Genomic DNA, 71,305 nt, shown 5'->3' on the forward strand with positions numbered 1-71,305 from the left:
GGTCTGGAGCACAAATCTTATGGGACGATTGTTCAGTCTGGAGAAGACCTCATCGCTCCCTACAATTAATCTGAAAGGAGGTTGTGGAGAGGTGCATGTCAGCCTCTTCTCTCAGGTAACAACAATAGGACAAGAGATAATGGCCTCAAGTTGCACCACGGGGGAGAGTTCAGGTTGGATATTGCAAAATACTCCAAAAGAGTGATGCACACAGGCTGCCCAGAGAGGTGGTGGAGTCACTGTCCTTGGAGGTGTTCAAGAGCCGTGTGGATGTGGTGCTGAGGAACATGGTTAGTGAGCATGGCAATGGTTGGTGGTTAGACTAGATGATGTTAGCGGTCTTTTCCAACCTTTATGATTCTGTGTTAACAGGCGATAGGTGCTCTTAGACAAGCTGGACCTCCATATAAAGGTATCCAAGTATTTGTGAGTTTTGGTAGTGTTACTTGAATTTGATATTGAAGAAGTATATGTGAATTCACAGAAGCAGAGCCAGAGGAATGCTAATCGGCAGCCCAATAGTCTTGATATGACCTCCAGCAGCTGATATGAGCTGTGCTCATATTTCATATCAATTCAGTGCTTTTCCCATAACTGAAATCTCTATCACTAACACTAGCCTTAGTCTAACCGTCTATTTTCTCTTCCTGAAAATGACAGCAGCATGAATCAGCTGTAGCGTATATTTCTTTCTCAAACCTGTAAAAGTTTCACTGTTTTTGGCACAAACAGTTACTTTTAGAGGAGGTCATTAGCCTAGAAATCAAGGTAAGAACCAAGAAAAGCATTCACAGCAGAGCATCCACTGAGAAGGCAAAGGAAAGACTAAAGACTAGAACTTATTCATGACAGGAGAGATCAGATCTTTTTCACCAGCATACAGGTAGCAATGCAGGTGAAAAAAATAAAAGGAACAGCACAAATAACTCTCTAGATTTTAGGGCAAGAGACTTCACCACCTTTGTTCTCATTAAGTTCTAAGGCTTTATCACATTGAAGCACTGGTGTTGGCTCAGCTACCACTTGCTTTGGGAAGGGCAACAGAGATTGCTAAACTGAGCTGGGATGCAAAAAGAAACAGTTGAAATGACAGCACAGAACAGAGCTGAAAGAGACTTGTGTCTTCTTGTTCCATGATGAATATGAAAACTTTCTATTTTCTGAAGTTGCTGGACTGCTTAGAGTACTTTCCATTTGCCTCCATCTACCCTGAGGTTACCTTTGCTTTTTACCTACTACTTCAGAACTACCTTCTCCTTGCTCAGCTCTGGTTTTTGCCCTCTCTTCCAGAGAAGCAGCTCTTTTACTTTCCAGACCCTTTCATCATTTTCTTCTTCCTTCTCTTCGTTCCGTCAGCCCATTGAGGGAACAGAAAAATGTAGACAAATAGAAAATTATTCCACTCAGAAGATATGAGTTGATGGATGATCTAATGAATGACCTAACAAAAAATATTCAAGTCCCTTGAATGTCCCCTTTATCTTCATGAAGGGCAGAAAGATGTCCTTGGGACTTCCCTACTTCTGCTGCTTTGTTGGCACAAAGCACTTCTGGATAAACTTGTTTTAAGCTGTACAGTCCACAGTTCTCTGAAGTCCCTTCTGAAATCCCCTCAGTTGTGAAGGTAGTAAGTGCAGAAGATCCACATACATAGTTTTCTCATAAGGATCATAGAATCATAGAATCGCTCAGGTTGGAAAAGACCTTACAGATCATTGAGTCCAACCACAACCTAACCATATTACCCTAACTCTAACAACCCTCCACTACATCATGTCCCTGAGCACCACATCCAAGTGGTTTTTAAACACATACGGGGATGGTGACTCAACTACCTCCCTGGGGAAAAGAAGAAACTGTGTGAAGAATACAGGGACATTGGGCTCAAGCAACAGGCAGCAGAATAGTTGCTGGAGCCCAAGCTTGATTTGGAAATCACTCATTCACTACCCGAAAAAAAAAAAAGGGGGGGGGGGGAAGGGTGGGAAGACTGACAAGGAATGGCCTCAAGTGGTGCCAGAGAAGGTTCAGGTGGGATGTTAGGAAAAATTTCTTCTTCAAAAGAGTGGTCAGGCTGGCACAGGCTGAACAGGGAGGTGGTGGACTCACTGTCCCTGGAGGTGTTAAGAAACATTTAGATGTGATTCTAAGGGCCACGGGTTAGTGGGGAAATAGTAGTGGTAGGTAGATGGTTGGACTAGATGATCTCAGAGATCTTTCCCAACCTTGGAAATTCTATGATGGAAGGAAATCTGAGCAATTCAAGCCCTTCCCATTGGGGATGGAAGAAAATGTTGAAGAAAGCTGGTGGCAGACCCTGAGCTTTGATCTTTTAATGGAAAAGCGTGGACTCCAATAAATCCAGCACGGTGGTGGAGCTATTTTAATAGCTGCATTCTGCTGGAGGAACATTGTCTGCCCACGTTTATCTGTGTCTTAAAAAAGGATGGGGCTCAATTTTAGCTGGGTTGATGACCACTCTGATAGTCTGATGAAGGCAGCTTCACAAAGATATTTTGGCAGAGGGGTGAAACTGTGTCAGAATCAGTGTTTTTCCCACGAACAGCGATGTTTTAAAATAAGAAGCCTTCTAGATTCTTCTAACAGAAATATGTAAATTACTATGAATGACCTGTCAACATAGGTGTGAAAGCAACAGAGGTGTGAGCTTGGTGAGCGTGAAAGCAACAGAAGAAGCAGCAAACAGCAGACACAGGTGGTGACAAGGGATGCTGTTTCTAACTGATCAAATTGAGAAATGAGTTATTTCAGACAAGGCTGGGACAGAGATCCACTAGGGGAAAGTAAGTGCTCCAGTCTAACAGCAGGAAGCCATCGAGAGTGGCTTTTGTGTGTATGGGAGCTGTTGAGACTCAGCCTGAACCACTGATTGAGCACCTGGAGAAAGGATTCGGTCAGCCTGGGAGCACAGGTGAAGACAATTCAGCTGTGTGACTGGAAGGAGCCTGGCTGCACCTCTGTTAGACCCCATTTAAGGGCTGACTGCCACTGGGGGAAGAATCTCTGGTTGGTGACCCCTCCTTTGTGTGTTTTCCCTGCAAGCTTAACTCTTTGGAGGTGAGTGGGTACTTTACTTTCCCTTTGTAACACCCTTCTATCACATTAGTCTCTTTGTCATTATGCTTCCTGTATCAGTATTCCATTGCTTTGACCTTTTTGATTGTTACGTTTTTACCACTCCTATTAACCGACAGGGTGATAACAGCAGTGACAAAAGCCCACTTCCAACGGTACAGAGACACATCCAGATGTGAGCTTCTAATCACCACCAAGGAAGTACCCAGAAGATGCTGGGTATCAAAATCAACTTGAAATCACGCTTGAAATCCGTAGGAATTGCGCTTTGAGCAAGAAGCGATTTGCGCTAGCATACGATCCACGCGATCCAGAGGAAGAGGCTCTGCTGTGCAGCCGGACGCAGCATAGCCGTGGGCGGGAGCTGCCGCCCTGCTGCCTCCTTCCCGCCTTGCCCGTGCAGCGGGGCCAGTGCGCTCCCTGCCCGCGGACACTCGCAGTGAGTAGCCGCCGCTCTCCTGCGGCTGTGTGCGAGGAACGGGGACGGGTGAGGGTGCCGGGGAGGGAGGCTCCGCAGCGGGGTATGGAGCGGGGTTCGGGGAGGTGGGGGTGATGTGGAATGTGAGTGCGTGATCGCAGGTGGAGCTGAGAGATCGGAATGCTCCCGCTTGCACTTTTGAGGACCGGTATGGCACCCGGGTGTTGCTAAGAGCGTGGGAATAGTGTCGAATCAGTTATGCAGCTCGTGGGCTGAAAGCTGAATAGTTGTTAAAAGTTGGTTGGGAAAGGGTATTAAAAGTGCGGGACCGACAGCGGTACAGCGACGACAGAGGGGCTGTTAGTAATGTTGCTGTGGGGGAAGAGGTGCAGGTGGATGTAGTTGGGTCAAAGAAAGACTTGCTCTCTGCTTGCGCTGCCTCACATGCTCGGATGGACGTGTGACTGAAGGGGACTTTTCGTGACCAAGAAGAGCTGTGCAGTATGCTGGTTCCTCATTGTGCATCTTGTGGTTATGCTGGATACGAGCCATGGCATGTTAGTAATTTTACCAGGTATCGAAGCGAAGCGATAGATAGGTGACTTAGTGGAAAGGTGCTTTCCTGCGGGCGCAGCATTTCTTTCTGTGCTTGTAAATGCTTCTGTAACTCGCAGCGACAGGGCCCGAAGGAATGGCATGGAGCTGTGTCAGGGGAGGGGCAGCTGGGGGTTAGGGACAGGGTCTGCACCGGAGGGTGGTGGGCATGGCACAAGCTGTCCGGGGCTGTGGGTAAGGCCCCAGGCTGCTGGAGTTCAAGGAGTGTTTGGGCACTGCTCTCAGACACAGAATCTGATTTTTAAGTGCCTCCTGTGTGGAGCTGGGAGCACAATTCATTGATCATAGAATCCTTAGAGTTGGAAGGGACTTTTAAAAGCCACCTAGTCCGACTGCCCTGCTTTGAACTGATTGTTATGAATTTCTTCTGACTTAGGATATTCTGTGATTTTTATAAATTTTTCTCTCTGCTTTGCTGTTTTTTGCATATTTTTAGGTATTTCTGAACATCTTAGGGAGGTGCTCAAGTATCTGAGTGTGCTCTATCACGTGGCAAATGCGTTATTTATTGAGCTTGCTGCTGATGCAGTTGTCTTGTTTCTGATTTCTTGATTTTATGCAACTTGACATCGCTATTCAGACATTCTTACAGACCAAAACTTGGTTTGTTAACACAGTGAGTTTGAAATGCAAAAGTAGGCTTGCACAGAGCAAGTATGTCTATGATAACATAGAAATGCTTTACAGTTTCTGTTTTGTTTTTCTTGCATGTTACTAAAATCTGACAGAAGTTGCAACTTGTTTGTGTTCTTGATAGAAGACGCTCTTAAGAAGCATCAGCTAGTCTTGCAGACATTGGCAAAAAGATGTACATGATACTTGTTGCAGAGATTTTTTTTTTTTTAAATAATGTTTGCATGACACCAGCTACAGTTTCAGGCAGATCTGCAGTTCAGTTGTATTGTGGCAGTATTACCTGATGGAAATAGTAGGAACAAGTCAAAAGCTGCCTGCTAAGAAAAGCAGGAATGGAACCTTGGTTCTGCCTCTCTCCCACCTTGGAAATATGTTCGTGTGTAGGAGGGTATTATATGCCACATGGGTTCCCCAGTTCATGTAATTGAAGGTGTTAATGTATGCTGTGATCTCATGAGCTGTCCAGGGCAACTGGTTTGTTACACTTTTAGTCAAACTGCTGGGCACACTGCACAGCTCTCCTCTCAGTGCAGTGCTACAACATGCTTGGATGGCTAATGTGCTAATAGATACAACATGGTTATGTGTGTAGTTGTGGAGCAAAATCATTGCCTGGGAAGGTCTGAAGGGAGATGCCAACTTTCTTTTTCTGGTTACTTTCTGTCATGAGTGATTTTCTTTTTTTTAATAGACCTTTCTACACAACTACATGCAGTGAATCTTCTAGCTGCTCATGTCAGTCCCTGAGCTGCAAGCATCAGACTTTCAGAAGCATGTCCACTTTAAACATTTTGTTTTACATGTACCAGCCCATCCATGAGCAAATGCTAAATGAGAGAAAAAACTGCTGTTTTTAGTTCTGTCCATAAATGTGGACCTTTGAGGGACAATCCAGAAAGCTAAAACCTTCATAGCTTTTGCCTGATAATTTTTAGCACCTCGACTTCAGCTCTATCTCTACTGCACAACAGGAGATGGAAAACTTGTCATTCACCCTAGTAAGTTTGTTTTCCTTAAATGACAAAGCAATGGTTATCATTCACACCATAAACTGATCTATTATTAAGTCATACATCTCTCATGACCTTTCTGCAGGTAAAGTAGATGCTCTCTTCCAAAATGACTTTTCAAGCCCTGGTTTTGAGTCTGGTTTGTGTTGTGCTCGGAAAAGCAAAAGGTAAGTTGAATTTCTGTAAATCTGCCTACAGATGTTTGGAGATCTGGTTTCTGACTCCTAAACCTTCACCAGTCAGAGTGAAGAGCAAAAAGACATGAAATACAGATCACTGGTGCCATTTGACACCTGTTAATTAGACATTAGACAGCTGAGGTGTAGGCTCAGAGCTGGCAAGTGTGACACAAGGTCTCCTGGATTAGCATTTGGAAACTGGGACATGCAGCATCCCATATCTATGGCGTTGTTTGAGAACCTTTGTTCACTAGAGTTCAGAGCTTCCCATACTGGATCCTCTCCCCTGGAACAAATTACAAATTTATTTATTTCTGTCTCTCTGAAATACACCAGAAACTCTGAAGCTATGTAGTCTAGAAATTGCCTTTAGCTAGATTTACCCTTCGGTTCTCTGAGAATGGACTTGCATGTGCTTCCTTTGTGTATTCAATCTTCCTCTAGCTTTTAGGAAGTAGAAATTGTTCATGACTCCACTGAGACTAGGAATGCATGAGTTGGTATAATAAAATTGAGGTGGGAGTATACAGGGATGGTACAAAAACAGATATGTCTTTTATGTAGCTTGGAATGCACCATATCTTCATCTGGTGTAAATCAAACTAACTTGATATCTGGGATGATCCTGGGCGGAGGAAGCTCATGTAGAAGTAATGCTTTAGCTGATGCCATTGTTAGTTCTGTGGGTAATCCCAGACTTAGAATATGTCAGGCTTCTGCATGCTTGTAATATTTGCTCATGTCACTATTTCATATTGCTGCAGTGATTACGCAGACTGAGCAAAGAGTGGTGAAGGTGGGCGACAGCGTGACTTTCAGTTGTACCCTGACAGAGCCCGAGGACGTCGTACAAGTGACATGGCAGAAAGACTCTGTAAAATCACAAAGTAACATAGCTACATACAGCAAGTCATCAGGATTAAAGATTCAGAAGCCCTACCAAGACCGGATGAATTTCACCAGCCTGATGCTCAACAACACAAACATCACTTTCTCAAGTGTGAGAATAGACGACACAGGGTGTTACTTGTGCTTGTTCAACACCTTCCCGTTAGGCTCCTTTTCGGGACGTTCTTGCCTTGAAGTCTATGGTGAGATTCTCTGCAAGGATATGTCTCCAGCAGAAAGAGAGGGGTTTTTCTCATCCACAGCACTTCCCTGAGAGACTTAGAAACCTGAGTGGTAGAAGTATTCCTCAGTGGGGAATGGTTTAGAAGTAGAGCTTTATTGCTGTGAGTAAGGCTTTTTGGTGTTGTATTCAAGCCTGTCATGGTGGCTTTGGTGTTGGGCTGTCCTTATTTGCTATTTTGTGAGCAACAGCTTAAAAAGGGAGAAATGGAATCTTTGTAAGCCCTAAGCAGTCCTATCTGGAATGTGTGTAGTCCAACACTGCTACAGCTTCCTTTGTGTATTGGCTACACCCCGCAGCACTGCGAGCTGCCCTGAGCATTAGCAGACAGAAGAACAGAAAGGACAAAAAAAATAGTTGTTCTTAACAAATCATTGCCAAACCTGGACTTTTAGGTAAGATGAAACTTTTGGGGTATATCTCTTCAATGTAAGAGGGGAAGCATTGAGTCTTGGGGTTGATGGCCTAACAGTGTTGCTGTGCCATGGGGCAGTGTGAGAATCCTGTGAGCTTTGATAATGGTTCATCTGCCATTACTGTTGCTGGCCAGGTGCTCTTTGTGGTGATGGATTGTCTTGTTTGTGTCTTGGAAGGTCTCAATGGATCTATCCATTACAACATTTCAGAAGGTCATCTGATAGCCACCTGTAGTGCTGTTGGCCTACCAGAGCCCACCATCAGCTGGAACAGTGTATTCAATTATACTTCTACACAGGAGAAGTTCATATATGATAATGGGGTTGTGTCCATCACCAGTCAACTGAAGGTCTTTGACTCTCAGAACATCAGCAAGGAGGACTTGATCTGCAGAGTAAGCAACGAAAACGAAGAAATGGAGTTGCCCATGAGTATGAAAAAAAGTAGGTGACTGAGATAAGGCCCTTGTTAGCATTCCCTCAGCCTCTGCTCTTTGTGTGATTGGATAGGAGTCTGCTGGGAAAGAGAGAGTGAAATGACTGTGTGCCAGAGGAGGAGGAAGGGAGCCCTACTCTGCACTGTGGGTGGCTTTATAGACGTTGAAATGGAAGTTTTGAAATTAATAGCAAATTCTGTTAGCAACAATTAACTAGATGTTTCAGTTAAACTTATTACAGATCTTGTTGATACTGCATTCACAGAACCTGTGTGTTATGTTTTAGCTTCTCTGGCATTTTTTCTAAAAGACATGCATTATTGCAGTAATGATCAAGGAGGAATGGTATTCCCAGGCAGATAGGTAGGCGATCAGTTGAAGATGCTTATAATGATGTTATAGGGCAATATTAAATGCAGCAGCATAACTTCTGAATACTTGATAGCACTGGTTTAATTCTTCCAACATTTTGTTCTGCTGGAAAAATTTCAGCTCCAGCTCTGTGGGTGAGAAGTAGGAACATGGAAAGCTGAAGTGCCAGCCTCATTTCACAGAGGCGCGCTAACATAGGTGGTTTAAAATCTGTGCCCAAATCCAGAGCCTCAAAGGGAAGATCACTGTTCTATTTTGGAAATTAGAAAAATAGGAAGGGCAGACTTGGATTGTGGGTTAGTTCTGTATTAATGCTTGTAAGAGAAATGATTGTTATATGGAAAATAGTAAAGAATAGCATAGGACTGACTTATAATCTTCTCTAAAATTTCAAAAGGAAATTAATTCCTTAATTCAGAATGACTCTAATTGCAAAACATTAATAAATTCTTTGTCATGTCTTGAATGCAATTATTTTGTTTTGGCCTTTTAAAAATTTGTACCTCTGGAAGCAAGAAACTGATATTGCTGTTATTCCTCACTAGGAGAGTGGAAGAGCCTAGCAATAGCTTGTTGCTTTAGTAATCCTTCATAGTTTAGAGAAGGAGATATTCAAAGAATAGCTCAACCTAGCTGTTTTAAAAGACTTAATATTTTTAGCTTGATTTGAAAAGCTTTTAGTTCAGTAAGTTTTCTCACTGTTATCACTGACCACTGAATTTGGGCTATGTGTTGTTATTTTGATTAATATAAATCAGATCATGCGGCTGATACTTAACTAAAGAGGGACGTTTACACTAGAATGTTGTTTAGAACTTCTCACAAGCATTAAAACACATCTGCCTTCTTTTCTGAAAGTTAGTTTATCCTTTGCAGCAATGTTATATGTTTTATGGTGTGTCATGGTTTTATGGTTTTTTTGTTGTTGTTTTGTTTTTGGTTCTCAGTATTCCACATCAAAACATCATGTAGTGTACTGGGAGTTGAAGTGTTAATGCTCCAATTCCAGGCACCTATCCCTATCATTACAGAAGTCATGGGATCTGGCCCTTCCGGGTGGGGCAGTCTCTTACTGCCTGGCAGTGGGTGCTGGAGGGTGCTTTCCTGGCCGTTCCAAGCTTTTCAGGTTTGAATCGGTCTCGGGAACTCTCTCTCTACTATTTGATTTATTAGTCTCAATTTCAATCAGATTGTATTATATTGTGTTATCTTGCATTCCGATATCGTAGTTAGTAAAATAAGTTTTCCTCCATAGATTGTTGCCGCTGTTTTTGTTTTCCTCCCTTCCTTCCCATTTTGTGGGGTGGGGAGGGAAGGGCAGGGGCCTACTGCCCCCTGTCACAGGCGTAAATTGATCTACTTAACTCCGTGACATCAGCACTCAGTGGGGGTGTGACTTCATTCAGGCCACAGTAGTCTACCGTCAGTCTCCATTCTCCACTGGCCATATGGGGCTGTTAAAGGGTGAGTGAGTTTTGCTGATCACCCCCTGACCCTCTAGTTGATGAATCAACTTATGAATGGGGAGCAAGGAATCCCTGTTGGTGCGGTACTGCTGTCTGTGTACTGTTCTTGTGGCAATCGGTATCTGTTGCTCTTTTACTTGCAGCAACCCCACAACAGACAGATTTTCTGATAGGCCAGGCAAAACAGACAGCTGCTTAATGTTGTCTGTGTCCACGGCAGCTATCCCAAAGGCCCATCGATACCCCTTAGGATCCTTGAAATGCCCCCTTCTGAGGTAATTGATACCTAGTATACATGGAGCCCCTGGGCCAGTTACAATAGGATGTTTTTCCAGTCCTTACCAGTGAGGCTTATCTCGGCCTCCAACACAGTCAATTCTTGAGAGCCTCCAGTCACCCCAGATATATGGATTGATTCTGTCCTTCATGACTTGAGGGCATCAGAGTGCACTGTGCACTAGTATCCACCAGTGCCTTATATTTCAGTGGTTCTGATGTGCCAGGCCATCGAATCCACACAGTCCAATATACTCGATTATCCCTTTTTCCCCCCCGACTGAGGGCAGGGCCCCTCTATTCATTGCCTGTGATAACTGGAGCAACTCCACTGGTCGTTGATCTGCTTTGTAATTCTTTCACCCGTGCTTGTAGTACAGGAGTAGCTTGGTCGTGCCACTTTCTCATATCTTCTCCATGGTCACGTAGGTAACGCCACAAGGCAATTCGCAATGTATTGTTCCTCACTGGAGCCAGAAAGCGTTTGCCTTTAATAGCTGAGATTTTTGATGGTGCCCGTGAGCAGGAAGGTTCATCATCATTAATTAGTTGGATTCGCGTTAGTTTGATCAACTCCTTCATTAGACTCTTTTGATTATCCTGATCTTCATTGAGCGTTTCTGATACTGCCACAGGTTTGTCACGATTAATCAGTAGAGACATTTGCTCCTGCATTTCATTCAGTTGGTCCGTTATTTGTGAGATGGCGGCAATGGAAATGTGAGTTGGGGGTAGCTGTTGCTCGTAGTTTTGGAGCGTAAGAGTCAATTCAAAAACTAAGGGTATTCTCTCTTGTTCCCGGTATCTGTCATTAGCTGACATTAGCGTAGCGGCATATCTGTCTGGTGCTGTTGTTATGAGTCTCTGCCATATCTCAGGCATCGTCCTCACTCTCTCAGGGTCGTGGTCTTGTCATGGGTGGTTAGTAACAAAGTTAGGGTCAAACAGCATTTCCACCATGGCATTTCCCTCAAATACTGGATACCCTTTTCAAGTGCATCCCATCTTTTCATCACAGGCTACAAGCCATCTACAAGCCATTTCACAGCTCATCCAAACATCAACTAATTCCTTGGTCAATAGCCTGGTCTCTGGCACTGGCTCTTAGTTGGTGAGCTTCATTACCATCTAGAAACAAACTATTGGCCCCGCAGTCCCAACAATGAAGCAACCAGGAAACAAGAGTTTCATTCAGGCCTCATGTGAACTCCTTTCTTGAGCCTTGGATTTCAGTCATCTTCAGAGGCTGACGAGTAGTAATAAAGACTTCCTCATCATCACTCTCTTCTGCATGTCTCTTAGTTTTTCCTTTTGCTTTTTGTGATGGTGATTCTGAGGAGGGGCCCCTCACTTGGATCTTCCTCCACCTCCTCCTCCGCTTCTTCTCTTTTCCACTCTAGATGCGTGGACACTCGTTTCCATTTCTTGCCTTCCACATGAGCAACTGATATTGTTACTGATGTCTCCTGTAATTGATCAGATTTGACTTGGAGATTCTCCATTTTGGCTTGAACCTCAGCTTGGAAACTCTCTCTCTCTCCAGAATAGTATTATATAGGGTGCGGTAAGCACAAGCCAAACCCCAAATAAGTTGTACCTCCTTAGATTTATGTAAGCCGTGATGTCCCTGACTCAAATACTGACTTAGTTTCTCAGGATCCCACAGGTGTTCAAGAGTAAAATCCGATGACATTACGGGTCCCCTTGCTTCTAAAATCTTTCCTAAACCTCTCCATATTCCCTGCCAGTCAGCGTTCTTTGGTTCTGGAGGAGACTCCTTCCCTTTGTAAAGAAATACAATCCAGGAAAGTAAAAGCACATACCCCAATGTGAGTATTAATTTGAGATTCGAAAACTGTCTGACAAACCGCTAAGAAAGCCTGGAGACTGGTCTGAACATCGTGCTGTTCGTAACATTAGCCATTCCATCTGGGATGTAAATGTCAAAATTCAAACTATACCACGTTGCATACAGGTACCATGCAGGTGTCTCTGTTAATGCCCTTAGGTAGTTATATATGAACACAATTCCACAACAAGTAATTATGACACTGATAATTTGCCAGTAAGTTGAGAGTAACATAACAGCTTTTAAGCCTTTACTCAACACCCTCACGATGAAAAGTGGGTCCATTGCTGGTGTCTATTAAAAAGGGGTTAATGAATTGAAACTGACAAGAGGAAAGAGGAGGAAAAAAAAAAAAAAGACTAAGCAGTGCTCAAAGTTAACAAATATCCCAGAACGCTGGCAGCATGCCTAGTCTTTCGAGGTCAAGTTTTCCAGCACAGAAACCTAAACTGTTGATAATGCTCCCTAACGAAGCTCTCTAAGAGCAAAGAGAGAGATTCGTTCTAAAAGCTAAAAAGCAGAATTGCCTGCATTCTCCACCAAAAATCTGTCACGGAGTTAAGTAGATCAATTTACGCCTGTGACAGGGGGCAGTAGGCCCCTGCCCTTCCCTCCCCACCCCACAAAATGGGAAGGAAGGGAGGAAAACAAAAACAGCGGCAACAATCTATGGAGGAAAACTTATTTTACTAACTACGATATCGGAATGCAAGATAACACAATATAATACAATCTGATTGAAATTGAGACTAATAAATCAAATAAAATAGAGAGTTCCCGAGACTGATTCAAACCTGAAAAACTTGGAACGGCCAGGAAAGCACCCTCCAGCACCCACTGCCAGGCAGTAAGAGGCTGCCCCACCCGGAAGGGCCAGATCCCATGACTTCTGTAATGTATAGGGATAGATGCCTGGAATTGGAGCATTAACACTTTAACTCCCAGTACACTACATGATGTTTTGATGTGGAATACTGAGAACCAAAAACAAAAAAACCATAAAACCATGACATGGTGAAAGAAATATCTTTTATTTTACTAACAAAACCTCAGATTCTGGATGAATAAAAGAACACTTTCTAAAGTTTTAGGGCTTGAAATTCTACTTGTATATGTATTCTAACTATCATATTGGCCTTTTCTGGAAAGCAGTGGGCAGTATATTCATCTTTGAAGATATGCGTACTCTCTTCCAAGCAATTACTGCTTGTGTATAGCTTAGCCACAGCTTTTGCAAAATCTTAATAAAGAACTGTTGTCATTGAACAGGCATTTCTCTTGGCTTTTTTTTTTCCTTGTTTTCTTGAATAAATTAGCTTTGTTTCTTGTTTTCTGCATTTATTTATTTATTTTGTTGTTTGTTGCAGAAGAGGGATTCAGGTTCTTGGGTCTGGCTATTGCTGTGACTCTTTCACTTGTCATCTTGGTCCTGGTTCTCACTGCACTGTGTTGGAGGAAGAGGATATGTAAGAGGAGTTGAAGTGGTGAGTTACTGTGGCATGGAAACCAGTGCTTTTCATAGAGCCATTATAAGGTCTTGCTGTCAGCAAGGAAGACTGAAATTTTGCTGAGCTATTGTTATGGAGAATGGGTGGTCATAGCCAAACTCTACAGTGTGTTTACAGTTTAATCAAATTTGCCTCAGTTGCATGTAATTTCAAGAGCTTCTTTTGCACTGTTACCACTGAGGACCAATACAAGACTACAAGTTGGGGGAGGAGTGGGAGGATATGGGCAGAGCAAGACATACTGTCTATGTTTTGCTTTCTAATGGAAGTCTTTTCAAATGTATTTCAACAGTTTTCTTCGTTGTTGTAGAGGAACAATAAAGAATGGAGTGCTTGTCTGCTCAGAGAATTTTTGGCGGGGCAGTGCCGAGAATCCAGCTCATGAAGAGTTTTGTGCTCTTAGGGCATGGTTATTTTCTAGTCGCAGCACCTTGATGCATTTTAAGAGACAGTGTGGGACGATGGAAAAGTTAGCTCAAACTTGGTGTGTGAATCTGATTCCTAATGCTGAGTGAAGGAGATACTGCTGTGCCTGTAGGTGTGATGACCTGACAACGCATCAACTCTAGGCATCGCTACTAATAACAGAATAGCAAGGGAGAAATTACAGAAAGGGGAGAAAAGACTTCGAAAACCACATGAATGATGGTTATTGCTAATTTTGCTTTTGCATCACAAGGTCAGAATGCTGTGCTTGGCTTTAAATTCTATGAGTATGTTTAGAAATACTTTCAGAAGCCATCAGACATTAACTCAGTTCATTCTGGAATGTTTAGACACATGCTTCATGATGATAATGTGATATAAGGTAAAGAGAAGCTTCCAGGGATGTCAGACCTGTGTATTGTGAACCTGAACCTATGGTGCTTACAGCGAGAAGGGGGTAAACTAGTAAATCTGCTACTGCCAGGGACACACAACTCCTTTTGAGGAAAAAAGAGAAATGAATACTTTTTCGACCCCTTGTACAATTTCCTTTTTCATGATGTTTGAGCTCTACATCATTCCTATAAACAATTCAGATGAGATTTTCTGACCAATCTGGAAATGAAAGGACAAAGAGTTGGTTCTATATTTTGGTTCTGTTTTGAAGGGTTCAGAAAGAAAAGATGGGATGGTTGTAGAAAAGGTATATCCCTGTTCTACAAACACCTCTTCCAAGCACCAGTGAGCTTGTAATCAAGCAGACCTAGGAGGAGACACCCTGAGGCAGGGTGACCTGACAGAGGTCTGTAATCATCCTCTGGAGTAGATCAGGAAGTGATGGGGCACAGGGACCACTGTGCCATATAAGGCTACCTTGTTACATACCTGCACCCTTATGCTGTGGCTGCAGCAGGTGGCTGAAGCAGGAGTGTGTCAGTGAAATGTATGTGAGTTGGACCAGGTTGCTTGTGTTTTTTTAGATGAAGCTGAAGTTGCTAACTTACTTTCTGCTGTGATTTTGGCCCTTAGATATTAGCAGTTCCCCTATGTGGTTCCAGTGGTGACGTGTAAGGGGACCACTGCAGCAGGCAGCATGGTTAGCTTCACCACAGGTTCCCAATGCCCTACTGTGCAACAGAGGGGAAACTTACTTCAGCAGCATTTAGCAATGGATGCAAACTGGTTGTATTAGGGTTTATCAACTGCAGCAAGATTTGCAATCTTCATTTGTTGGTGTTCCTTCTCATTTATGATGGGTTTGGTTAACTCTAGTGCCAAGATGTGATTTATACAGTGAAGCTGGAAGTCTTACATTCTCTGTTCTTTTAATGTACTGTGCCTTGTTTAGAGTGTGTTACCACTCACAGCTATGAGGTTGAAATGAGGAAATCCATTCCGTATCCTTACCCCAGTTCTCACTTCAGACCCTGGTCTGTTTTTGCACTGGCTTATTTTTTTCTCTGGTGGGCTGTGAGGTCTGTGTATGTTCCTAAAGCACAAAGATTCGTATGAAAGAAAGTAGTACCTTACAGGTAGTAAGTTTTATCCTCTGTTATCCTCAGATGGTGTTGGAATGAGGAATAGTACCTACACATATTCTTCTGAACACACTTCTGTTAACAGTCTAGCAGAGAGCTGAAGTAGCACTGTCTGGAGGATGCTGGTGTCTGAGGCCATTCTCTGGGGCTTCAATGCTTCTTTTCATTCTGCACTAGCTAAAAAACAAAGCCTTTCCAGTTTTATTAAGATGCCTTTTTTTTTTTCTTTCCACTAGAACACTGACTTTTTATCTGTGTGGCTGGAGACTCCATCAAAGTTCTTCTTTCTGCCTCTCTGAGAGGTTTTTTTGCTTTGTTTTTTTTTTTCTCCCTTCTCCCCATGGCAGACACTTGAGAATAGAGCGAAGAGATAAAGTTCAAAGATGATGTCCCATCCCTCAGATGCTTGCCTTAGGTACCAGTTACAAAGTAATATGTGTTTTGGTTCTCTGCAGAAACATCCCAAGTGAAACGTCTTCACAAAGCCTTTCGTGTTTCCAAGTAAGTGACTTTTTGACAGACAATGAGCAACTTTGTGATAAGAATCAATGCCAGAGCATTGGAGAACTTGCATCTTCACCCTTGGTTAAGCACAGAAGCAAACTAGATGTGCTGTTACTCTACGAAGGGCAAAGAGCAGCATGCGGTGAATCACCTTTCTGCAGATGGAATTCTGCTCACGCTAGTGGTTTGTCATTGCTACACCTGTGTTTAAAAAAAAAAAAAACAAAACTGCACCTTTTCCTAATTGATTCAGCTTACTGTAGAGTTAACTGTAAATCAGTGCAGTCAACAAACCAGCTCAGTGGACTGAAGCAAAATAAAGGCTCTTAGACTCAATAAGTTCCTGTGGCTCACCTACCTCATACATATCTCAACCTGTATGCTTTCCTCAGCATCCGCTTGTTTTTCCAAGACCTGCAGGATACTCACATTTCAGCCTGGCCAGCTGAAGCTTTACAGTCAGTTCTCAGAGCTAGCAGTCTCTGGAGGGGATTAAATTCCATGCAAAGGGTTCTCTAGAGATTTGTGGCTTTCTGGGGTTAGGTCTGTTTCACATATGCCTGTAGATACCAGCATTGTTGTTTTTAATTTTAGCATTGGTATCTATGTAGGAAAATTTGAACTCCATTGGGTTACAAATGCATGTTTTGCCACATACAGAGTTTTAGAAATATTATGGCTTTTTAAACACAAATATACTAACAGGACAGGAATTCTTGGAGTTTGTTATTGAAAGGTATGATGACCTAAGAAGCTGAGCAGATTAGGAGGGCCTGGAAGAATAAAACATGAAGAGTCATAGAAGATCTGATTTAAAAATCTGTTCCCATAGAAAACTTTGCATGGCAATGAGTTTCTCTGGTTTGGAAATTGAAATGTTGAAGTTTCCCTTTGTGTGAAAATTTTATGGAATTTATATTTCATACAATTATCTACTTTTTTTTAAGTATTGTAATCCTCATTCCAAAAGTAGTACTGGTCCCCCCCCTACAAGAAAGGTCCTGAAGTGTGCCCAGACAAGGGCAGCAAAGCTGATGAGGGGTCTGGAGCACAAGTCTGATGGGGATTAGCTGAGGGAGCTGTGATTTTTCAGTCTGGAGAAAAGGAGACTCGGGAGACTTTACTGGCCACTACAACTGCCTGAAAGGAGGCTGTGGTGAGGTGGGAGTTGGCCTCTTCTCCCAGGTAACAGTGACAGGACAAGAGGTGATGGCCTTAAGTTGTGCCGGGGGAGGTTCAAGCTGGATGTTAGGAAACATTTCAGGAAGAGTGGTGAGGCATTGGCACAGGCTGCCCAGGGAGGTGGAGGTGTCACTGTCTCCGGAGATATTCAAGAACTATGGATGCAGCATGGAGAGACATGGTTAGGGGGGCATGGAGGTAGTGGGCTGGTGGATAGTACCAAGCTTGGTAATTGATTCTGTGATTCTGTGACAAACATTTGTGATGGTACAGCTAACAGATGTTGAAGAGATGCTTTGGCTTGAAATGCCTGGAATGTTACATGAGCACTATAAAACATAATTTCTCTGCATAAATACAATTTCTCTGAAGCACCAACTAGAAATTACTAACCTGAATAGGAATTAAAGATTCCTTGATTATTATTTTTTGAATTTCTGGAGTTGCTGAAAATGATACAGATTCAGCCTTGTTAAGCTGCAAATAGTATCTTTGCTGGTCAGCTATAACACATAGTTAATAAAAAATCAAATGTGGGGGGCTGAAGGTATCCCAGAAGTCTGGGAAATATGGAAGTGTTGTGCAGTGGGTTCCAGTTATTCAAGAAATTTTCCAACAACAAGCACTTGTACAAACTTGCTATTTTTCTGCTGTGTTTCTGTTTACAAGAGAATTATTTCTGGAGTATTCTCAAGTACTTATTTTTGGGAAGTTTTATTGTTTTTTGGTTTGTTTTGGCGTAAGGTTATGTAAGTTCTCATTTAACCGGTATGACTCGTTTGTTCAGTGTGCTTTGACTCACTGCTTTGCTTTTTTTTTTTTTTTTTTTTTGGTAAGAGTGGCAAACCTGATAGTTATGAACAACACAGGAACAGGTTGGTCTTAGGAGACTTGTCTGAATAGTTCTCCTGAAGTGACAGCTGAATATCAGCCTTTCAGAGGATGCACAGCCAGCTATGCTCAGGGGATTGGTCTCTGGCTGCTGTGGTGTTCCTTTTGGGAGGTTAGTCTTTGGTCACATAGGTTACCTCTCTTGTGGCTTCACTGTGAGCAAAGGATTCTATTTGAAGCCTCATTCCATTTCCCTTTTTAATACTAAACAAAAACACAAAACAAAAACAAACCCCCAAAACCACAGCTTAAAAAAATACAACCAAAATACATCGTAACCAAGAAGACCTGAAATAAATAGCCTGAAGAGAAGAACAAAAAGGGCCTACACAAACACTCATCAGCAGAATGGTAATTTGGAGGTCATCATGTGCAGCTGCCAGAAGGTTTCATGACATAGCTCCTGTTCCATTTTAAAATTGTTCTGTTTACAAAAGCACACCCAGAGGTACCTTCCAGTCTGCTCCATGCAGAGAGCAGGGTATGGATGCTTTTTCAGAGCATCCCATCTTTTAATACTCCCTGCTTTCATCACTATGGGCAGGAGAGCTGATACTCTTTCTCTTTCCCATCATGCTTTCCTGTAATGTGTTCCTTTTGCTGGAGGAGCACAATTTTCATCCTGCCTTCCATCATGGAGAGCAGTGAGCAAGGAGACCTCTCAAAATTGTCTTGCCTCACCGGAGGAGAGGTGCTTAGGCGTGTGCTGCTGCTAAAAATGGCCCTCCCTCTGCAGAGGCCTGTGCTAGCTCTGACTACCAGAGTGTTATTCCATGCACTATATCTGCTTTTTATTTCCCCAGGAAATAATTTCCCAATCCTTCTTCCTTCTTTTATGCAAACAATAGAGCATTGTGCATAACCAGAGAATGGCCAGCATCTGAAAAGGCTGATAAATAGCATTCCTCTGAAACATCATTTGGCTGCTTGAACTTCTTGTCAATGGGGAATCAATTTTAAATTCTGAAATGTTTTTCCTTTAAAAAAAAAAAAAAAAAAAAAAAAAGACTTTAGCTGTACACAGTGTTATTGGACAAGGCAGTGGAAACTTTTCTTACTCCTCTACGCCAAAAAGCAAGGATGGCAGGGGTTTTATATTTCACGTCTCTACTAAATTTGTTAGCTGTCATTTTCTATGTAGGTTGCTATGTCGTCTTGTCTTTTGGATAAATTACTTGTTGCTGAAATGAGAGCAAGTGGTAGGCTAGCCATAAACCCAGTGTGTTAAAAACTAAGTAGTTTTGCAAGTCTTCTCCACTGTGATTTTTCCAAGCGTTGTTATATTGCATGTGTTTAATAGAGCTGTCCTCTGATTCATAGTCATGGTATGTCTTCAGATCAGTGTTCTGCAAAATCTGCAATATCGTTTGAATAGGCGTTCATAATCTTAGCTTAACAAAAAGGAAGTGTAATAACTTTACCTATTCCTTTGCAGTTGTATTTGTAGGAAATAGAAAATTGGTTTTTTTTTCCCAGTAAATTGTTTTATAATATGCAAATTGATTAATACTAATCCTGGAAATTTGTCATGCTGTACTTCCTGTGTCTCGTTTGGAAATGCTTTCTTATTTATGGTCTACTGTTTTAAATATGTAGTAAGGCCTTGCATTCAGGAGCCAGTGTAGTCCATCCAAAAAGGGGTGTGGCAGTTCTCCACTTACTTCCAGAGTGATGCAAGCAAATGAATCTCAAGCCATACTTCCTATGAGCCTCTCTGGTTCATCCTTTTTCAGCTTTTCCTTTGTTTTCTAGGATTGAAGAGGATTTCTGTTCATCTCCTGGATCGTTACAGCCTAGCATCCTGAAGTCAACACTAAAAGCAGAGACTTGCATGACTGGAAGGTAGCAGCAGTAAAAGGGAAACACATCAGGACCAAAACTCTGAGCTCTCTAGTCAGCATCTTCATTGCTGAAAGACTAGCACAGTGTTTGATTTCTGATCTAAAGACTATATCACGAGGAAGAGGACCGGAGGGAATGTTTAGTCCTCTCTTCTGCTGCCAGACAATATCTGCTCTGCTTATGCCATTCCTGGTACTGCTAGCCTGCAAGTGTATTTGCCTTCTTCCCATGGAAGCTGTGAGCAATCTGGGGGTCCTCTTCTAGTGTGTAACTGCTCTCAGTAAAGAGCTGGGGGAATTATTTTACTAATAGCTTTCTACGTTTCATCATTTTCTTCCTGTCATCTCCTTTTCTTCTTTCTTCAGCCAGCTAATGCAGCTCCTTCCTCTTTGCTGAAAGTGTCAACAGCTGTATTTCTGAGCTACCTCTAGAGAGATCTGCTGCTGGAGGTCTCAAACCACACCAAATCTGCTGAAATTATTGGTAAAAGGTCAGTAGGGTTCCAGTCAGGTGACAGATTAAAGGCAGTAGCGGCCATGATTGGGAAAGAAGTGTTTTCAGTAATTTATTTTATATGGCTTTCTTTCAAATCCTGTTTTGGTTTGTTTGTTAGTTAGTTGATTATTTAATATGTAAATGAGGAGAAGATAGAACAAATCTCAGTAGTGGAACTATTGTCATACCCTCCTTTACGTCTCCCTCGCCGTCATTCTCTTTTTGCCTTCTCATGCAGTGCTGTTAATACCCCAGCCTGTTGCTTGTCAAAAAGCATGGACTGACCTTCTCGATCATCCCTGTGGTCATCTGATACACTGCTCCATCCCTTGTCTCTATCTATTCTTGTTGCTTGTATTTAAGCAAAGACAAATTGTTCTGTTGACCAAAGGCAATTATTCCATACCTAGACTTTGTTGTGTGGGATGTTACACCCCAAGCTAACCATGCTATGGCACTGTGGATTTAACAGCATAAATGGGAAGTTTTACAGAAGCTGAATTTGCTGCTTTGCTATGATTTTGATGGCAGAGGAGAGTGTTGTGTTCCTCTTAGAAACTGAGACCTGACTGCTTCTGCCATAGGTAGAATTGGAGCCTCTCCAATTTATTTTTTTCCTTTTCCCCTCTGACTGCCAACCTGTGTCTGCAGATCTGATCATTTCCAGGCTTGCTCCCGTGTTTGCCTGTCTCACTTCCTCTCACTGCTGCAGCGTGGCTCTGGGAGCATTGAGCTCCCTGTATTGCCTTGCACCCAACTGATCTGCAGGGTATCAGCACTTAGGAATGCCTCTGCCTCCCTGGGCCTGTCACGTACCTCTGACTGTGCCAACTTCATGGACTGTGTCTCTGACAGAATGGATGGATGCAAGGACTGCAGGGGTCCTCTGTTAATTTCTGTTCTATTGATGAGCACTGATGTTTAAGGTCTTGCTCAATCTTTGTTCTGTCTTAATATTTGTCAGCTCCTCGGGATCACTGCCAGTCTTTTGGGTTTAAGTAGTGTTATTGCATCTGAACCGCTCCATCTCATGAAGCATGTGGAGGTTAGGACTGTGCTTCCTCATACACATGTGGAATGGTTGGGGCTGGAAGGCTCTGGAGGGCAGCTCTGAAGGTATCTGGCACAAATCTTACCCAAGCACACAAAACAGCTAAAAAGTCAACAGAGAAATTTAGCAGGAACTAAATTGTACATTTCAGAACAGTTACTTGTTCTGTAGAAGTCCAGCCAGAATAATGACTTATAGAGTGGCTGCCTCTCTAGGGCCAAAAAAAAGTGTGTGGTTATATCTGCGTCTATCACTGACCACGAGTGTTGATGTTGATAAGCTGCTGTGCAGGTGCAGTATGAATTATTTATCTGTATAACTCCAATAAATTTTCTTTTCTTGGTAAAAAAATACTTGATCCAGTTCAAACACCAACTGCTTCATGATTTTCTGCTTATAGATTTGCAATACCTGAAATGCTTCATTCTAAATCCTGGATCTGCTCAGGTGTTGCTTGGCTCACCAGTTGGACTGAGCAGTGCTCATGGTGTGGGGTAGGAACTAAGCAATTGGGGCTGCAATTAAATGTTAAATGACCTTAGGGAAACTAGACTAGCCACCCTGCACTTCACAAAAGTTAACAAATGCAGAACAGCAGCCTTCCTGAGGTAAACCCCAAGGTTGTGTATAAGATGCTTTTTATGGCTGAGTTCCCATTTCTCAGAACCTTTTGAGACACTTGCTTTTATTCTGAAGTCACAATGAATGTCATGCCTCCAGCTATGTTCTCTCTTTGTGTGCTTTTGTCCCTGGCATGCTAAAGGATGCTGCTATTCTAAGTCTTCAGTTGTACTAACTGAAGGGACAGGAAGGAGCAGGCTGTGCTAGAGATAACAATGTCCATGTGTGACTGCAATGATGGAAACAGTAAAACCTTAGCAGGCAGAGCTTGGCTTCTAGGAAAGAGTTTGTGAAAAGAAAGTACCACATTTGTTGAGAGTACTGGGCTTTTATTCTTGTTCTTGCACTGACCACCAGCTCGACATCAGGCCAGCTGCTTGAGCTGGCTGTACACCTGCATTTTGCCTGTGTCCTAATATCATTTTTCACTGATCCATGAATTTTACTTCTGCCTAATGTAGTTCCACTTTCCAAGTCTGAAAATACACATTCTAAATGCTTCCATGTATCTTCTTCCCTGTACTGTAGTCCCATGTGCTGATTAACTGAAATGCCATTTGCTTTGTAAGCGTGCTAGTAGCTGTCCTTCTCACTGTTCAGCATAACAAGATGTTATGCTGAACAGGAGGAAATGCAGGATAATTTTAGAAGCTAAGAGGATGTATGATTGTTTTTTTTTGTGTGTGTGTGTGTCTGGATTTCTTTTTTTTAAGATAGGCTGAAGTTAGCAGGAAAGTTATGCGTGTTCTTGCTCAGTGCCATTGATGAGCAGTGCTCAAAGGGGCTGTTGAACTGAAAGATCTTAATGTGAATTTCTAACATCGTGTTTAGAGAGCCGTGTTCACTTCCTGCGCATGGACAGACAGGCCATGGATGTCCTCTTAGGGACCTTGTGTTGTTTTTTATTCTGAGTGAGATGTTACTATTTCTGAGGCTTTTATCTCATGCATCAGTCAAACATCAGTCTTCTGCAGATCTTTCTGTATAGGCAACCACGTAATGACTCGCTGGTGTGTTGGAAGAAACTCACTATGCTGGTTTTCCAGCAGTTAGAAACTCTCTAGTGTGGTGTCACTGCCTCCTGGCACCCAGTAGCTCTGCCTGTGAGAAGGAGGCACGACCCTCTGAATGTGCTGAATAGAGGGGTAAAGAGCAGGCCAGTAGCCCAAACTGCTAATCAGAGTTTCCTTAAGGAAATGGAGGAGTTGGATTTCCTTGATAATTGCAGTTTAGTAAATCATTTCTGCAAAACAATTTATTTCAATGTGGTAGTCTGATTAAAAAAAAGGAAGTAGGGATTTCCCGCTGCTGACTTACAAGGGGCGTTAAGCAGCGCAGGTCACTTTCTTGCTGTGTGAAGCATCTGCCAGGCAGGTTGCAGGCAGACTGGGTGGAAGTGGAAGTGACTGTCCCCACCCTGAGCAGCTTGAGCATCCTGTCAGGACTCATGGAAAAGAAGATGTGCTACTGTGGGCCTGTGAAGCACTCTGACCTGTGCTTCACTGTGGAGGAAAAGGGAAGCACGCACTCTCAGCTATTGCACTGATGTTAAGCTTGATTTATGTCAAGCAGCTGGGGATTTCTGCTAATTGATTTTTACTTAGGGTGACATATACTTGTGTAGTTCTGCCTTCCTTACTGGCGGCACAGAAGAAGATTAAAAACTAAGTACAAAATCCTCTTAGTATGGTTTGTTTCCTTTCTGCACTCACCAGCAGGGAGTCAGTGCTCTTTGTGCCCTGCAGACAATGCCAGGAAAATGCACCAAGCTTTGATGGACACATTGCAGAATATTTTCTCAGACATCTCAGAAGATAGAGCAATGAGAAATGCCTAGATGAGAGAGAAACTTGGCATCGTTGCCACCCTGAGCATCCTAGCAGAATGGTTAGTCACCTTTTGCTTATGGCTGTAGCTCACTGTGGTTTTGCAGGTGAGGTGATTCCTGTGTGTTCCCACCCAAAAACTCAGTTTAGCACAAAGCTAAGGTAGCAAAACCTGACCCCTCCCACATCAAGCTTTTAAAGAAAGGAAGTCAGTGCTAAGTGAGGGAGAACCACTGGCCTTAGCTGCTCTCAGCGTCTTCAGACTGTGCTGTGCAGGAAGAATCTGTGTAAGAAACCTCAGTCTAATGTTGAATTTGGGCAGGATAAAACTCCTTGCTAAGTTTGGTGCTTAAAAGTCAACATGGATATGTTGTTAAGCATTTATTTTTGTCACGTAAGCAACAGTGTGCAGAAAGACTCCCATCTATGGAAAAATCCCTGTGTTCCCACAGGAATGGGAGCTGTATTTCTGCCAGACAAAAGTATATTTTCCTCTGTCCTTTCCAACACAATGGTATTTGTCAATCTATTCAGTGCAAACAGTGGAGGTGCACAACTAGCCATTGAAAGCAACAAGAGCACCCCAGAAAATTGTTATGCTAAGTGCAGGGGAAAGAGAGTCATTTGAGAAGATCAGGGATGGAAGTCTCAAATGGTATAAGCAACTGACTTCACTGATGAGGGCAGAGTTCTGGTTTCCTAGGAATATTCCTCAGGATATTTCCTGTTGTCTTTCAAGTAAAGTTTCTGCTGTGAAGTCTCTTTCTCAGTTGTTTTTTTGTTGTTTTTTTTTTTTTTTTTTTTTTTTTTTGTTTTTTGTATTAACTGAAATATCAGTATTTTAATAGAAGAAAGGAGATACTCCTAGAAACTTCACAATTGCCCCTTCCATTCCCCTCATAACCTTCTGGGGGAATAAGTGGTAAATAGGCGTGAAATATTTGCTATTGTCTTAATCTGTTTCATGTGGATGTTATGATGATTTCTTCAACCCTACAATGATTTCTTGAACCCTTCATTTTTTCTTGGGACCCTGGGCAGCCTGGTCTAGTATTAAATGGGGAGGTTGGTGGCCCTGCATGTGGCAGGGGGGTTGGAGTTCCATGATCCTTGAGGTCTCTTCCAACCCTGGCCATTCTGTGATTCAACAACAACTTTGACAAGTACTCTGCTGAGTGGATTTATGCCACTCCTGGAATAGTGAAAGTAGACTCCATGCCCTTGCTTCATTTGTGTCTATCTTGTATAGAAAAGCTGTTTTAATGGTGTATGTATAATCCAGTCCATTACAGAATGTATATGGGCAGGTACAGCTTTCATATGTGGTGCTGACATGTAATTTTTAATCATTCCTCCTGAAAACTTTGGGAGGTAATTTTCACCAATGTTTGGAATTGACAAGCATTTGTGCTCTTTTGAGGAAATATTTAGGTTGGAATACTTTCTCATGGAGGAAATGCCTCTGAACAGGCACTCTTGAGAAGTGGGGTTGTTAATGCAGCCGATGTCCCAAAACACTGTCTGTCTTCGTTCAGATGTTGTATGACTTAAACATTTAGAAATCATTCTTCTATTCTGGCATGCACTTATATGGTATATATCAGTGTATTTATTTTCAAAACAAAGCATTTATAGTCATCTTCTTACAGTATAAATAATAAGTCAGAAAGAAAACAGTACTTCATCTTTGCTGACAGAAGTTTGCTTCCAAAAATAGGGTAAAAGGAAAAAATGGCAACTTTTGCCTTTCCCACTGAAATGGTGGAGGGAGCCTTCAGTGTTGTTAACAAATATTTTGTGGGAAGAATTTCAAGGTTTGATAGATATTTATTTTGAATGTCCTGTAATGTTTCAGTTTACCTTTATAAACTACTATGAAAATGTTTAGTATTAAAGGATAGCTTGCAAATAACATTAAGAGTCAGCATTTTACATTACCACTTGGCTGCCTTGATGTGAAGGAAAGCAATTACAGTGATTAAAATGTCCAACAAACCAAATAAGCTGTGCTGAGACTTCAGGTAGGTGTTGGATTTTATATGAATTTATTTTTCCATTGGTATTTCCAAACCAGCAACTGTTTAGAAATGGAGTTGCTGCAGTTTCTCTTAATTGTTAGGAAGAAGAATGATCTCAAAGGACAAGCAGAGCAGAAAACAGTATCTACTTTTCATTCTTCAGAGCACTGGGCAATGGGTGGTAGTTCCCTCAGGCTTAATAGAGGTATTTAGCCTGCCCTCCATTGCTGAGGTGCCAAAAAGTACCGGGCTATTGACAGAGATTACAGGGAGTGGCAAGCATGATTACACGATTAATGGAGGATTATAGGATTACAGGGAGGTGTTTAACTTTGTCAAGAGAAGCTAAAGGGGCTGATTCTTTGTGTGATTTGACAGGAGTGCAGGTCAGAGGCCAGCTGCAATTCAAGGCATTGTAGGAGAGCTTCTGTCCTTGGAGAGCCCACACTTGCACAGATTTGGCATGGGACCTCGTTGGGTTTTGTTGTGTATATGAATTCACCTGTTTCCAGGAGAGCTGAAATTGAGCATTAGTGGAGAATTAGTGGAGAATTAGTGGAGAGGGTGGTCTAGCATTGTGACAGGCTGCCCAGAGAAGTAGATGTCTCCTCATCCTTGGAGGTATTTAAGAGATGTGCTGAGGTGGCACTAAGAGGCATGGTTTAGCGATGGGACTCAGGCTCTGGAGCATGTCCAGAGAAGGGCGGTGAATCTAGTGGAGGGTCTGGAGCACAAGTCTTAAGGGAAGTGACTGAGGGAGCTGGGATTGTTCAGTCTGGAGAAGAGAAGGCTCAGGGGAGGCCTCATCGCTCTCTACAATTAACCTGAAAGGAGGTTGTGGTGAGCTGGGGGTCGGCCTCTTCTCTCAGGTAACAGTGATGGGACAAGAGGTAATGGCTTTAAGTTGTGTTAGGGGAGGTTCAGGTTGGATATAATGAAAAACTTTTTCTCTGAAAGTGTGGTGAGGTACTGGAACAGGCTGGTGAGTCACCATCCCTGGAGGTGTTCAAGAACCACGTCATTGTGGCACTGCGGGTCATAGTGGGCATGGTGGTGATGAGCTGATGGTTGTACTGCTTGATGTAAGTGGTCTTTTCCAACCTTTATAATTCTATGACTCTGTCTAATGCTGATGTTTTTGCTGATAGACCTTCAAAGAACTCTGACATAGTGGAACAGTTAACTGTTGCTGCCTCTCAGTGTCACTGCATGCTGGTTCTTGCTTCTAGCATTGATTCCAGACAAGTTGGTGTTTTTCTGCATTGCAGAAAAATGGCACAGTACCTTCTAGCACAAATTTGTCTTCCTGCTTCTCATCTGCTCTCAGCTCCTTTTAGTGCTCTTAGTTGGGACCCTTCCCACATAATAGCTTCTAAGTGGCAGCTTTTATCTCTGGAACAGATACAGTTACTTCCAAAAAGTAGATGATTTCTCTCCTCCTTCCCAAGTGCTAACTAACACTCCCCTTCTAAAGACACATGCTACCTAAGTGAAAACAGAAAACCCTAAGAAGCACACCAGGAGAAATTTTGCTCCCATTGCATCCATGACATTCATCAACACTAGCTGAACATTTCTGGAGATCAAACAGTGGATGTGAGCACAGTGAGGTCATGGGTGGTTCGTTTCAGCAGTGGTGACAGCAACAGTGGTCACCTCCACTGCTGCATGTTTTTATGAGCACTGCCTGCAGGTTTTTGCTTATAGATGGTGAAAACACACAGCTAATAGTAGTGACTGTGTTGAAAAATAGTGTTTTGTAGCTGAGAATTTATCAAACTGTTATTTTGCTTTTTGTATCTGTTGTAATTTCCATGGAAACATAAGCAGTTCTTTCAGAGCACCCTACATATGATTGAAGTAGTGTAGAGCAGGAAAAATAAAAACCTTAAGAATCATGTCTCTCTGCCTTAACTCTAGAAATAGACAACTCATTTGTCCCATATGAATAGGAATTAAAACTTCCCACTGAATCTTAATTTTGAGCATATGTTTTCTTTGTGCTTCATAATCTCCACAGAACAATCTGGCAGCAACCCTTGAGCTTTTTAGCTCCACATCCTGAGAAAGTTCAAACTGCTTTCTGCACACCATGTTTTCTTCCCTTTCCAAGCAGTCGGGCAGGAAGAGGTGAGGCCCACCAAACCACAGTTTGCCTTGCTCCTTATGAGCAATGCTGTGTATAATTGATATAATGACCCAGCTCAGACAGGGAGGGTAAAGGCTGAACTGTTGTTTATTTTTGTAGTAAAAGTTATTTTAAATGGATGACTTCCATCCTTTGTTTCTCCTAAGGGTTTCTGGTAGCTGCCACTGATTTCCTACTGGAGAGCACTGCAGGAGAGAGGACGAGAGGTGTAAACATGGGTGTAACTCAGTTGGACAACTGAGTTATTTCTCTTAATTTTTAACCTTCACTGCTTGAGTGTCTGAAGATTGTCATGGAAGAGCAAAATGTACAGCCTTGAGTTTTCGCTCACAAGAAACAATTAGGACAGAAGGAGAAGGAAAGCCATAGCCTGCTTTGATGTAGGTGGGATGAGAACATACAGCAGCATTAACAGGGCAGATTCACAGATATACACTCACTGTTTTTTTCTGTCTTCTGCATATCTTGTATCTCCCCTGTTCTTGTGTCTTAACTTTTCTCACTACCCACGTACTCATTCATATTTTTTTTTTTTTCCTTTCCATCTCTCTTTTCTTTGCCCTTCTGGCTGTTCACTTTCCATTGCCTGTGTACTCTATCATGCTCAAAGGTTAGACATGGTACAGTGGAAAGAACAGCACATTCTGGCTCCAAATTAAATGCATTTTGGCAGTACTGCTGGGATGCCTGTGGATCTTTATGGGCAGATTTCATATAGCTGTGACTGTGAATGGAAAGCAGTGCTTTGAACTGAAGAGGGGTATAGAGGGTGAAAGGAAGGCCTCATGCTGTGTTTTCATCAATAGACGAACAGGCTGTGAAGGTGTGTCCTGTAAACGTCATTGCTTTTGTTAACTTATCAGCTCACCCCTCAAATGAGGAATTGGAGGGGGGGAAAAAGTGGGTCAGAAAATATTTTTACAATTAAAAACCCCCCAAAATCAAGGGCGTCCTATTTTTCCAGTGCCTATTACTGTAAACATGGTGATTATAAAGGAAACAACTGCAGTCTGTACATCCTCATATTTCACAGGCAGTTTTCTGAGTGACTCAAAAAGTGTGGCATTGCTTATTCATTCCACTGTCAATATCTTAAAGTATTCTACACTGAGTTCTGAGATTAATGTGATAAGCTGCGACTCTCCCTGTTATTTTTTCCAGTGTTTTTTTTTTTTTTCTCTTTTAATCTGAAATATATCTGTTTTCTCTTGTTTTTGTACTGAGAACCGTTCAAAGGCTTTGAAGATAAGGGAATATTTTGCACCAGCGCTCACTGAAGTTCATTCTGGAAAATATTTATAGAAAACCAATTGATTTTTTCAGAAAGATCAAAGTGCTTTCAGAGATCTGCAATAGTATCGCATTCTTCTTTCGATTACGTGAGTGCAGCTGTGCTGAAGACCTGGAGCAGCAGTGATGCGGTGCATGCACTGCAGCTACTCCCTTCCCTGTCCTCATAGGAAGCTCCTGCATTGAGGTAGGTGGAGGTATTAGGTTTTCCAAAAGTTTCTTGTCTTCTGACATCATTATCATCCATGAGGAGGGAGAGCTGCAAAATGGAGAGGATGGGTTACCTGGTGTCTGTATTGCAGCGGCCCTCTGCTGCCAGCTAAGGCTGTGTGGTCACTCACCTCAGTCGTGCCATATGTTCTGCATTATCTGGTATAAAATACAGGGTGTTCTGCCCTGCCAGCCTGGAGGAAGTTCTTAGATCATAATAGTTGGTGATAACACCAGTCCTTAGGTTTTGTGCTTCTGTGTACCAAGTCAGATTTTTCAGTTTTGTCCAGGAAGTTATTCAACAAGTTATTCTCAGAGATAGTCAACATTTAAGCTGGGAGTTGTGCCTCCAGAAATATCAGGCTGATATTATCCAAGTGATATTTCAGGAAAGAATTTCAAACTGATGGATTACAGGAAACTGCAGAGGGTGTTAGAATTTTACTGGATCTTAAGGAGATGACAGATCAATGAGTCCCTGTTTTGCCAAAGTTACAGACACGTATAACTGTAGCTAAAAGTGGTAGCTGCTTTACTGTTACTGTTCTTTGTCATCAAATTGGTTTAGATAAGATGTAAACTTGCTTCATATTACTCAGAAGATCATCAGCCGCCTTCTTCCAGGAATAGTGACCGACTGACAGTGGGACTGGCCCATATTGGGAGTGCTTCATACTCTCCATAGAGCCTGCTGATAGTGAGTAAAGAGGAACAGTGGTTGGAAGGAGATCTGCCAGTGGCAATGTAATTAAACCAAATATTAAATGGCTAGAGAGAGACAGGATCCCTAGGTTAGCTCCATATTTGCTACAATCCCTCTCTAATCAGCCACAACAAAGAGAAAGCAGAGTTTTCTCTTGCTGAAAGATGCTGTCTTACATAAGCCAAGTTGCAGAGACATCTGTAGATCCCATAGTTGTGGGAGCATGTACATAACATGTATTATCAAGTAGTCTCTCAGCTCCGGGGATAAAGGCCTGTGGTGACAATTTAAGCCTTAGCCTTCCTGATGTTTCGTTTTGTGTAGAGCTTTTGGATACTGGGTTTTAAACTGACATTTTTAGTTCAGTGAGATTTCTGGTTGGTTTGTTGTTTTTGTTTGTTTGTTTTTTAATGTGGGGGCAAGACTAAGTTAAGTATTAATTCCTGGCATAAAACAGCCACATTTTTCATTTTGTGGTATTATGTTATCTGGATCTATTGTTCAGCTCTGTCAACGGTTTACGGGCTGGTTCGGCCCGGTTCCGTGACTAGAAGGGCGGAGGGATCCGCGGATCCGCGCCCCCGGAAAAAAAAAGAAAATAAGGGACCCCGAAATAATTGAAAACAGTGGCAACAATCTGAGGTAAAACAAAGTAATTTACTAAATATGGTATCAACAGAATTTTATAAGGAGAGAGAATGTGAAATTGATAGTGGATCGGCCTTACCACAACGCTGAGATGAGAAGCGCAGGCGAGAAGCGCAGGCAGAGAAGCGCAAGCGAAGCAGCGCAGGCAGAGAAGCGCAAGCGAAGCAGCGCAGGCAAAGAAGAGAGCATCAGGTGACCTTGCCGGGAGTTATATCTCCTCGCTGACCGCAAAGCCCCCTGGGGAAACGTAGCTGCTCTTCTCCTCTGGACAGGCACCCGGAACTTGAGCATCAGCAGTCAAACCCCCAGTGCATTGCATGATGTTATGATGTGGAATACCGATAATGAAAAATCATGAAACCATGACATTCCACCCCTTATTCCACATCACTACATCATGCTTAATATAGACAAACAAAATATAAACACACGCACTAGGAATTACTGACTGCACTCCCTCAACATCAAGTTCCCTTGCGGTACACATTGAACATCCCCGTTTTCCTGCATCACCCACCAAGTGGACCCAGGTCCCTGGGCAAAAACAGTTCCACGAAGAGGTTTGTCCTTCTCAGAGGCTGGAATAACCCAAACTGCCTTTCCCAACATATTCTTTACATGTACAACAGGGACTTTATCTCCCTCTACGGTATGTAGGGAGCTGGACTGGGTTGGACCACCACGATTGATAGATCCTCTGGTATTGACTAACCAGGTGGCTTCTGCCAAATGCTTCTCCCAGTGCTTAAATGTACCGCCTCCCATTGCTTTCAGCATAGTTTTTAACAACCCATTGTATCGTTCAATCTTACCTGAGGCCGGTGCATGGTAGGGAATATGGTAAATCCACTCAATACCATGACCTTTAGCCCAGGTACCTACAAGAGAATTTTTAAAATGAGTCCCATTATCTGACTCAATTCTTTCTGGGGTACCATGTCGCCACAGGACTTGTGTCTCAAGACCTAGTATGGTATTTCGGGCGGTAGCGTGGGGTACTGCATAGGTTTCAAGCCACCCAGTTGTTGCCTCCACCATGGTGAGCACATAACGCTTACCATTACGAGATCGTGGCAAGGTGATATAATCAACCTGCCATGCCTCCCCATATTTGTACTTTTGCCATCGCCCTTCCTCCCAGAGAGGTTTCATTCTCTTGGCTTGTTTAATTGTGGCACACGTGTCACAGTCGTGAATGATTTGCGCAATAGCATCCATAGTTAAATCCACCCCTCGGTCTCTAGCCCACTTATATGTCGCATCTCTCCCTTGATGGCCTGAGGTCTCATGGGCCCATCGGGCTAGAAATAATTCACCCTTGTTCTGCCAGTCCAGATCTATTTGGGCCACCTCAATTCTGGCAGCTCTGTCTACCTGATGGTTATTTTGCTGCTCTTCAGTAGCCCTATTCTTGGGCACATGGGCATCTACGTGACGCACCTTTATAACCATATTCTTTATTCGGGCAGCAATATCTTTCCACAGGTCAGCAGCCCAAATAGGTTTACCCTTTCTTTGCCAGTTGTTTTGCTCCCACTGCTGTAACCACCCCCATAGAGCATTTGCCACCATCCACGAGTCAGTGTAAACATAAAGCATTGGCCACCTCTCCCGTTCAGCAACATCCAAGGCCAGTTGGACAGCCTTTACCTCTGCAAATTGGCTCGATTCTCCTTTTCCTTCAGTGGCCTCTGCAACTTGTCGTGTGGGGCTCCACACAGCGGCTTTCCATCTGCGGTGTTTCCCCACAATACAACACGATCCATCTGTGAATAGGGCATATGTCTTCTCATTTTCGGGTAGTTCATTATATGGTGGGGCCTCTTTAGCACGTGATATCTCTTCTGCTGGCGGTGTTCCAAACTTTTTGCCTTCAGGCCAGTCCATGATCACCTCTAGGATTCCTGGACGGTTGAGATTCCCCATCCGCGCTCGCTGCGTAATCAGCGCAATCCACTTACTCCAAGTGGCATCAGTAGCATGATGGGTGGAGGGACCCTTTCCCTTGAACATCCAGTTCAGCACTGGCAGTCGAGGTGCCAGAAGGAGCTGTGTTTCTGTACCGATTACTTCGGAAGCAGCCCGAACCCCCTCATACGCGGCTAAGATCTCCTTCTCAGTTGGAGTGTAGCACTCTTCAGACCCTCTGTACGCCCGACTCCAGAATCCCAGGGGTCGGCCTCGGGTCTCTCCTGAGGCTCTTTGCCACAAACTCCAAGTGGGACCTTTCTCTCCAGCAGCAGTGTAGAGGATGTTCTTCGCATCCTGTTCCATCCGTACTGGCCCCAGGGCCACGGCACGGGCTATCTCTTGTTTAATCTGCTCAAAAGCCTGCTGCTGCTCAGGACCCCACATAAAATCATTCTTCTTCCGTGTCACCTGATAAAGGGGGCTTACAATGAGGCTGTAGTTTGGAACATGCATTCTCCAAAAACCCACTACACCCAGGAACGATTGTGTCTCTTTCTTATTAGTGGGTGGAGACATGGCACTGATTTTGTTGATCACATCTGTTGGGATGTGACGACGGCCATCTTGCCACTTTATACCTAGGAACTGAATTTCCTGGGCAGGCCCTTTCACTTTGCTTCGCTTAATAGCGAAACCAGCACGCAGAAGGATCTGGATTATTTGCTCTCCTTTCTCAAAAACTTCCTTTGCTGTGTTGCCCCACACGATGATGTCATCAATATACTGTAAGTGCTCAGGAGCACCTCCCTGTTCCAGTGCAGCTTGGATCAACCCATGGCAAATGGTTGGGCTATGTTTCCACCCCTGGGGCAAACGATTCCAGGTATACTGAATGCCCCTCCAGGTGAAAGCAAACTGTGGCCTAGATTCTTTGGTCAAAGGAATGGAGAAAAAGGCGTTAGCAATATCAATGGTGGCGTACCATTTGGCTGCCTTTGACTCCAATTCATATTGGAGTTCTAACATATCTGGCACAGCAGCACTCAATGGGGGTGTGACTTCATTCAGGCCACGGTAGTCCACCGTCAGCCTCCATTCTCCACTGGCTTTACGCACTGGCCATATGGGGCTATTAAAAGGTGAGTGAGTCTTGCTAATCACTCCCTGATTCTCTAGTTGGTGAATCAGCTTCTGAATGGGGAGCAAGGAATCCCTGTTGGTGCGGTACTGCCGTCTGTGCACCGTTTTTGTAGCAATCGGTACTTGTTGCTCTTTCACTCGTAGCAACCCCACGGCAGATGGATCTTCTGACAGGCCAGGCAAAATAGACAACTGCTTAACACCTTCTGTGTCTACAGCAGCTATTCCAAAGGCCCATCGATACCCTTTGGGATCCTTAAAATATCCCCTTCTGAGGTAATCAATACCAAGTATGCATGGAGCCCCTGGGCCAGTCACAATAGGGTGTTTTTGCCAGTCTTTACCACTGAGGCTGATTTCGGCCTCCAACATAGTCAGCTCTTGGGAACCTCCAGTCACCCCATGAATATAAACTGATTTTGTCCCTTGGTGACTCGAGGGCATTAGAGTGCACTGTGCACCAGTATCCACCAGGGCCTTATATTTTCGTGATTCTGATGTGCCAGGCCATCTAATCCACACGGTCCAATAAACTCTATTATCCCTTTCCCCCCCTGGCTGGGGGCAGGGCCCCTCTATTTGTTACCTTCACTGTCTGCAGCAACTGGAGCAATCACCTTTTTAGAGAAGTTCACCTTGGTGGTTGATTTGTCTTGTAACTCTCTTACCCGTGCTTGAAGTACAGGAGTAGGTTGTTTATGCCACTCCTTCATATCTTCTCCATGGTCACGTAGGTAATGCCACAAGGCAAAACGTGATGTGGTCTTACTGTTGTCACTTGCTCGAGCAGGAGAACGTCTTCTTTTGATAGCTGAGACATTAGATGCCACCGGCTGGGAGGAAATCAAGTTGATCAGCCCCTCCAATAGGCTGTTTTGGGGATTCTGGTCCCCATTTGATGTATCCGTTACCTCCATGGATTTATCAGCTTCAGGCACGGTTGATAGTTTGTCTATTATATCTTCTTGTTTGTTTTCCATTCTGTCCAGCTTTTCAGCTACCTTTGTAATGGCTGAAACACAAGCTCGCAGAGGGCTTAAATGTAACTCAAAGTCTTGAAGTTTATTAACCAATTCACTTATAAGGGGTCTTCTTTCCCCTCTGCCATACATTGCTGCAAATGTGCTGGCGTACCTTTCTGGTGCGGTCTTTGTGAATGTACGCCACATGTTTGGTGTACACCTGACTCTCTCGGGATCATGCTCTTGGTCTGGCTCGTCAGGAATGAAATCGGGGCTATGTAGCATTTCCACCACAGCATATTCTCTCAAATAACAGATGCCTTCTTCCATATCAGCCCATTTCTTTTTCTCAGGCATCAGATCATCTTTGAAGGGGTATCTTTCTTTTACAGCTAACAACATCCGCTTCCAGAGGGTAAAGGCCTGGTTCTGGCATGTACTAATACCTCTGTCAATGGCTGAGTCCCTAGCAACGCCACCCAGTTGGCGAGCTTCTCTACTATCCAGCCACACACTGTTGGCCCCATTGTCCCAACATCGAAGTAACCAAGTGGCAATAGGCTCATTTGGGTGACGTGAAAAGTCTTTTCTCAGACTTCGAATTTCATTCATTTTCAGAGATCGATCAACAATGGTAACGATATCTTGCTCACCTCTTACTCTTTCGGGACTTCTTGTTGCCCTCATTGGCGCCGGTGACCGTGGTCTTACTGAGGGCCCCTCCCCTGGACTTAGGGGTGCTTCTTGTGGATCTTGGAGCCACTCCTCTGGACCTCTCTCCTCTTCTTTCTTCTCTTCTAACTGAGTCGAGATTCGTTTCATTTTCCGTCCTCTTACAGGGGCAAGTGACATCAATTGTGGTGCTTCCTGTAGTTGATCAGGTTGGTCAGTTCCAATGCTCTCATCCTCCAGTTCAGCTCGGAGCCTGTCTCGTTCGATTATGAGAGTATCTAGCTCAGATTGGAGGGTGTCTTGTTGAGATTGAAGACTGTTGAGTTTGGATTGCAGGGAGTCTCTCTCAATTCGGAGGGCATCTCTCTCAGATTGGAGGCTGTTTCTCTCGACCAGGAGACTCTCTCGCTCATTTTGCACTGTTTCCCTGAGACTCTCCTTTTCAATTTCACAAACTCTCTCCCTCTCCAGGATAGTATTGAATAAGGCCCGGTAAGCATTAGCCAGGCCCCAAACAATTTGGGCCTCCTCAGATCTTCCTGAGCCACGACATTCCTGTCTCAAATATCTGTTTAAATTTTCAGGGTCTTTCAGGTGTTCTGGAGTAAAGTTCCATGACACCGAAGATTTCCATCTCTCTAAAGTCTCACCCAGGCCTCTCCACATTCCCTGCCACTCAGTATTTACTGGTTTTGGGGCAGACTTCCTCAAAATATAATAAATACTAATAATAAGTGAAATGGTGAGCAGTACATTCACGGAGATTAATAAGGTGATCAGGTGAGCATTGAAAATCCGCATAAAGAATTCAAAGGAGAGGCTGGAAACCTGCTTAAGAATCCCCAACCCTGTAAAATTAGCAGCTCCCTCTGGAATGGTATGCCACATAATATGCAGATGCCACATAGTTATTTCCATCCATGTTTTCAATTGGCTATATATACCTATTGCTCCATAGAGCAAAGTGGTGAACTTAATTAAGGCCCAGTATGTTTTTAGCATTAAGAAAGAAGAGACAGTGGCATGCAGCCCCTTAAAAGGCAGTTTCAGTAGAGAAAGCATTTTTTCTCTTTTTTTTTCTTTTACAGAAACAAGATAGCAAGGCTCAAAGTTTACAAATATCCTAGAGTATTGGCCGTCCGCCTGGACTTTTCAAGGTCACGCTTTCAGACAGTACTGGTGAAACAGATAAACTTTCCCAATGAAGCTGTCTGAGAGCGGAGAGAGAGATTTGTTCAAAAAGCTAAAAAGCAACTGTTGCCCGCATTCTCCACCAAGAATGTCAACGGTTTACGGGCTGGTTCGGCCCGGTTCCGTGACTAGAAGGGCGGAGGGATCCGCGGATCCGCGCCCCCGGAAAAAAAAAGAAAATAAGGGACCCCGAAATAATTGAAAACAGTGGCAACAATCTGAGGTAAAACAAAGTAATTTACTAAATATGGTATCAACAGAATTTTATAAGGAGAGAGAATGTGAAATTGATAGTGGATCGGCCTTACCACAACGCTGAGATGAGAAGCGCAGGCGAGAAGCGCAGGCAGAGAAGCGCAAGCGAAGCAGCGCAGGCAGAGAAGCGCAAGCGAAGCAGCGCAGGCAAAGAAGAGAGCATCAGGTGACCTTGCCGGGAGTTATATCTCCTCGCTGACCGCAAAGCCCCCTGGGGAAACGTAGCTGCTCTTCTCCTCTGGACAGGCACCCGGAACTTGAGCATCAGCAGTCAAACCCCCAGTGCATTGCATGATGTTATGATGTGGAATACCGATAATGAAAAATCATGAAACCATGACAAGCTCATACAAAGATGAGGACAGGCATTGGTGGAGGGACTATTGTAGTACTGCTGTATAGCTGTGCAATATGGTTTAGATTGGACTTCAGAGGTACTGAGCTGATCCTATGAGACTATACTCTAATTTGCCTGAGATAAATGATTTTTTGAAGACTTTCACTGTCTGCTTGCAGTAGCACCTGCTGGACGAGCAGATTGACCTGCTTGCAGGAACCACTGTAGTAGGCCTTCCAGTTAGAGGCTAAAGTTCAAAAATACGAAGCTCAGACAGGTTGAGTGTCAGATTTTGGTTATGTCTTCTGTCCATTTGTTACTTACACAAAAATACTTGCATGGAGTTTGCTTACTATATTACTACCATACTGCCAAATTGGAAAGTTTTGAAAACTGATCTAATGCAAGAGGTAAAGATAAAAATAGTAAAAAAGATAATGCTTTTTAACTCCTGAGATTCATATGCAGGGTGGGCTTGTGTTTAAAAAGGATCTAAATTCAAACATCTGCTCAAGTTACGGACCCCAAGGAGCACAGGACTTTTACAGCAATTATACAACCTTTTGATGTACAGTGTAGAAATCTTCAGGAGTTTTGTTTAAAAATCTCTGAGGAAAAATGTGCATGTGTGTGATTACACAGATGAAGCAGAAGCTTTTTCTGTGCTTGAATGGGAAGATGCAGGGAAGCAATATTTCTTCACTCCCGCTTTAACTCAGCTGCCAAAGAGAAGAATTTTCTTGCCTGTTGGCTGGAACTATCTTCACACGAGGCATCTCTAGTGTTAAAAAAGTATTCATGAAATGCTCAGATAAGTGCTAATACGTTTAGCCTCAAAGAACCCCAAAGAATGACTTTTTTTTGTATGGAAACGCATACTTGAGCTACCTCGTGCAAAACATACCGTGTTTACATGGTAAGAGTCTCTCTGACCCACAGAGATGTCATGTCTGTGGCAACAATGACCAAGAGTGTGCAAGAACTGAGTTGCAACACTCCTCATAAGATAAAGAAACTTCATTAAAACCAAATTAAACTCATGCATTAGCATTTTCTAAACTGTCCTGTAAGCATTTATGAACTTTTCTTGGATGACACATTACTGTCCAGGAAAAACTGTTAATTTCTTATACACTTAATATTTAGCAAAACCTCTTCTAGTTCCCTCTTGCTAATAATTTGTCACTTGGCATCATTTTTAGGCAGGAAAAAAAAACCCTACATTGCACAGATGGTATTTCCCAGTCTGAACTCAAGCCAGCAAGGATATTCTCTCTTCTTTACAGTTTAAAGACAAAAATTAGTATTCATAGAAGTGTAGTTAGATGACTTTGGAATGGGGGCTTCCTAAAAGCTGTGTTCAAAATGTCTAAACTGAAGTGCCAGGTAGCAAGTAATTGCATTTATGTTTGGTGCTACTTAGTTTCCCAGGCCTTGCTTAGATCAGAATTAGTCTGGTGGCACCACAGAAATATTCAGTGAGGCCCAAAATACAGTCTGGGGAGCTGAAGGGAAGGTCAGCTGCCCTGAGAGTGCTGTGGGGAAGCTATTTGCAGTGGGCAGTGTGAAAGATGGTGTTTGCCCCACGAAGATGATGTCTGTGCTGAATAGGTTAGCAGCAATTTGGGTTCACTTCTTGGAGAGATTAATAGGAATGGGCAGCATGGAATGCCCTAGCAGGGGGAAGGTCAGTGAGCAATGCATGGGAAAAGGGTGTGCGAAGTCCGCCTGCACTTGAGGGTTTGAACTAATTGTATAAAGGAAGGAAAGAGCTGAGGCATCACCAGTGGCATCTGCCCTTGGTATTAAAAAGCGGAAAGGAGGTCCTAAGAGAAGGAGGCTGCCCAGATAACAAGATAAACAATAGGAAAATCAGCTTTATACCTTTATATAAACAGAGGTTAAGAAATAAATGATGACTCAGTTACAAATGTTATCTATTTCTGGCTTCCTTGGGTATGCGAATGAGCAAAGTCTCAGCCTACAGTTTTCCCCATGGGACTCTCCCCCATTCAAAGACTAGATGTAGATAGCACTCCTACTTTTGTTTGTTCAAGATGTGGTTTTTAGTCATTTCCACTGCTCCAAATGCTTTTAAAGCCCATGCCTTCCAGTCCCCTGTTCCTCCTCTCCTTCCACTTCCTCCTCCTTCCACTTCCTGTCAAGGACAAACACATAGGTGTTTGCTGTGCTACTGTGAATGGCCTGAGGAAATGAGTAATATGCAATCAGACTGAGAGGGCTTCCCACCTTTGTCTTCTCTTTCTTAACAGAGCATGAGCGACCATGGAGCAAGTTGGAGATTTTATTATGATGCAGAAATGGTATTTCTTTGTCACCAAACACAGCCCAATGTGCCCTATCCTTTCCTTCAAGTTCTTGTTTGTTCCTTAACCAAGACAACCACTCCTAAAATAACAGCTAGCTGATTTCACAGGCTATCTGAGTGCTGATAGGCCTGAAAAAAGCCTGTTTGTGAGTTTAAAAAGTAACTTTTTCAAATGAATAAGTAAAGTATCTATTCAGATAGAGGCAAAATGAATTCCTACAATCTTTCAGAAATATTTTTATAGTTAACGACTTAAAATCTAATTGGAGAAAAAAAAAAAAACTTTTCATCAGAAAACATTTTTTTTTCTTCTTTCAACTTTCTGGGAGAAATCTTAGGGTGCATTCTATGAAAAAAAAAAAAAAAGTCAAAATATCACTTATGATGATCACATTAAATGTTGTAGGTAGATGCCACTGACCTGAGCATCCCTTCTCCTGTGGACTACTTCAGAGTATGAAATTTTCAAGACAAATGCCTTTTGTGTTTGTTTGGACAAAAATGCTACTTTTTTGCTGCTGAAGATTTTTTAAGCTCCCCCACACTGAGAAACTGAGCCCAGTTTAGCAGGCCAATACCAGACTGAGGTGCATCATTCAATCTCAAGCCCCAAGGTATATGGTGACACTTTCCTGTGTCCAGAACTTGCTAAGGTCTTTGGATAGCAAGCAAGAACATAGCTTTTGAGATGCCAAATAGAGCATGCCAAACATTCATAGTTAAAAAAAAAAAAAAAATCTTCTACCATTTCATCTACATTTTTTCATGTGATGTGCACAAAGCAACACCTTGTAATTATCACAGCATCGGGAACAGTGTGTCACCTCACAGTAATTGCTTATCTTCTTTGAAACTGCAGGCTTGAGCCCTGCCAACAGACACAGGCAGAGAATGAAGATGCAAAAGGACAGCTGGCACTATCACTTGCATGAGGCAGCTGGGTGAGGTAACACACTGTCCCCGATGCTGTGATAATTACAGGGTATTGCTTTGTGCACATCACATCACGCCCTGAATGCAGCCCTTTCATCTGCCACACGTGCACCTTTCCTGTTGGAAATAAATATGCATTTACAACAAATCCAGGGAAAATGTAGATGAAATGGTAGAAGAAATTTTTTTTTTAAAAAACAGTGAATGTTTGGGATGCTCTATTTGGCACCTCAAAAGCTTATGTTCTTGCTTGCTATCCCAAAGACCTTTGCAAGTTCTGGACAGTCTCAGAAGACACTAATGATGTTTATTTTTCCTTATCCTAATTATTCCTCTCTGGGGATGTTCACAGGGCAGTGAAGACTCCAAGGAGGATTTGTTTGTCTTGGAAGTCCAGACATAGGGCCCAGTAATCCCATGGCCTGTTCCCTGATCTGATACCCTTTCCACTGTACTCAGCTCTGGTTGTTGATTCATGACCCTTGAGTAAGCCTGAAGAAAGTCCACAGTTGCACCAGTGCTGTGTGCTGGGTTGGGTAGTTGAGTGAGAGTTCTTGAGTCTTCCAGTGAGCTCTGCCTGCCATTATCCACAGAGGCGCTGCTGGAGGTGGCCATGTCAAGCCCGGCTGCCTTGGCTTCCTGGAGGGCACCAAGCCTCAGCCAGCAGAGCCCAAATCTTGCATGGGGTCATGGCAGCTTTTCTGCATGTGCAATTTGCTCTAAGGTATCAAATGGCTCCCTATAACGGAAGATTTGCTGCAGTAATGACATTCAAGCAGTGGTGGAGTAACCAGTAAGAAATCAAGTCCTAATTAAAAAACAGGAGCTTGTTAAAACACTGCCTGTGATAATATACAATTTTCCAACCAGTTTTTTCTGCATTTAAGTTAGAGACTAACCCATGGGTATGACTATGATTTTGAAATGACAAAATAGAGGAAGAAAAGAGCCAAAAATTAAAGATAATCTAATCTCATGCGGCTGTTAATCAGGAGCACATAAACTGGTAATACTGCCCTCCTTCTGGAGGAATAGCTAGCAAGATGTCTGTTTATGAAAAAAAAAAAATTGAGAATGTTAGGAAGATTAATTTTAGACATCTTGTTAAAATATCCAGGCTTAAATTTATAAGCCTTCCTCTTTTGTATTTGGGCAAATTGCAGTTCTCTGAGCCCTGTCATAAAGTGTATTTATTTTTCTGTTCTTCAGAAGAAAAGTGATAGTTAAGTGCCCTAAATATATTTTCTGCTTATGGAAAGTTGTACTTCATTGTAGTGGCTGTCCTCTGAGTAAGGCATTTTATGAGAAACAGAGTAGTAACTTCAGGGTGGGATATTTCATGTTGCAGTCCTTCTCAGCTCTTCTGCTGATCTGAAATGCTCACTACAAACCAAAGGCTTGGCTCCTCTTTCCTGTGTTCACACTGATCTGCTTGGTGTACCTTGAGTAAATACTCTCTTCATCTCCTTTCTTCCTTGTTTTTCACCTTTTTCACCTTTTTCTGTAATTTGTAAAAAAGGGCTTGTGTTAAGTGATCTTTTGATTTTGTGGATGTTGCTCTGATGGCTATGGCAGGAGTCTGTCTGTGGCTAAGGAAGGTGAGAAGTCATAGTTCAAGTTTTGATACGCTTTTCCTTTACTCTCTACACCGATACTTGTGTGTTTCCCATGGTTCTCTTTCAGTGACTTTAACAGAGCTGCTCTAACAGTAAATCAGGCCTGGGAATGTAACCTTCCTGCCCACACGTATTTTAAAGGAATTGTCCTTCTCCATGATGGAAAGGGGTTAATAGCAGTTGCAATGGCCTATGTGGTATGTCTGCTCCACTTGCTTCCGCTATCCTGGAGTGCTCTTTTGTTTGGACAAACGCGATAACATAAAAGTACTCTTTTATCATTGATTTTCTTCCTTTTGGTTTATCCACCAGAAGTTCGTCTCAGGAAAAGTTTATCCTGAAATATGTTGGGGACAAACTGTAATTGAACTGTTTTTCTGCATGACAAAAGAGAAAGCTGGGATCCAATCTCTTACCACCGCTAACCTCTGTACTCACTTTTATCTGCTATGAAAACTGTTATGTCAGACACATCCTCCTTTTCCCAGTTTGTCTGAAAGTCTGTGATCGTGCTACAGAAATCAGCGGAACTGAAGCCTGAGGGCTAGATTGAAGCTTTGTAGTCATATAAATCTTTGGTTTCCCTTTACTGCTACCTTCACGCTCAGCGGGAAGAAGGTGACTCTGTTTTACATCACAGAGGGGATTCCTCCACTTTTCATGCTGGCTCCTTCTTCTCATCCATTGTACTCACGGCTGCCTCTGAACACCTGGGCACCACCCCGCAGCGCAGTTTCACTCCCTTGTGTCTGAGAGGCTGAAACAGATTGTGAAGTGGCTTATGGTAACTGTACTCTCAGTTTTTATTCACTTGTAGAAGGATGTCCATAAATTAATGTGAATTGAGGATCTTCAGTCCTGGATCTAGGCTCAATGGATCAAACTCAGAGCCAGCATATTGATCAGGTGAGCAGATATCCTTCTTAGACCTGCTTTGGTTTATCAAAGTAGATGTACTTAGCTGCAGTTGGAAAGGAGGCTTGTGAGCAGTAGAAAATAAGAATATAGCAGCAGACCAAAGAAAGTAAAATTCTCCCTGGTAAGACTCGTAGCAAAATCAGAGTTCCTGTTCTGTGTGTTGGAAGGTTTTCTTCACGTTCAAGGGGTAAATTACACTCTTTATGATGCAATTCATCCGATGCCCACTTAATAGTAAGTGAACTGGGACTTGATTCATTTTTCTTTCATGAGTCTTAAGGAGGTCTGTTACTGATTAGCTCATGTCGTGTTCCACTTCGAGTGTCTGCCATGGTCTGTATGCAGTAGGAAGGGTACAAGCTCTCTGGAGGAGTGCTTAATTACATCCTGTGTGGCAGATATAGATTTTTTTTTTTTTAATTATTATTATTCATTGCTTTTTTAAGGAGAAAGAAGATGAGTAAAGGTGAGCACATTTTGAAGCCCTGTATTTGTCAGAGATGGATCTGAATGGGAGCAGGGAATACCCTGGACAGAACTGTACTCAGTTTTCCCTTCTAAGAAAACCAAAAGAAAGTCTATTCTGTTAGCAGCCAGTTTGAGACAGCTGAGCAAAAGCGTTTCTTGCAGTGAAGGCAGCTCATGGACAGGATAGGGGTTGGGACCTATGGCATCCAGCGAGTCACCAAAATAAAAGATGTGCAGCTCACTTGGCTTTCTGTGGCCAGGCCCAAGCAGGGATGATGATAGTGATGGTACAGAGGGCAATTTTTCTTCCTTGTGTGGGGATTCTGTGAGTCAAGAAAGATAGAAGTTAACAGGGATACTGATAAGAAGAATTTTGCTCTTTTTCTGTTTTGAATATTGAATTTTTAGTTGACGTGGTCTTTCACGAACACCAGAGTAATTAAAGAACATATACTTTGAGAAAATATTTGAAACTCTATAAACTCTGAAAATCTATACTGTAAAATGGATTGGTCACCACTGTCTGTGTTTGGTGTCCTACTGTGTCAAAAATTCAAATATAAATGATACTCCAACATATAGTACTAAAAACTGATCTGAATAAACTTTCTAGCCCAGAAACTTAACAGTTTTTGGGGCTTTTCTCTTTGGACATACAGTCCTGAAAGAGAATAAGGCACAAAAGAGTGAACAACTGAGGATGTAATTTAAGGAACATGGGTTCTGTTTTGTTCTTAATCAATAAAAGCCACTTTTGGTAATGGCACGTCATCAGTCTTCCAAAGAACTGCAGAAAAGCACCCACTCTTCCCCAAAAGATCAGGCTCTGTCCATGCATAGCTGCCATGCCACACTTCAGTGCCACTTCAGGATAAGTGTCATGACTTTTTTGAGCAGTACGAGAATACAACGCCAGACTAAAGAAATACCCAAAATATCTTTCCCACACACGGCCTCACAAAAAAAAAAAAAAAAAAAAAAAAAAAAAAAAAGAGAGAGAGAAAGAGGAAATTAATTTTGAGGGTTGCTGAATGTAGTGGGAGCTGCTTCTGTGCTTGGGTGGGAGTTGCACCCATTGAATTTAAGAAGACAGATAAGAACCACTTGGCTGGCAGCGGGCACGAGGCTGGGAGAGATGGGGATCCAGCTGGACGCAGCTGGTGCTCAATCCCTGCCGCTTCCTGCCACCTAGTGGTTAGTCTTCTGCCAGTCTTCTGCCCAGCAGTTTGTGGCATTAGAAAAGATGGTCAGAAGAGAGGCAGGATGCTGTGTGCTCTGGGGGGAAAATGGGCGAAGCAAGCACTCTGCCCTCTCCTAGCCAAGCGACCCAGCGCTCCTGCCATTTTTAGTGAGACTTTACCCTCGTGTAACTATCCGGGGATAACTATTAGTCTAGGATGGTGAACTTGGGTGTTGTTCCATATTATGGGAGAAAATCTGGCTCACAAATGCAGGTGAGTAGGTTGGCCTAACACTTCAGTCTCCTGTTTACCCATTCACTGGAGCTGAATAAGTTGTTCTTTGTCTACACTTGCGGTACGCTGAATGGGTTTCAAGTATTATTTTTTTGTTTTTCTGGGAAGACTTTCATCTGCATTCAGCCACTGACACTCAGTGCTGCCTATTCACTATATACAGAAAGCAATCCAGCCCAGTTTCAGTCTCCAGGGTGTTGCTTTTGCAAGCCATTTCAGATTATCAGGATTTTTAATGCTGTAAGAAGGGTTCCCAGAGGAAATAAAGTGCTTAGACACACTCATCCAAAATTTCCACCCATGCAGAAAATGAAAGACAATAGTGTTTTTTACAAGCCAGGTACTTTCCACCTTGCCCTTTATGGTAATGAAATAAAGCAAAAACAGGAGGTTGATGTGTCTTGTTAATTTGTATTGTCTTCTGCTCCCCCTGCCATCCACTCCCAGCAAAATCAGCACATCTAGCAGCAGAGGTGTGGAAAGGCAGGTGGTTTCCCCTGCTCACTTCAAGGCAGCATCTGGCACCTCCCTGGGGACAGGACATCTGTCTGTGAAGAGTCAGCATGCAGGTGTTCAAGGCACAGGTGTTTACTACACCTGCCAGGAAGTGGAGAGGACGTGGCCTGTTATGGCCAGAACAAAGACCTCTTGCCCATAGCAGCTCAGGGCTGTCACAACTCCTGCCAAAATAAATGAATATTCTTTGAAAATTGGTTTTTCTCTGCGTAAAGGATTTTCACAACCCATATCTCCACTGATGTTATGGCTTTAAAATTGATCTTATATACTATAGTCAAAGCTTGCTAGCATAATACCTGTTTTCTGGAGCAAGCATGCTGTTTCCAAATCTTTGAATTCAGTCTTTTATCTAGCGTGGATAAAATAAATAAGGAATTATTTGAGAGACGTTTGCAGATCCAAAGAAATAGGATCTTACAAGATAGCAGCTTTGGGTTTTCAGGTACTGTGCCTGAAGAACATAGTCAAACAATCTGAGAGCGCAGAGAACAGGATCAAGATTGTTGGTGGGGCTGAATGGGATGAAAGATACGGAGTCATTTAGTCCAGAGTGAGATGTAATATCTTCAAATGCGCATCTGTAGAGAGGATAGCAGTAAATATTCTCTACACCAGCTTGAAACACAGTAAGAAGTAATGGCTTTAAGTTATTTGCTAAATGATAGGAAAAATCTCTATTTGTTGACATAATAAGATGCTGAGTACATGAGCTTGAGTGACAAAGGAATGTCCATCACCAAAGGTCTTGAAAAGTAAATTAGAGAAAGCATTGCTTGCAGTGTCTTTAGTATTGGGTCATGTCTTCTTTCCTACACTTTTTTCTCTTTTCTTTTACTCTATAAAATAAGTGATTTCCTTAATTTTACAGATGGAGTTGTAAAGATGGAGTGTTAAAAAGCAGCCAGCCCTGAGGATCCTCATGTGCTTCTGAAGTTGACTCCAGCTGAAGTGCTGACCGGAGGGCCCCTTGCCACTGAGATGTGAGATCCTAAGCATAGGCCTCAGTGACTTTCTCAAGAATAGATATATCATATTTAGTGTAAGAGCCAGGAATGCGTGCACATGGCTTTCAGGAAGGCAGTTTTGTTTCATTATTGGAACTGATAGCCAGAAATTGTCTAATTTCCAAGCAGTTAATGCTCATATTTCCTATATATGAAATGAGTGTGTTTTTGTACATGTCAGGCTATGTGTTACAAAAGTTACTTCAAGAATGAGCTACGTTTCTTCTCTTTTTTACTAGGGAAAAAGTTCCCAGGGCTTTCTGTGCTGGTGAAAGATGCAGCTGTGCTAATTCTGATACTGAGTATTCTCTTACAAACAGATGCTGCAAAACTCATCAGAAGAGCAGAAAAGGAAGACTTGCACCTCTGTCTGACACAGTTCAAATCTCTCCCTGTGCATTTATCAGCTTGCATATTTCTGTGAAACTCTGCACTTCAGCAAGGGCTTTATCACTAGGCAACTATTGCAAAGAAATATGAGTTCCACAGGATTTCAGGGAAGAATATTTCCTCTATTTTGTTCACTTCTATTCTGAGTTTGCTTCCTGGCACCCTCTTCCTTAATGTGAGGTCAGCCAGAGTACTTTCGCAGTTTTTCTTGACTGTTTTGTCGTTTGTTTCTGTTTCACAGGCTTACAGCTCTGAAGTCTTTTCAAGAGAGAAGAGAAACCAAACTGGAAGATGAGAGCATTGCCCAGGCACCGAATGCTGTTTCTGTTCAACCTTTGTTTCATCAAGAAAAGTGGGTGTCTAAAATCAAAGCACACTTTACTTCCCGTCACATACTTACAGTGTGAGACCGGTGTTTTAGTAGAGTCTGCTGCCAGACTACAGAGAAAAGGAAGCTTGGTGGATCATTGGGTTTTTCAGCCTCTGAGCATGATAACCAACCATTTTAGGCAACTGTGATGTCGCCAGCTGGGGTGCTGATAGTGCTACTGTAACCACACTCTTCATTAGCTGAGTGTTCCTCTTGCTCTCCTACTATGACAGAGGCTTCATGAATTTCTTGAGAAAATAGAGGATCTACTGAAGTTACCATTTCTTCCAGAAAACCACAGCTGTCGATGACTAAGGCATGAACAAAGAAAGCTAAAAGCTATTTTTTTTTTTAATCTCATGTTATTAAGTGTAAATGAAATGATATTTCCATAAGGTTTTAGGCTTTCTGCAGAATTTGTGAAAATGCGGAAAAATGGTGTTAAGATCCGCAATATGAACTTTAGGTGGGAGATTTGTTGTTAATAAACAGCTTTAAAAAGGAAAAGAGTGATTTAACAGGTATCACCTCTGCTTCACCATCTTTCCTGTAATCCAGAAATGCCAAAAAGTAGGTGAGTTGAGTTTCTCAGTGCACACTGAAAGTCAGCAATGCCTTTTTAAATTATTTATATATATATATATATTTTTTTTTTTTAAACCAAGACTGAAATTGTTCTAGTATAGGTTAGAGGAAAGAAAACAAATGTGATCTGTTAAGCCTCTGAGACCTAGAAATCTGAGCAGTGGTTTTATGATTATCCTAAGCTCTGTTTGAGGAACAGCTAACTGTAAGACATACTTACTCACAGGCAGGTGTCAGATGAAGTAGCTCCACAGATTCTGGCCATGCTGAAGTGAATGGTGCTGAGACCTGATGGAACATGTCACAGTTCCATCTTTCCGTCATTAGATACATGTCAGTGCATCTGGCTGCTTGTAGAAATATTATGCATGCAGTAGATGTGCTTTCCTATGGATTCTATCCCAACTGGGAGGGGCAGGTAGTCCACAGAAGATATTATAAGTAACAATTTCAGATAGAAAGAAGTAAAGGATGCTCTCATCTGCAAAGAAAATTTGGTTTACCTGTGAGTAAAAGCCACTTGGATGTAAACCTAGCTGCCACATTGCTAACTTAAGGCAGAAATGTTATTTACTCTAGAAGTGGCACAAAATAATCACTCCCAGGTGAGGCTGATGATATTTCATGCCCAAATTTGTGTTCCAAGTTTCAGGTGACCAAGTGAATCACCTCTCAATATGAAGACTAAAATCAATCACACAAAACATGTATAATTAACTACACAAGTTTGTTATAATATGAAGTCCTCTGTTTCACAGACCAAGATTCATAATAGTTAGAAGTTGTCTCTTAACAGTGTTTCCAGTATTGATTTTTTTTTTCCCCATTTATTTAATTCTACCACAGTAACTATAGAATCATAGAATCAGAGAATATCTCGAGCTGGAAGGAACCCAGAAGGATCACCGAGTCCAACTCCTGACTCCATGTGTGACCACCCAAAAATTCAAACCCAATGTCTGAGAACGGTGTCCAGAATGGTGGCAGCTCAGAGCCATTCCCACTGGGCAGCCTGTTCCAGAGCCCCACCACCCTCTGGTGAAGAGCCTGTCCCTAACTCCCACCTGACCCTCCCCTGATGCAGCTCCATGCCATTATAGCATGGAGATTCCTGGAGATGTGTGTACTTATGGGAAGAGGGAAAGGGGAATAAGAATTTGAAATTACGGTTCCGGCTAGGTAGTGAATTGCTGTTGTTAGGAATGTAAAAAAGGCATGGGAAGATCACCTATGTGAAACTGAAAGGATATGTGTGATGTTGATGACATGCCGCTACCAACTGACCCTTGCAGTTGGAAATATTCAGCCTGAGGGTTTGGTTCAGCTGGTTCCTAAGCATTTTTTTCTTTAGGCTTTTTTTTTTTTTTTTTTTTCTTTTTCATTGACAATAGTAGTTGTTGATTAAAACTCACCCAAAACCAAGGGTCCTTCACCTTGCAAATCACTATCTGTACTGAGGGGCGTGAGGCTGGTTCCATATCAAGCTCTGTAGCCAGCTCTTCTGTCCTCTAGGCTGTGGTGGTCCTCCTTGGGAACCATATTCTGTGCATCCTCTCCTGCCTCTCCTGCTTTCCAAGACCTCCTCCTGACTCATCCCTGGCACCATCTGGGCATTTCTTCCTGTCTCTGGTTCCTGTTATTTTTGGGATGGCATTTTTGATCTGAAATGGACTACATAAACAGAGCTGTGGAGATCACAGAATGGGAAACCCACTGCAAGGAGCAGGGTGGGGAGCAGGCTGGGCGTGGAAATGAATACTTGCCTCTCCCTTCAAGCTTCTTGTGCACATGGGCTGGTGGTGAGGGCTGGTGCCAAGGCTCGGCTCTAGGTCTGTGTTCCCTGTTCCTTACAAGGATGTGCGGTAGAGGGAGACCCAGGAAACATTAGCACTTGTCTGGAAGATGGGAAGGTCCTAGCTGACAGCAATGTCGCGGTGTGGAGCTTGGTACTGTGTCTCAAAACATCCCACGTTGCCATCAGTCTGTGCACCCCCTCTTCTTCCAGAGGATGCTGCCTTAGCGATGCCTGCAGTGCAGTCTCAGCGTGCCCTAAGGGTTGTGACTCAGGAGAACCAAGGAACAAACACACTGTACCCCATATTTCTTTGGGTTTGGGGCGTACTCCTACCATTTATAGAATCATAGAATCATAGAATGACCTGGGTTGAAAAGGACCACAATGATCATCTAGTTTCAACCTCCCTGCCACGGACAGGGTTGCCAACCACTAGACCAGCCTGCCCTGAGCCACATTCAGCCTACACACTCTTTTAGAGGGGAAACAGCAGAAAACCAGGTGATTCAAGGTGATGCCTTTTTCACAGAAGTGTGAACTTCAGTTTTCACATAACTATAGCTATACTATATAGCTGTAACTCTTATTTCTGCACTCACCTCACTGCCTGCTCACCTTATGATGCAAAATGGGCCTTGGGATATTTGTGGTGATGTAGGTGAAAATATTGCAAAAACAGATAATTAGAGAGGCGGGGCTTGGCAAGCTGTTGTTTGACCTGGTAATATGGCAAAGTGTGTGGTTTCCCAAGAGCAGTCCCATCTCATAGATGGGACCAGGAGCTGACAAGTGAATGAGCCTCACATGATTACCTTTATTTTTGCTTCATAAGCAAGCAAGATTCAGGGGTGGAGGGTATAAACAAAGAAAGTGAAACTAGGAGAGTTGATGTGTTTACAGCCTAAGAGCCCACTCCTTCCATCGAGGCTTGTAAGAGGCTTATGTGCTGTGCAGGTTACTTTGGGAGGTGGGAACTGGATACCACAACTGCATCTGCCTCCCATACAAAAAGAATGCTGCTGGATCATGATGCAGCATAGTAATGTGCATTAACAGACCTTCAGCTCCACAGACTTTACTCTTTTCCTTCCCTTTGGGTATGTGAGTCTAACTGACAGCAGCCCAGCTTTGTATTCCTTGGGCTTCTTGTATGACTGTACCCGTGCAATGCATTCAGTACAAAAATAGCAAAAGAGAATCAAGAAGTAGCAAATCACCTGGTAAAAGCTGGAGGTCATCAGACCATGTCTTACAGAGGGTGCACAGGTGTTGTATGTCCCCACAAAGCAGCTATTTGTTTTCTGCAGTCATCCACTGGGCCTTAACACAACTGCTGTTAGGTGTGACGTCTCATGTGTAACATCATTGAGAGGGGCACTGGGTGATTGGGATGAACATGCAAGTCCTTTTTTGAAATTACTGAATCATAGAATCGTTAAGGTTGGAAAAGACTACTGAGATCATCTTGTCTAACTGTCAACCCATCACACGGTGCCCACTAGCCGTGGCACACAGACCTTCTATCCATAGAGCAGTTTAACTGCACTGGGAGAAGTATCAATTCTTCTATTTCTTTCAAAAGACTATGAAAACTGTTGCTGCACTTGACCTGATTGGATTATTTGTACCTAAAGTGGCAGATGTTGCACCTTAAACGGCAGTTTCAGTCAGCACCTTTTGTTTCCCTCCTTCAAAAGACACAGACTTTCAGTGGTTTTGATTAAAAAAAAAAAAAAAAAAAAAAAAAAAAACTGTAAGCTTCAGTGCTTTGCTTTTCTATACTGGCACATCTGATGGCGAGGTGGCAAGGTGCTTCCTGTTGATCTACAAAAATCTCATCTTCCAAACCAAACCTCGATCTCTGGGGACCTCTTCTTAAGCCATGGTTTGGCCTTGATCTGAGAGTGGAACACAGCATGTTCAGATTTCTCTAGCATTGCAGCTGGTGGCTGTGCAGTACTTCTCACAGCTGTGCTCAGCCTCCTTTAGCTCTCAGTCACATGAGCATAATTCTGGGGCAGAGTGGAGTGCATGATGGGTGGAAGACAAGTGTGCCACAAGCATAACAAATGAGCTTCACTATCAACATAGCAGGGTTAATGTGTATCTGATAAAAACTTTGGTGTTAACTGGAACTATGCCAGGGTAAGAGATGAAGAAGCTTGACTTCCTTCGATTAACTGCAAAGCATCTGGTGCATTATATGTACACTGACAACTGACCCTCTCTTCCTTTTCAACTGTGGTCTGAACTTTTAACCATGTTGAAGATTATCTGTTTGCTTCTGCGAACCTCTCGATGCAGACATTGCTAAATGTAATTTAGCTGCAGGAGCAGATGCATGATATCCAAACTATAATGAAATGAGTGCTGCAAAAGAACCGCATGAGCATTCTCCTCAAAATTCACATGACACTTTGGTCCTTGCCTCCTTTTTATCTTCTTTCCCACAAACCTGAGCTTGAAGCATAATCGTGTTCTTGTGCCAGTGATGGGAGGAAAGCTTGGCCTGGCACAGTTGTGCACAGCTATTCATGAACAGAATGTTTTTATTTTGACTATGGGCAGTCACTGCTCAGCATTTGTTATTTCCATAGACTCATCGTGGACAAAAGCAGTATGCATTAACTTAGCTAACCAGTCATCACACCAGGAGGAAAAAAAAGAACACTCTATGTATTTTCGCACATTATTTGGGTGACTTCTTAATAAAAGGAAAACAACTTTTTCCATCTTATTGCCTGTTCCCCACAAGAAGCAAACAAGCAAAAGTATTTACACGATTGCAGTTAATAAGAGGACTATGTGTTCATGGTGTTCAAGGAACTCTGCTAGGAGATAAACTGGAATGAGAAGCAAGATCTTGGTAAGGGTGTTCTTAGAACCTCAGAGAAAATTTCTCCCCCGCGTATTTTTAGTATTTACTTTGGAGGAATTAATTTGGCCCTCCCTTCTCCTCCCCATTGCCTCTGTTCAAACCATAACAAAAGGTCAGGCTGGAAGCAGAATCGTGAGCAAAGGAAGAACAGGAAAGCTGGCTGTGTTTCCTTTTATTCCTCCATTTAAGAGACAAATACCCAGTGCAATTACCCATCCATCTGCACAGGCTGTGTTTTGAATTCCGGTCTGTAGCGGGGGACCATCCACAGGTTCCTCTAAACAAAAGGAGAGTTTTCCTGGGAGAGAAAGGAAAGGTATTCTGGAAGGAAGATAAACCTGAGACTGCACACAAAATGGCTGTTTGGTGAAGTCTGCCATATTTATTTATTTACCTTAATGGAGGCATATTCTATAAATTCATTTTCTACAGAAAGTTTCCTTCTCTGATATTTATTTGTAGAAGCAGAATGGTTTAGTGAGGCATATATGAGGCCATCTTGGCTTTCAAGTGAAGCTGGGATGGAAGGATCATTGCAAGGTGAGTTAGATGCTGTCTCCTGAGCATTACAGTGAGGAACACTGTCATGAATCTTGTTGACAGGCAAGAGCTGAGGTGGGCTATACATGGAGCAGTAAAGTGAGGAGCTTTCATCTGTAGCTGGAGTTGTCCCAGTAGCGTGGGATGGAAGAGCTAATGGACTTCTGACCTGCAAAAGACAGAACAGGATACAGCTCTATGCATGTCTGGCTATGCCTGTGCTCCTGCTAGATAAGAAGTGAGTAGGATTCTGTTGGTCTTGCTGTATTCCTTTAAAACTGCTTTTAAAGATGGGTGCATTGGACTCAACTGATCACTGGATTTTCTTTTGATCTTTGAAATAAACTAGAAATCATACTCGTGTCTCCAGTCTTCCTCCACTTCCATTCCCAAACTCAGTCATGTCTTTCCTTGCTGATTTATCCTCTTGAAAGCTCTTCTATGCCACTCATTCAGCTCTTCTTTCTGAGCCTATTAAATCCTCATTTTCACCTCCAAACCCCAAAGTATCTTTCTGATTGCCCTTATTCCCCTATTTCCAGATCTCTAACCTATTATCTTTTTTTTTGTCTTTTCTTTAAATTATTCTCCAAATAAATCTCTCTTTTCTCAAATCTGCAAGTTCCTCTATAAATACGTCTCTCTCTAAAGAAATCCTCTTTTGGCATCCATTTTTTTTCCAACCACTTAGAACATACTGCTTTCAATTTTCTTTCCCCCACCTTGTCTTTCGGGAGCACTGCAGTCCATTTGGTGCCTTTCGATCCCTACCACAGCTTTTCTTGTGAGTGACTGCTGCCAGCTCCTGTCACATTTCTTTGGTACCTATTGCAAGAATTGTCTGAATTCATGCTAGCCACATAGCAAAACCCTTCTTCTCAATCATTTTCCTGACCCTGAGGGTGACTTTTTATCTTGTGCAGTCAGAACCAGGTCAACAGAGGTGCTTTAGGTGCCTAAACTCCTACTGGAATGGTTTTACAAATTAATGCACTTTAAAAGGAGTTTAGATCCTTAAAGTACCTTTGTGGCAAAAGCACTGAGTTCTTTCCCTTCAGTTCAGACAAGGTGATATCTCATGCCAGAGAAGCCATTTTTTCCAGGCACCACAACTAAATCTGTCTCCAATCCCACTCCACGTTTTACACTATCCAAAAATTTATTTTCAGTATGTGATTAAATTGGACATTATCAGGTTTCAGTGGCAGAATTTAAGCATACCCGGCTCTCTTGTCTCTGTGGTGTTGATGGAGTTCTCTTATGCTTTCCTAGGAAGAAAAAAAAAAAAAAAAGATGTTTCAATCAATCAGCATTGAGAAGATGCCTTTCTGCTCACAGAGGAGTATAGATTACCAAAGCAGCCCTTGCCTTATTGAGTGCTCCTCAAAGAATAAATATCTATCTCCACACTATATTTGGGAATTGTTTTACTGCCAAAAGATAATCAGCATAAAATGATGTTCTTATAGAATGTGTTTCTGTGTTCCTCAGAGCTTCTCTGAATAGGAGCAGATAAATTCCTGCTGTACTTGTGACTAGTTGTCTTTCTATGCAGTGAAATGGCAAGAAAAGGTATGGAAAAATCCTTAAGCCATCCCATGAGAAAACAAATAATTGATTGCTTCACTTTATAAGATGTGGGGGACTGCAGAATCCCCTCTTGACTTAGAGCATGGCACCTGTGTAAGAGTTCCTGTAAAACAGGAGAGATTAATATTGTAACTATTTGATAGCTCAGAGGGAAAAGTGGGAATATAAAATGCAACTGAATAGAATTTGACAGCATTTATGTGGCTAACAGCCTAACTCATTTGTAACTTGATTGTTAAAAAAAAGAGAAAAAATTCCAACTATTATAAAATCTGTATATTTTATTTGCTCTTTCACACTTGTCTCTCTGGAAGGAAACAAAACATGGAATAAATCAAACTTTTTGAAGATTCATTATTTTAATCGGCACACTTGACAAGGACAATTAGTTGGGATAATTACTAGCAGATTTTCATTAAGCCTTGAGTGAAACTTTAAGCTATAGAATCAGATACACAGTAAGAAAATATTGTATGTTAAAACTGCTCACCATAGTATCTCCTTAGACTCCAAAACACGCATATGAAGATGAATGGACAACACAGACCCACGGGTACTGAAGCATAAATAATGTGCAACGTCTTGTTTTTTCCATGTTCTTTTGACTTAGTAGAGGTATCTAAAACTGCATTAACATGCATTAGAATAGAGTAATATTTGACTGGAGATTTTAGCATTTGTTCTTTCTGATGCAACTGGCTTTTTAATGTAATTAAAATATTCTTTAGCTTGGTACAGCATGTCATGAGATAACCATCTCCAGGGACATATTAGCAAGTATGAAGACACTGGAATGAAAACTGTGTGGAAAAGTGTTGCTGAGGAATGATATATAGCACAAGGCCAACAGAAACAAACAAAGGGTCAGAATTAAAGCATAGCTATAAACTTCCAATGCATTCTAAGATTAAGGTCTTTCTTCCTCTTCTTTTTCTGTAATATTTGCACAGTAGATGAAAACAACTAAAAAGCTTTCTGATTGATTTGTATGTAATGGACAAGTCTAGAAATGAATGTTGTTATGGCTTATGCACATGGCATCGTTAGGAAGATGATCATTTTAGGGGTCTAACTTTAAGACTGAAACTCATAGCATTACTGGTTGTTTCGTTTCTCTTAAAGAGGAAATAAGAAATCAGAACTTACTTTTTGCTGAAGGTGTGGTGATGTTTGCAGACTTTTCTGAAAGAGAAAAATAAGACAAGGAAATGAAACTGCAACCTGTTCTCTGCTCCAACACTGAAGTGTCAACAAACCTCACCTTCAACCTGGTGATGGAGGAGGGAACAAAATACAACAAACAAAAGCTGCAGTGATTTGTGGGAGGGGGAAATGAACGGTTTGTCTTCCACTGCTGACAAAGTAGTTCTATGTTTCAGAACTCCTTGGTACTCATATGAATACATTAATAGAGTACGTTCACTGAGGTCTATTTCACCATTTATTCATAGTATGATATTTGTGAATATACCATTCTGATACCATATCTCTGTTCTTCTTGCTTCAAATGAAGTCTGTATCGTGGAAGCTGGGAAAATACTTTGCCTTACAGCAGATTATAGCCATAAATTCTGTTTTTTTTATTTCTGCTGCGACATATCCTGTGGCAAAAAGTAACAATGGTTACAATACCATTAACTTATCAGGAGAAGAAATGGCAGCAGAACAGTTTTATAACCAGATAATCTGAGTTGGACATTACAGATGTGCAGACTGCTTTCTACCAGCAGAGCAATGTTGATGGAGGGTAGATGTGGTTCACCATAACCTAGACTTCACAACTGGCTAAGTTAGTATGAAAGTATCACTTGTCCTTTACTCCTTGAGGGTATTTAAAGCACAGTGATCTTTTCTGTTCTTGAATTTCTTGGGTACAAAATTATACTTCCTCTGATCTAGCAGGTGGCAACTCACGGGGGGCTGAAACTAGATCATCCAAGCCAAGCTATTCTATGATTCTATGACTCTAGCGCAAGATCATTCTCAACAAGAGGCATGAATTGCTTTGTTTTCTTTAGTGTTGTGTTGCCTCATCAACTATGAATACATGCCTATTGGCATTCTGTCTAGTCAATAGCATATAACAAGGCTGTCCTCTTGTAGACTTTCTTCATTCCAGATGATAATTTTTAATTATTGAATAATTCACTAAAGGCCATTTAGTGCTTTGCTTTTCAACTCCAGATCCTCCTTTTATTTTTCTCTTTTTCCCCATTACCAAGAGACAGAACAGAAGCATGAAGGTAGTAATTACCCACACAGCTGACTTTGGACTGTTACTATGCTACCAGAAAAACACGCTGAGAGAAGCCATCATCCACCATGAATGGGTTTTCCTGTAAATGGAATCCACTTGTTTAATAGGGGTCTTTTTGAGACTCAACGGGAATCACTTTAAACAATAACAGAATCACAAAATCACAGAGTTGTAGGAGTTGGAAAGGACCTCTGGAGATCGTTGAGTCCAATCTCTTCTGCTAAAGCAGTTCCCTACAGCAGGTTGCACAGGAAAGTGTCCAGGTGGGTTTTGAATATCTCCAGAGAAGGAGACTGCACCACCTCTCTGTGCAGCCTGTGTCAGGGCTCCATCACCCTCACAGTAAGGAAGTTCTTCCTCAGGTACATATGGAACTTCCTGTGTTCCATTTTGTGCCCACTGCCCTTGTCCTTTCACAGGGCACTGCTGAAAGAGACTGGCCACATCCACTTGACTCCTGCCCTTCAGATATTTATCAACAGTGATTAGATCTCTGTCAGTCTTCTCCAGGCTGGATAGTCTCTCAGCCTTTCTTCATAAGGGAGATGCTGCAGGCCCCTAATACTCTTTATGGCCTTTCACTGGACTCTCTCAAGAAGATCTCTGTCTTTCTTGGATGAGGAGTCCAGAACTGGATGCAGTAATCCAGATTTAGCCTCACCATGGCAAAGTAGATGGGGAGGACCACTTCCTTTAATCTGTTGTCCATACTTTTTAGTGAACTTTTGGACTTTCAGAGTCCAACGGGTCCCACTATCGTTCTGGTAATGAAAAGCTCTGGAGTGAAAATATTGGACTCTGATTATGCTTTGCTATCACTCAGCAGCACTCATTTTTCCACCTCTGTCTTGAACAACTGTGTGACTGGCCTTTCCTTGCAGTAACAAACTAGACAGTGCATAACCAAGTAGTTACCAATACAAATTTTGCTCTCAGCATTTCTTTGAACTTTAGTTTCAGCTAGACTGTGACTGGCACCAAATCCAAGAAGAGAAGAAAAACATGAGAAAAAATCATGATGTGTGGGGATTGATTATGTATTCATAAAGCCACTAATCACAGTTTCTTTTCTCTCTCATTTTTGCTAGGTTTTCTTTGTCTACTTTCAGGACTTATCTATATATGGACACTAATAGCAGATAAATCAAGACTACAGCTTCCTTCATTTTTAGGAGTTTTGCTAAAATTGACTTTCTTCCTCTGATATGAATATCAGTTAATATCTCAATCAAATCTGGATTTGTAGTTTAGAAAGAAAATACATAAAATTTGCATAGAATATTTTCCTATGTCATCCTTCTCACAGACATTTTCTGTTACTTTTAGATTTATTTCAGATTATTGTTTACTTCACAATCATTAATTATTTACAGAAGTAAAGACTTCTGTTTGGTAGTGATTTGTCATAATTGGAATAATGAAAATAATTGTTATATATATCTTATCTCCATTTCTTCAGTTTTGTAAAGTTCTGCTAAACACAGTGTTCAAGCTCTAATATATCACTTTTACTTTGGGTCTTATCATTGAGGTCCTGACCTTTAACAAAGATTTTTGTTTCCTATGCTGCTTGACTTCTTTGACTAAGTAATAAAAAGTATGTGACACTCAAGAGCTTCCTACTTCCCTACCCTCTCTTATAGTACAGTGCTTATGTAATGAAGAGTGATTGCTTGCAAGTCCAGTGAAAGAAATCCTAAGTATGTCTTTATTTTCCAGTTGATGGGTATAGAAAAAACAACCAAACTGTCTGTCAGTCTCGTGAAGATAAAGAGAACATAACAGTCTGAATGAATTAATCAGCAACAAATGACACTAAACTTGTCTGATTTCCGTCTGTGACCAAGTAACAGACATTGTGAAGAGTCAAGCAGCCCTATCTATCTATCTATCATCTATCTATGGTATATCTTGACTTCTGTGGTATTTTTTGAGGCTGCCTTCGACAATTGTTGCCTAGATATGTTTTGATAACAAGCTATAGTTGCACATACAATAGTTGCAAAACTCTAAATAATTAGACCAGAACAAAGTAAAAATGAAAGGATATGCTATCAGAGGTTATTGAATTGTTCTGAGTCCAATTTTGATTTTTTTTTTTTAACTAATGACTCAGTTGTAGAAAAAATCTATTAAATTTACAGACATTAGAAAGTTGGCAGAAATTATATAGGGACAGGTTTTGATTTATGTATGATCTTGATAAATTAGGTGTTTTGTAGAAAGACAGATGATAGTTCAGGAAGACAAGTGCTAAATACTAAACTTCTATGGCAAAGTGAATGGTAATGCAAAGACTGAATAAGAACAACAGCAGTGTACTTAATCCTGTCGACATAGATGAAGATTAGTGGTATAGGTTGTTGGAAGCAAAAATGTCTTATCAGTGTTACTTGTTCCAAAAAAATTATTGTCTTGCACTGGTCAGTGTAACCTAAAGTAACATTCAGCAGCAGACCCTCTCAGATAGAACAGGGTTCTACTGTCTGCACAGAAAGGCTGAGGTTACCTTCTGGCTTATCACTTATGCGTGTTCTTGCATTGATATCACAAGAAATTTCCCTCCTTATGATCTCTTGCGCTGCCACCAGTTAAGCTGTAAGGAGCTAAGTCCGCTGTTGTAAAAGGATTTCCTTGATGACAATAAGACTATAAAAAAATCTTCCACTGCAATTGAACTTACTTCATATTGATCTTGCTGATATATTACGTTTTCAAGAGTTCAAATGACATATGCTAGTCAGTTTCTCAGCTGGGTTAGCTCGATTAACATTTCCTCTTTTTTTTTTTTTTTTTTTCCCCCCAAATGCCTATGCCAACATGTGCCAAAACTGTGTTCCTTCATCATATGATGGTGAGCATTCATCATACTACTGTAATTACAACATAATCAGGTTTGTTAAAATTATAATTCCAGAGGAATGTTCCCAGCCACTACTGGGCCTGAATCCAATTTTCTGTCTTTTTTCACAAAGTCACCTGTGTAAAACATTTTTTAGTCTTCATTTCCAGCTGCTGCTGCAGGTGAAAGTGTTTGGCAACCTGCTGCCAATTAACCCTAGCAAATAAAGCCTCATCCCCCTTTCTCCTTAGATGGATAAAACCCAAAGTAGATAGAGGGATGGAAAGAGAGTGGACTGAGAGAAGTGTAGTTGTATTCTTAGGAGAAGAGGCTTAGCTTACTGTAAATTGATATATTTGTCATAGTTAATGTTTGCGAATTCCTTAGAAGAATCCCTTAGAAGCAGCCTGTGAATAGTAGGCAAACACTATTACTTCACTGAGTGATTTATTTATTTTTCCCTCTGTTAGTCAGAGAGGAATCTTTTGAACTTGTTAACCAAGCTACTGGTTACTTTTTGGTGCATATAAGAGTTTGTAGGCTGCCCTACAAAAGGGCTCTTCTTAGAAGTGTAAGAGGTAAGGTAAGGGCTTTCAGTTACAAAGCAGTGATCGGAATATAAAAGTAAATGCAATTGTTTTTTGTTTTTTTGTACTTCTGTGACTTGTTAATGATTGATAGCTGAGCTATTTGGTTTTGTTTGTAATCTTTTATTAGAAACAAACCTAGTACTTCACATATATCATAAGTCATAAATTTGAGGACCTTCTAGAAAAGAATCCTTAAAAAGAAAAGAAGACACTTGTTCAGCCTTTAGAAAACTCTTAGTTGGAATTGTTCTGAAACCCAATAAAGATTAGGATAGCAAAAGTGTTTTTTTTTTTATATAATCCACCATCAACAACTAACTGTGGGAATTCCTAATGAATGTGCCCTAAAATCTTCTGTTAGCTTTTCCTCTCTCACAAGTCATCCCATATGTAGTTAAAACAAACAAACAAAAACCTTCATGTAGATAAAAAGCAGTGGGGAAAAATTGTCTAAAACCCAAATTACTGGGACTCTCTATACAGAATAAGATATTTAATGCAAATTTTAAAATTTCTTTCCTAGATGTAGCTCTAAGGACCACTGAAAATGAATAGGTCTCAGTGAAGATCTCGGATTTAAATAACAATATAAAAACATTTCTTAGACAGTAAGGGATGTCTTTAACAAGCAGTGGGGGAGGAGGGAGAATCAACATTTAATTAGCAAATAATCTTTTGTTTTCTATTTATTGGTTGCTATTAGAAAGAAACACTCAATAAACCTCAGTAAATGAGAGTAAATATGGCTCTGAATACTCTTCCCCTGACAATGTGATTTTTTTCTTTTTTTTTTTTTCTTTTTTCTTTTTTCCTGTCTTGCTATGGGGTATGAGAAGTCAATCTCAGGGGGTTGTAATCTTCTCATTAAAGACTGCATGTGATTTCCAAAATCAATTGACTTGTTCTTTCTGGAATGCTGTTATGATCTGAAACCAACTACAAGGTTTGATATCATGTCTGAAATTCTTAGAGTTTTATATACATGGGAGTTCATGATGAATATTTGGGCAGTTTTTAAGAGGGTAAAAGAATCTGTAATGTGAAAGCTATATAGATCATTTTCAAGTTTACAGAACTTAGAAAGGTTCAGATTGAGTAAAAGCAAATTTTCTTTTAGATTGCTTGACTGTGCTCCTGGATAGGCTGTGGCAAGCCAAGCTCAACTGTGCCTAGAACTAATTTTACAGGTAAGAAAAACTTTCTCTGTAGTGAACAGCCACAATAATGTGCACTCTAAACTTATATAATAATGAAAGATGTGTGACAATACTGTAATTTTATAAAAAACACTTTTTTTTTTAAATTATTATGCTCAAGGGAATGACGTAGTAGTCATGGTATTATTTATTAAGAGAAAAGAACAGGGATAATGGAGACACCTTTCTATTTATCTAATTCAACTCATCAGAGGAAAACAATAGCTAAAAATAGAGCTTTCTAATCTTTCATTTCTAAAGGATGTCATTCACACCTCATCTAAGAATTTGAAAGAATTCCAGTAAATTAAGAGTTACTAATTGAAATCTTGTTTTCTTCTTTCTCCTTTTAAAGAGAACCAAGAGATGACATAGTATGCCATATGTAGAATTTAACAAAACAAAAAACAAAAACAAAAACAAACAAAAAAAAAAACCCACAACCACCAACAAAAAAAACCTGTGATGTATTTAAAATGAATTAATTTGTCATTTAGCTAATAGAAAATTAGTTTTGGCCCTTTTTGCTTATTTTTCCCCATGTTCTAAATATAGCCATGTACTTTTTATATTTGCTTTGCAAACAATAAAGAGCTGCTCAATTTTGTGGATGTTTCTTTTTCTTAGTGGTGATAACGTTCATGAAGCTGACTTCTGTGCCAAGGGAGCTGTCACAACTGCATCTTTATTTATTCAAAACAGTTCCTTGATGAAAGTTGTTATGTGACGTAGGAGCAGGGAATGTCTTTGTTTCAATGACTGAAACTTCAAGATGGCAAATTTCAGTATAGCTGAAATGTTAGAATGTGCCAGTTGTCCTGCATGGAGGGCTAACAGCAAAAGCGATATTTTGGGACCAGTGAATTTGTGTGCAGAGACTGGCTTGGCTTCTCAGGGTGGTGGAAGCCTTGCTAGGTTTTGTTTTGTTTTCATCAGTATGAAACACTGCATCAACTTTCTATGTTCCAGACATCAACAACCACTGTCAGTCCAACTGGATGGGAATAGCCAATGTTGTCATGTTTCAAAGGAGCCAGAGTCTGACTGAGCTGAAATTACTGAGGGAGAAGAGAAGGTCCGTATGTGAACTTAACAAAAAACTTGTGTTTACCTCTTCTCTAATTTAGCAAAGATTTGTTTGTCATTAACTTGGTATACAAAATCTGTCAGCGTCAATTTTTGTTAGGAGCTTAGGGAAGTTTAGATTGGCAGCAAGCAAAGCTTAAATAACTTGCCTTCAAATTTTATTAAAAAAAAAAGTTGAACAAGCTTGGAAAACTTATCTAAAATGTAAATACATTAAAAAAAAAAATCAAGGTTCTGTAGAGACAGGTTTTTAAAGACTTCTGCCTGTAATGCTTTTGTAAACATGATTCTGATACTTATAGTAATGTAAGATTGTAGAGGGAAACAGTATTGCACTCAGAGTTCCCCCAGATAATTTTGGTGTAGATCTAAAACCTGGTGAAGTAGAATCTATGTAAACAGGATTCATACAGTAAGAAGTGTAATAAAATTAGTTTTAAAAACATTATCTAGGAACCTGGCAGATGAGTCTTGGGGTTCACACACATAATGATGAGATGGACAATGGAGGAAGGTGTCTGTGAGAACCTGGTAACTCAGGCAGTCATAATGAAGTGAGCAGAAGTAGTAGTTATCTCTTACAAGCTAAGACTCTTTGCTGAGTATGAAGAAGGTTGTTGCTGGATGCATCTCCTTCAGAAGCATGTTTATGTTTGATTTTTCAAATGACTGAAGAAATTTAGTAGACTGGCTGAGCTCAGATAACATTCCAATTAAAAAACAGCTGCATCTAATTGACCTGGAGATTCATGTATTCTAAGCTAAGTATTTGAGTCTCCCTTTCCAGGTACTTAACCTTTCCTGTAAGTATTTTTGATATTTTGTTCATAAAAACATTGTCTATGCTATAGATCTGCAGAATTGGTCATTCATGTCAACTAAGCTTCACATAGCCCATATTGAATTTGTTATTTTAGCGATGCCTTGTAACAAGTCTTATTTGGATAAATGTGTTGTTTGAAATACCCGAAATATACTAAGAGCAGATGAGAACATCCACTCCCATAGCTATTACCCTTAATGTAAGACTACCTTCCTTTCAATAACAACATTTATATTTCCTGCATGAGAACAGCATGGAAGATCTAAGAACCAAAATAATGTCTGCAGTGAAATTAATAGTACAGGTGGATCGAGCACATTGTGCTCACATCATTTTGAACTAGGAGGGCTTCTCTGTTTAAAAACTATGGGGGGTTCTAAATTGAAAACAGGATGAAAATTAATACAGAAATAAGCTAAGAAAGATGTATTTATTTATGCAGTAAGGACAATTTGACTGTAAACCAGGTTGCAGCTGGTAGAAATCCTAGATTTCAAGCAGAGGCTTTGAGTACTGTCACCCCACTTGGGGGCAGAGCCCACAAAGAAAGTTTGTTTGGTCCTCAGGTGCTAGACTAGGTATCTAATATTTCTCAATTGTTGCCAGAATCATCCTATTTAATTACTTTAGGAGTGTCAGACATACCTTATCTACAAGGTACACTAGGAACTGGTTTCTTTTTTTTTTTTTTCCCCTGTCAGTGTTCAAACATACATGCAATAAATAATAAAACCACAACTTACCAGAACCTTGATTGTTGCTCTGAGCCAGCCTTACTAGAAGGCTGTACAACAAGATCCATCTTATCAACATGACTGGAGGAAGCTTTGTTCTAAAGACATGGTAGAGGAGGGGTTCCTGTGGATTTGAAAAGTGCAGCTCAGATGGCCTCTTGCATCCTGTTAGGTTCACACAGGGTACATATCTGAACTGATTTCCTTTTCTAGATCTTCCGCTAAGACAATGCTGAGAAAAGGGGCAGGGAAACAAAGTAGTATGCAAAAACCTGGAGGGTTATGCCATAGCTTTATTGTAGCTGGAATGTGAACCGCTGATTGTTTTGCGACATGTCAGAACTGCTCTGTAATTCTGGGTAAAACATATTTTATGCTTCTCTGCTTACTCTGCAACAGAGCTGCACATTGTTTTTAGTAAGATTCTTCTGCATTTGAGATTTTGATTTTACAAGCAGCAGTACGCCAAGAAAAGAATGCAAAATAGTATTTTAAGATTGTTTCGTTTCTATGTATAATTATAATCAACCTTAGTTACATAGAAGATTAAAATTAGGAAGCCAAACAAATCAGCTGTTTGCAGGCTGTTAGATATCAGAAAGATCTGTCTCAATTTTCATTAATTCACAATAGTCTGCACAGTTTCCAAGTCTTAGCCTTCTTGTGACATAGAGACAAGCAATCTAGGTTGCTTCTAACAGATTCTAACAGATGGAGAGATTCTTCATAAAATTAGAAGCAAACTAGAGTTAAACAGGAACATTGTGCAGAGCAGCTATTGCTTTTGCTTATAATGCAAATAAATCAGTTACAAATAGAAACCAGGAAAAAAAAAAATGCAGTTACAAAATTCTATCTTAAAATGTGTTTATCATAAAATGGTTTGGAACTGACCTTTGAGGTCACCTCATTCCAGCTCTCCCACTAGACCAGGTTGCTCAAAGCCCCATCCGGCCTGTTCTTAAATGCCTCCAGGGAGGGAGCGTTCACAATCTCACTGTTCCAGCATCTCACCACCCTCACAGCAAGGAATTTCTTCCTGATATCTAGTCTAAATATACCCTCTTCGAGTTTAAAGTCATTTCCCCTTGTTCTGTTGCTACAAGCCCTTAAAAAAAAAAAAGTCTCTCCCCAGCTTTCCTGTAGGCCCCCTTCAAGTACTGGAAGGCTGCTAGAAGGTCTCCTCGGACCTATCTTTTCTCCAGGCTAAAGAGCCCCAGCTCTCTCAGTCTGTGCTTGTAGGGGAGGTGCTCCAGCCCTCTGATCTTCCTCGTGGCCCTCCTCTGGACTCACTCCAACAGCTCCATGTCTTTCTTGTGCTGGGGATCCCAGAACTGGGTGCGGTACTTCAGGTGGATCAGGTGGAGTTTCATGGGAGCAGAGTAGAGGGGTATATTATGCTTTAACAAAAATCTAAGTGATATTTTGGAGAAAATTTCACTGTTAGAAGAGCCTAGCACAGTTCATATGATTGAGACTATCATAGAGATGTTTGTAAGGATATAGCCTTACAAATACTGTAAACCAGCATAACTGGAAAACAGTTAAGAAAGAAAACTGCTGGAGTGTAACTATCCACCCACACACCACACTTTCCGTTGAAGACAAAATACTGGGACTGCACGTTGTAATTCTGAGTTGTGAAGACACCTAGTGGCTGAGTCCATAGCCAGCATAGACAGTAAAACTGATCTTTAAAGGGATGTGTTCTGAGCACTGTAATTTCTGTTTGTGCTAATGTTGAGTTGCTCAAAGTTTATGCCAGGAATGCCTTAGTAGTAGTTAATACGTAGTCTTTGTATCCTCATTATAAAACCGAAATTTTAATCAGAGAACAAAACAATGAGAGAGAAAATGATCACTCAAAAATAGGTAAATAGAGTTTAAATTTCATGTTTGTTCCTCCTGATTTGATTAGCACAAGGAGGGGCCTTGGGAAATGGGTAGGGGTTTTGTTACTGTGGTCAACATCATTGTCTTATTACCAAACCCTAAAGCGTTTCTAATGTCCTTTGATTCTTGTTTAAAAAAAAAAAAAAATTTTTTTTTTTTTTTGAAGGGGTTAATCCTGCTTTAACTGGTGCATGTGATCAGATCCCTTTTTACATTGTTTACATTGTTAGACATTAGGAAATACTACTTCTCTGAGAGAGTGGTCAGGCACTGGAATGGGTTGCCCAGGGAGATGGTGGAGTCACTGTCCCTGAAGGTGTTCGGGGAATGTATAGATATGGTACTAAGGGACATGGGTTAGTGGGAAATACTGGTGGTAGGTGGATAGTTGGACTCGATGATCTCAAGGTCTTTTCCAACTTTGGAGATTCTATGATTTTTATAACAATTTTGGGGGACTTCCTCAAAAAGTGAAAATGTTATGAGTTCATTCCAAGCAGGGTGAAGGGAAGACTGGCAACTGGTTTGGACTGAGTCTTTTCCTCCCTACTGAAGTTTAACAAAAAATCTGACTATTCTCTATGAGACTTTGATATTAGCTTTCTAAATGCACAGTTTCTTGTTGGTAGTTTCGCAAAAATGCTTGAACTTAAGATAGGAGCTGCCATCTGCAAGTATTATATATAGCAATGGGGAGCAGAATAGGCCCTGCACAATCCACGATGAGATGGTTTTGGGCCTGCTCTGAAAGCTAGATGCTCACAAGTCTATGGGACCAGATGGGTTTTACCCTAGAGTGCTGAGGGAGTTGGAGATGTGGTTGTCAAGCCACTCTCCATCATCCTTCGACTGTCCTGGCTATCTGGGAATGTCCTGGTGGACTGGAGACTGGCAGATATGATACCCGTCTTCAAAAAGGGCTGGAAAGATGATCCTGGTAGCTACAGACCTATCAGTCTCACCTCGGTGTCGGGGAAGGTAATGGAGCAGATAATTGCAGGAATCATCATGGATTAACTAAAGGTCAGCCAGAGGATCAGGCCCAGTCAGCATGGATTTATGAATGGTAGATCCTTTTTGACAAACCTGATTTCGTTCTATGACGGTGACCTGCTTAGTGGATGAAGGTAAGGGTGTCGATGTGGTCTACCCGGACTTCAGTAAAGCCTTTGACACTGTCCCTCGCAACATCCTTGTGGAAAAGCTGGCTGCCCATTGTTTGGATGGACGTATGCTCAGCTGGGCGAAACACTGGCTGGATGGCCGAGCCCAAAGAGTTGTGGTCAATGGAGTTAAACCCAATTGGCAGCCGGTTACGAGCAGTGTCCCCCAGGACTCGGCACTGGGGTTGCTTCTATTTAACATTTTTATTAATGATCTTGACAAGGGGATTGAGTGAAACCTCAGTAAGTTTGCAGATGACAGCAAGTTGGGAGGGAGTGTTAATCTGCCAGAGGGATTGAGATTCTTCTCTGTTGGTTCTTGTCAACGGTTTACGGGCTGGTTCGGCCCGGTTCCGTGACTAGAAGGGCGGAGGGATCCGCGGATCCGCGCCCCCGGAAAAAAAAGAAAATAAGGGACCCCGAAATAATTGAAAACAGTGGCAACAATCTGAGGTAAAACAAAGTAATTTACTAAATATGGTATCAACAGAATTTTATAAGGAGAGAGAGTGTGAAATTGATGGTGGATCGGCCTTACCACAACGCTGAGATGAGAAGCGCAGGCAGAGAAGCGCAGGCGAGAAGCGCAGGCAGAGAAGCGCAAGCGAAGCAGCGCAGGCAGAGAAGCGCAAGCGAAGCAGCGCAGGCAGAGAAGAGAGCATCAGGTGACCTTGCCGGGAGTTATATCTCCTCGCTGACCGCAAAGCCCCCTGGGGAAACGTAGCTGCTCTTCTCCGCTGGACAGGCACCCGGAACTTGAGCATCAGCAGTCAAACCCCCAGTACATTGCATGATGTTATGATGTGGAATACCGATAATGAAAAATCATGAAACCATGACATTCCACCCCTTATTCCACATCACTACATCATGCTTAATATAGACAAACAAAATATAAACACACGCACTAGGAATTACTGACTGCACTCCCTCAACATCAAGTTCCCTTGCGGTACACATTGAACATCCCCGTTTTCCTGCATCACCCACCAAGTGGACCCAGGTCCCTGGGCAAAAACAGTTCCACGAAGAGGTTTGTCCTTCTCAGAGGCTGGAATAACCCAAACTGCCTTTCCCAACATATTCTTTACATGTACAACAGGGACTTTATCTCCCTCTACGGTATGTAGGGAGCTGGACTGGGTTGGACCACCACGATTGATAGATCCTCTGGTATTGACTAACCAGGTGGCTTCTGCCAAATGCTTCTCCCAGTGCTTAAATGTACCGCCTCCCATTGCTTTCAGCATAGTTTTTAACAACCCATTGTATCGTTCAATCTTACCTGAGGCCGGTGCATGGTAGGGAATATGGTAAATCCACTCAATACCATGACCTTTAGCCCAGGTACCTACAAGAGAATTTTTAAAATGAGTCCCATTATCTGACTCAATTCTTTCTGGGGTACCATGTCGCCACAGGACTTGTGTCTCAAGACCTAGTATGGTATTTCGGGCGGTAGCGTGGGGTACTGCATAGGTTTCAAGCCACCCAGTTGTTGCCTCCACCATGGTGAGCACATAACGCTTACCATTACGAGATCGTGGCAAGGTGATATAATCAACCTGCCATGCCTCCCCATATTTGTACTTTTGCCATCGCCCTTCCTCCCAGAGAGGTTTCATTCTCTTGGCTTGTTTAATTGTGGCACACGTGTCACAGTCGTGAATGATTTGCGCAATAGCATCCATAGTTAAATCCACCCCTCGGTCTCTAGCCCACTTATATGTCGCATCTCTCCCTTGATGGCCTGAGGTCTCATGGGCCCATCGGGCTAGAAATAATTCACCCTTGTTCTGCCAGTCCAGATCTATTTGGGCCACCTCAATTCTGGCAGCTCTGTCTACCTGATGGTTATTTTGCTGCTCTTCAGTAGCCCTATTCTTGGGCACATGGGCATCTACGTGACGCACCTTTATAACCATATTCTTTATTCGGGCAGCAATATCTTTCCACAGGTCAGCAGCCCAAATAGGTTTACCCTTTCTTTGCCAGTTGTTTTGCTCCCACTGCTGTAACCACCCCCATAGAGCATTTGCCACCATCCACGAGTCAGTGTAAACATAAAGCATTGGCCACCTCTCCCGTTCAGCAACATCCAAGGCCAGTTGGACAGCCTTTACCTCTGCAAATTGGCTCGATTCTCCTTTTCCTTCAGTGGCCTCTGCAACTTGTCGTGTGGGGCTCCACACAGCGGCTTTCCATCTGCGGTGTTTCCCCACAATACAACACGATCCATCTGTGAATAGGGCATATGTCTTCTCATTTTCGGGTAGTTCATTATATGGTGGGGCCTCTTTAGCACGTGATATCTCTTCTGCTGGCGGTGTTCCAAACTTTTTGCCTTCAGGCCAGTCCATGATCACCTCTAGGATTCCTGGACGGTTGAGATTCCCGATCCGCGCTCGCTGCGTAATCAGCGCAATCCACTTACTCCAAGTGGCATCAGTAGCATGATGGGTGGAGGGACCCTTTCCCTTGAACATCCAGTTCAGCACTGGCAGTCGAGGTGCCAGAAGGAGCTGTGTTTCTGTACCGATTACTTCGGAAGCAGCCCGAACCCCCTCATACGCGGCTAAGATCTCCTTCTCAGTTGGAGTGTAGCACTCTTCAGACCCTCTGTACGCCCGACTCCAGAATCCCAGGGGTCGGCCTCGGGTCTCTCCTGAGGCTCTTTGCCACAAACTCCAAGTGGGACCTTTCTCTCCAGCAGCAGTGTAGAGGATGTTCTTCGCATCCTGTTCCATCCGTACTGGCCCCAGGGCCACGGCACGGGCTATCTCTTGTTTAATCTGCTCAAAAGCCTGCTGCTGCTCAGGACCCCACATAAAATCATTCTTCTTCCGTGTCACCTGATAAAGGGGGCTTACAATGAGGCTGTAGTTTGGAACATGCATTCTCCAAAAACCCACTACACCCAGGAACGATTGTGTCTCTTTCTTATTAGTGGGTGGAGACATGGCACTGATTTTGTTGATCACATCTGTTGGGATGTGACGACGGCCATCTTGCCACTTTATACCTAGGAACTGAATTTCCTGGGCAGGCCCTTTCACTTTGCTTCGCTTAATAGCGAAACCAGCACGCAGAAGGATCTGGATTATTTGCTCTCCTTTCTCAAAAACTTCCTTTGCTGTGTTGCCCCACACGATGATGTCATCAATATACTGTAAGTGCTCAGGAGCACCTCCCTGTTCCAGTGCAGCTTGGATCAACCCATGGCAAATGGTTGGGCTATGTTTCCACCCCTGGGGCAAACGATTCCAGGTATACTGAATGCCCCTCCAGGTGAAAGCAAACTGTGGCCTAGATTCTTTGGTCAAAGGAATGGAGAAAAAGGCGTTAGCAATATCAATGGTGGCGTACCATTTGGCTGCCTTTGACTCCAATTCATATTGGAGTTCTAACATATCTGGCACAGCAGCACTCAATGGGGGTGTGACTTCATTCAGGCCACGGTAGTCCACCGTCAGCCTCCATTCTCCACTGGCTTTACGCACTGGCCATATGGGGCTGTTAAAAGGTGAGTGAGTCTTGCTAATCACTCCCTGATTCTCTAGTTGGTGAATCAGCTTCTGAATGGGGAGCAAGGAATCCCTGTTGGTGCGGTACTGCCGTCTGTGCACCGTTTTTGTAGCAATCGGTACTTGTTGCTCTTTCACTCGTAGCAACCCCACGGCAGATGGATCTTCTGACAGGCCAGGCAAAATAGACAACTGCTTAACACCTTCTGTGTCTACAGCAGCTATTCCAAAGGCCCATCGATACCCTTTGGGATCCTTAAAATATCCCCTTCTGAGGTAATCAATACCAAGTATGCATGGAGCCCCTGGGCCAGTCACAATAGGGTGCTTTTGCCAGTCTTTACCAGTGAGGCTGATTTCGGCCTCCAACATAGTTAGCTCTTGGGAACCTCCAGTCACCCCATGAATATAAATTGATTTTGTCCCTTGGTGACTCGAGGGCATTAGAGTGCACTGTGCACCAGTATCCACCAGGGCCTTATATTTTCGTGATTCTGATGTGCCAGGCCATCTAATCC

General features: G+C 42.1%; 2 protein-coding genes across 11 annotated transcripts; one reads left to right on the forward strand and one right to left on the reverse strand.

The window, feature by feature from the left end:
- The first annotated feature begins 2,567 nt into the window (after positions 1-2,567).
- On the forward strand, positions 2,568-47,798 carry LOC100547818 (OX-2 membrane glycoprotein-like). Of its 10 annotated transcripts, none has more exons than XR_014887353.1 (10): positions 2,616-3,078; positions 3,216-3,535; positions 5,861-5,942; positions 6,719-7,045; positions 7,677-7,943; positions 13,267-13,383; positions 19,701-29,427; positions 42,460-43,053; positions 46,396-46,507; positions 46,852-47,798. XR_014887353.1 is itself a non-coding variant. In XM_085239728.1 (8 exons), the coding sequence occupies exons 4-7, from the start codon at positions 5,870-5,872 to the stop codon at positions 13,377-13,379; spliced, it is 780 nt and encodes a 259-aa protein (XP_085095854.1). In that variant the 5' UTR covers positions 2,595-3,078; positions 3,216-3,535; positions 5,701-5,763; positions 5,861-5,869; the 3' UTR covers positions 13,380-13,383; positions 19,701-21,687. The 10 variants fall into 10 exon arrangements, 4 of the variants coding, with proteins under 4 accessions (XP_085095874.1, XP_085095883.1, XP_085095854.1 ...); XR_014887354.1 differs by having other exon boundaries at positions 47,163-47,798; XR_014887361.1 differs by lacking the exons at positions 42,460-43,053; positions 46,396-46,507; positions 46,852-47,798 and adding an exon at positions 15,719-15,872 and having other exon boundaries at positions 2,568-3,078; positions 7,677-7,947; positions 13,270-13,383; positions 19,701-21,687.
- Positions 47,799-55,168: 7,370 nt separating this feature from the next.
- On the reverse strand, positions 55,169-71,231 carry LOC146545496 (uncharacterized). The gene is made up of 4 exons (XM_085239696.1): positions 68,549-71,231; positions 64,217-64,331; positions 55,826-55,861; positions 55,169-55,304 (listed from the first exon to the last, which is right to left on the reverse strand). The coding sequence occupies exons 1-2, from the start codon at positions 71,229-71,231 to the stop codon at positions 64,306-64,308; spliced, it is 2,709 nt and encodes a 902-aa protein (XP_085095822.1). The 3' UTR covers positions 55,169-55,304; positions 55,826-55,861; positions 64,217-64,305.
- Between the last annotated feature and the right edge of the window lie 74 nt (positions 71,232-71,305).

This window comes from Meleagris gallopavo, chromosome 1 (genome assembly GCF_905368555.1).
Source record: "Meleagris gallopavo chromosome 1, MGAL_WU_HG_1.1, whole genome shotgun sequence".
Taxonomy (NCBI): Eukaryota; Metazoa; Chordata; class Aves; order Galliformes; family Phasianidae; genus Meleagris; species Meleagris gallopavo.

Bases quoted from the DNA above. Each gene is read 5' to 3' on its own strand.
- LOC100547818 (XM_085239728.1), top strand. From the start codon at position 5,870: ATGCTCTCTTCCAAAATGACTTTTCAAGCCCTGGTTTTGAGTCTGGTT. The intron at 5,943-6,718 runs GTAAGTTGAATT...ATATTGCTGCAG, and splicing joins TGTGCTCGGAAAAGCAAAAG to TGATTACGCAGACTGAGCAA. The intron at 7,944-13,266 runs GTAGGTGACTGA...TGTTTGTTGCAG, and splicing joins GCCCATGAGTATGAAAAAAA to AAGAGGGATTCAGGTTCTTG.
- LOC146545496 (XM_085239696.1), bottom strand. From the start codon at position 71,231: ATGCCCTCGAGTCACCAAGGGACAAAATCAATTTATATTCATGGGGTG. The intron at 64,332-68,548 runs GTAAGATTGAAC...TCAAATCCACAG, and splicing joins CTACCATGCACCGGCCTCAG to GAACCCCTCCTCTACCATGT.